Source organism: Magnolia sinica, chromosome 12, assembly GCF_029962835.1.
Source record: "Magnolia sinica isolate HGM2019 chromosome 12, MsV1, whole genome shotgun sequence".
Lineage (NCBI taxonomy): Eukaryota > Viridiplantae > Streptophyta > Magnoliopsida > Magnoliales > Magnoliaceae > Magnolia > Magnolia sinica.
In genome coordinates this window covers 8,314,946-8,375,969 of record NC_080584.1, presented here as the reverse complement: position 1 = coordinate 8,375,969, position 61,024 = coordinate 8,314,946, and the positions used below count along the sequence as shown (strand labels likewise).

The 61,024-nt window shown below is 40.8% G+C and overlaps 1 protein-coding gene and 2 pseudogenes across 2 annotated transcripts; 2 read left to right on the top strand and 1 right to left on the bottom strand.

The window, feature by feature from the left end:
- Positions 1-1,918: 1,918 nt before the first annotated feature.
- Positions 1,919-29,680, bottom strand: LOC131220880 (nucleolar complex-associated protein 3). 2 transcript variants are annotated; one of them, XM_058215751.1, is made up of 14 exons: positions 29,549-29,680; positions 29,057-29,213; positions 26,709-26,881; positions 25,435-25,649; positions 23,543-23,751; positions 21,924-22,026; positions 12,788-12,951; positions 10,949-11,087; positions 9,545-9,721; positions 9,019-9,155; positions 7,759-8,082; positions 7,165-7,304; positions 5,744-5,841; positions 1,919-2,678 (listed from the first exon to the last, which is right to left on the bottom strand). In XM_058215751.1, exons 2-14 carry the CDS (start codon positions 29,209-29,211, stop codon positions 2,175-2,177), a joined length of 2,538 nt encoding a protein of 845 aa, XP_058071734.1. In that variant the 5' UTR covers positions 29,212-29,213; positions 29,549-29,680; the 3' UTR covers positions 1,919-2,174. The 2 variants fall into 2 exon arrangements, with proteins under 2 accessions (XP_058071734.1, XP_058071735.1); XM_058215752.1 differs by having other exon boundaries at positions 25,435-25,640.
- A 6,466-nt stretch (positions 29,681-36,146) lies between these two features.
- On the top strand, positions 36,147-36,916 carry LOC131219913 (putative germin-like protein 2-3; annotated as a pseudogene).
- A 19,481-nt stretch (positions 36,917-56,397) lies between these two features.
- LOC131220697 (putative germin-like protein 2-1) lies at positions 56,398-57,299 on the top strand (annotated as a pseudogene).
- Positions 57,300-61,024: the final 3,725 nt, after the last annotated feature.

Below are 61,024 nucleotides of genomic sequence, written 5' to 3'. Positions count from 1 at the left end.
CACGGCTTCCTCATGATCAAAGTGGTGGCCTGCGATTCACCATTATCGAGTGGTGGCCTGCGATTCACCGCCGGAAGCGCTCTTAGGAATTCGAGGTTGTGTCGTACAACAATCATAGGCGGCTGAGCAACGCCTTAGGCTTGAGAGGAATTAGCGCATCCATAATACAGTCAAGGGTTGATTGTAGTCCTTGCATAGTCAACTAACTCTACCGGTGGAAAGCTTTCATTCTTTTCGATGCATAACGAATCACTCGATCACCGTCCACGAGATTTTGATCCACTCCGTCGGTAGTTGCCATCGGCCCGAAGGAAGTCATAGCTTTGAAACCACTGATGCAGGGGAAGACGTAATGAAGTCGATCATCGTTTTCCTCAATTGCTAACTACCTTGAATCCACAAGAAAAAATCTCGAATCTACGAGAAGAAAAAATAAAACTTCTAAGAAATTAATTTATTGAATGAATTAATTATTAAAAAATGAATTTAACATCCTTTAAATAACCCTAAGCAAACCTTAAAAACGTAATCAAATTGTTCTAATCAAACTAGGAAATAAATTCAAAAAATTGTGCAAATTTCCTGAGTCAGTCAACCTGTTGTCGACGGGTGAAAACGACCAAAAAAGTGTCTAAAGATTTAAGCCAGAAATTTTGTGATTTTTGACCTGTTGACTCAATCTATCGACCAGTCAAACTGGATTTCAACCTGTCAACAAGATCTATCAACATGTCTAAACTAGCAGAAATCAGCCATCAAGCAATCTTGAACAGTATTTTGACCTGTTTAAACCGGCAGAAATCAGCTAGCGTGCAATCAGCAATTTCAAGCAGAATTTCAACCTGTCGAAACTATGCTGAATTTGGATTTTTCCTTGGGCTTCTTCCGGTCCAAATGTATTAGGAATGTGCTTGATCCACATCCTACATCAGTTCTACTACTAAAAAATTCTGCATTTTTTGTAAGTCAGACCGACACCCAGCTCGATCTCACCCCACATAACCCACTTCATCTCCTAAAATATGCAGAATCAAAGGCATTCGCGCAACAAAAACAACCTCTCGCTCAAGGTCACTCAATGTACATGTGACAGATACGAAATTCATGTTAAACCATTCGGATGGTGGGTTTTGTTAATTGAATGCTATTAGTTACCGGTGGTAGAGCACTTGTTTGCCAGATTAGGTTCATCCCAGCCGTGAAATATCTGAAACAAAATCCCACACCTTAATTATTATTTAAAAGTAAGCTTTTATGTATGATCCAACCAAAGTAAGTTAAAGTTACACACTTTGAACCGTTTATTTTATTTTATTTTAAGTACTTTGAACCGTTTATTTGATTTACACATGTAACAATTATATAGTTTTTAAGTGCATGTGTATATGAATCATTCTAGTGACAGTATAAATGTTTTTCTCTTGGCCAAACGTCTAGGAATTGTCAGAACCTGACGAATCAGGACGCAAATAGCGTACACATGCATGTATTTTCTTGAAGTGGAACTGGACGCCGATTGCGTATTGGGTAAGTAAGCAGCCTAGCGTGGTGTTGGATACTCCTTGGAGCTCTCTCAAAAAATAAAAAAAAAGCTTGATTGATCATCAAACGGACCACATGAGAGGGAAGGATGGGGCCTCCACCGTTAAAAACTTCCATATTGCACTTGGGGCCCACTGTGATAGGGGACATCCAATCCATCCAGTGCATACTTGCTTTGATGCTCTCCTAGGAGCCTAAAAAGAAAAAATCAAGTCCTTTTTGTGTGATTTGCCGAATTTGGCGTGATTTACTGCACACTGATCTCTATTTGGGGTGAATACCTACTTTATACATTGTATTTGTAAACACATTACCAGTTAGACAAGACATTATCTGTTTACCTGTAAACAGATTTCCATATAAAAGCCTAACAGAATAGCATGTTAACCTAATATTCTTTTCAAGTGTAAAGTGTTTACAACTTAAAAACTTCATAGGCATCCAAACGACCCCTAAGCCTCACTTACAAAACACCATTGGATGAGGCCTGCGAAATCTGATTTTCGACAAAAAGAAAATCCAAAACCCTAATTAAGCAGTCCTTGGCTTGCATGTCACCGCAAAAGAATCAACAGCTCAAAAAAAGAAAACACCTAAATTTGCAAAACTCGAACTAGGCATTGAAAACATCACTATACCTTCAACCCCTTCTTCATTGTCGTTGAAACTGCTTTTTTTCTCTTCTTTTGCTTCTTGTATTCCGCGTACATATTCAAGGATGCCAATGTAAGATTCAATTCTCCCCTCAACCTCTCATTTTCTGCAATATCTCTAAGCACAACGAAATGATCAGAGAACCTCTTCATCACCTCATCTTCCTCTATTAAATCCTCCACGTCTTGAATCTGGTTGTGACTCGAAACCAAAGACCTAGTTCCTCTCTTCATTTTACGATTGGAAGTGGCAAAATTGCCAGATGGGTTGAAGGATTCCCGCTCGATTGACAACTCGGTGAAAGCTTGTTTAGGAGAGGTGGTGGAGAGATAGACCTGATTATGAGAGGTGCTCATGCTCGAAATGCTTGAAGCCATGGACGACACCACCGGGTGATAATGCTTTGAGAGTAGGCTTAGTTCCCAGAGAACCGAAGCGAGTGCACCACTTAGATTCGGATCTGACGCATCGGGCTGATATTTCTGCAGATGAAATGCTTGGGTGAGAAGCATAATTCAGAAACTCCCCTAAACTGACAATATCAGACTTCACCAGGACTCCACAAAAACTCGATTTGCTCAAGACAAGATAGACCCCACTCAGAAACAAAGTGAGTCCACTCACCAGGACTTAAAAATATAACAGTTTAAAAGTATTAAATATGAGATCTTGACTCCAACCAGTTGGACTATTAAGTATCGGTCCGCCCAGCAGAAAACTTCCAACCTTTCATGTGTGTGCTACATCCAACCCATCTAATAGGTTGGCCCCATCATGAGGACTGCCTGGTGCAAAAATCTGCCAGATCAACTCATCGAGTGAACCACATTTGTGTTTGGCTATTTATCAATGGCTATACGTTGTTTTCATGGCCTGGCCCACCAGATGAGTAGATAGCGCTGAATGTTGAATTAGGTTATCATCAGGTGGGGGGAGGCGGGTTGGATGGGTTGGATTTCACATGCACGCAACTGGTTGGAACTTGGAAGCAATTTTGTCAAAATTGTTATCGTATCGCAAATCATAATAGGGGTTGAATTGTATCGAATCGCAAACCATACTGTTAAATCATAAGATTTTTTATGATCTTCTTAAATATATGAAAAATATAAATAAATTAGACAAAAACTTAAAAGCTCAGCAATCATCCTTTTTCCATCAACATGCGCCAAATAAGCCATGTCATGATAGCGTTCAAGGATTCTCATCTTCAAGTCTTTCAACAAATTTTCCTTAAAACATATAAGGATCCTTTATTAATTTTTATTCTTTTTAACTTTCTTGAATGTAGAATCACGTTGGAAAGGCGGCATTTGAATTTGTAGACTGATGAAAAAAGATATTTTGATTTCTAACTATCATTCCACAATACATATAAGTCAGATCGTAACCATACATAAAAATATTCTAGATGAGTCATACATCAATTTGGTGTTTTGACCGGTTAAGAAGTAAGAAACCATTAAAAACTACGATTCAACGTTGAAGAGAATATATATCATTTAACCTCTTATAAAAAATAATAATAATAATAATTTTCCTTTTCATCAATTCAAAAACATAAAATAAAAGTCAAGTGAAGCTTAAATTAGAAGAGAACAAGAATAATTTGAATAGTAAATCATAGGATTCAAATCCCAGAATCGTAATGGCCTGTTTGTTTCAATGGATTACCACGGTAATGTAGTGTAAAACTCACATCATTACATTTTTACTGTGATTGGATGTTGCCGACTATCAAATCACTGTAATCCTTCATAATCGCACAAGACATTTCTAGGCAGAAAGATGTTTACATGGAATAGTTTTGTGGGGCCCACCATGATGTATGTGTTATATCCGCATTATCCATCCATCTTGTGTGACCATTTTATGGTATGAGACAAAAAATGAGGTAGATCCAAAGCAGAAATGGACCACACCACAACTAGCCGTGGGGATTGAACGCCTGCCATTGAAAACTTTTTGGGGTCCACAGAAATGTTGGATCAAGCTTGTATTTGTGTTTTCCCTTCATCTAGGTTTGTTTGACCTTATGAACAAGTTGGATGGCAAATAAACACCCTGGCGGGCCATAGGAAGGTTTCAAAGGTGGGCATCATTATCCCAATGCTTTTTGTGGTGTGGCTCACGTGAGCTTTGGATCTTCCTCATTTTTTGGCGACATGCCCTAAAATGATATTATAAAATGGATAAATGGTGTGGATATAACACATTGACGAAATTACATTCAAGTGCATCTAATCAGGGGAAGTACTTTACATGTCTAGATGCGAAGCTGTGAGAGGCGTATTCTGTACGGTAGTAAAATCTGTTTACTTCCGACTACCGTGGTAATGATAATCATTACTCATTTACCATACATTACACTACTTACCATGGAACTTGCCAAAACAAACAGGCCCTAAGATTGACATAAAAAGGGATTCAATTGTGGTATTCAAATTGTTTTGCTTAAGATTCAACTCAAATCGTAAATCATAGGATTTTGACAGCAGTTACTTGGAAGTTACCCACACATGACTTCTGCACCATGTCTTCTAGTTTTTAACGACATGGAAATTGAGAAATCCTTAGCCTCTCTTTGATTAAAGGTGTGTTATCAATTTGGGAAGGAAAGGAAAGACGGGGCTGATAGTTTTCAAAAGGCAGTGTGAGTGGGATCAATTGGGAGGGGAACATATGTTAAATGAGTATAGCCATGAGCAAAACTTGGGCCCTTGGGGGCGACGGTTCCTAATGTAACGGGTGTGATGATAATGTCTTTGACTAACTTGCAATGTGTTTACAAGTTAGCTTTCTTTTTTTATATATAAAATTTTATTATCTTTCCAAAAAAATGTGGTGTGCTGTGTACAAGCTTAAGAACATTAGAGCAACCAGGCCGGATTCAGGACCGATATGGATCAGACAATGTCCTTGTGCGTCTCTAATGCGTATGAGAAAGGAGGGATATGAGCATGAATGTTAGGATAAAAGGCCATCAAGAAAGACATAAGCGGCAAACGATAGAGAGTGAGCCTCTCGTCCCTCCTCTCGCAAGGGCTGCACCTTGAGTTCAGGTCAACCTGAACCCAGTGGACCCAACCTGAGTTTGGGTCAGGTTGTCAAGATTGTCGGGTTGGGTTCGGGTTGGAAAACGCCAACCTGATTTGAATTTGGGTTGGGTTAGCTTGAGTGGGTTCAGTATGGTCAGTTTGGATCAGGTTGGGTCAAGTATAGAGGACTTCAGATTGGTTTCGGATTGGGCACCTCGGGATGGAATTCAGGCTGGGCCAGGTTGCAAGTTGGATCCTCATTGAGGTGGTTGGGCTCAGGTTTACCCTCAACCCCAACCCAACCAGCCCAAGTTGCAACCCTACCTCTCATAAGCCTGTCGGCCAACTAATTGGCTGACTTCAGCAATGAAGAGCATCCGGTTTTATTCACTTTTGGTTATTCCTCTTTTAGCATTGACTTCAAGCACTACTTCACTTTCACCATTGATGAATCTTCTAAGATTTCTTTTAATGTGTTAAACTTGACCAAATGTTATTTTCAATCTTACCGCAACTGAACCTGAAAGCGATCCACCGCCATCATCATTTTCTAACAGATTGCGGCACTTGATATTCTTCTGGAGTAGATGCTTCACTGTGACCAGGCCTGCAAAAAATTCAGCAAAAATTATTATCCACTCGAGTCCAAGGACTTGAAACATATCTAATTCCTACAAAATCGCCACTTACAAAATGGCATTTCTATGAGAGGAAATACACAATGTCCAATCGAGTATTTACTCAATCATGCATGGTACCATCCTTCTAGCAATCCAAATTGTTCATATGGCGACCCCATGGTGAACAGGAGACAACCCTAAAATCTCCCCCATCATTATCTGCGGACCACTGGATTTCATGATCCATTATACAGCCACCAATCATATGCCTAAGATCACCTGATAGGGAAAATATCTGACAACAGCCCATCACATGGTATACAGGAGACAACCCAAAAATCTCCCTCAAAATTATGTGGACCATTGAATGTCATGGTCCATTTGGGAGCCACCAATCATATGGCCAACATCATCTGATAAAGGAAATATCTGAGCATGCCCCAACCCATGCTGAATGGGAGACAACCTAAAAATCTCACACATTATATATGGACCCATTGGATGTCATGGTCCATTATAGAGCAACCAATCGTATGGCTACGATCATCAGACGGGGGAAATATTTGAGCATGGCCCATCCCATGATGGCCCTACCAGCTAAACAGATAAGAATATCAAAAGTGTGCCCTGAATGTAGCGTTGCAAGGTCTTCCAAGAGAACCAGTTGTTTCCACCAGGCATCATGATTGTAATTGTTCTCACAAGCTTCGCTAAGCATACACATGTGCAATAAAGCTCGTGTACACATCACGCATATGCCAGCATGGCACAACAGGTCCAAGATCTAATCCATCCATCAGAACAGCACCACTATATCAGGTTGATGCACTGGTCAGGTGAGCCACAGTTTGCAAAACAAAAGTACAGCTCTGAAAAACTTAACTGACGTTTTCTAACCCATCTGCCTGCTCCCAATATTGGAGTCCACATGCTGATTGGCCCCCCCTCTTCTTCTTCCTTTTTTTTTTTTTTTTGTGGGAGAGAGAGAGAGAGAGAGAGAGAGAGAGAGAGAGAGAGAGAGAGAGAGCATGTACAATGCCGATCCAACCTGATGGATGGATTAGATCTCTCACACATGTGTGGCCTGTACATGAGCTTTATTGCACACACATGTGCACTTAGCAAAGCTCTTGTATTCACATCACAAAATCTGGAATCAATTCTACATTTAAGCCTTTAAAAGTAAGCTTCCATCATTCAGAGACACCTTCCAAAAAAAGAAAAAAAAAAAAGGAAAGAAGAAAAAAGATAACTCTCCTACAGAAAATAAATATATGATCGAAGGGGCAAGAAAAATAAGATCAGATTACCTGTCATAGCCTCTGCAGAACAAAAGCACAAGGCAAAGGTAGCAAGACGCTTAATGAAAGCCGCAGCCCTTTGCATGTCATGTTGTCTACCCTCACACAACATCGTCTTTAGAGCTTCGGCTAATACTTCACCCTGACCTCTGCAAAGATGCGTCTTTTCACTATTATTTAATTCTTAAATATGCAAATGTGCATTTTAGCATCTCCTGAAGTATCATTGAAAAATTCCACCATTTTCCCTATGTTTCTTTGAGTCAGCATTACATGCATTTAGACCCCCATTAAAGAGGAACTTATTATTTCCTTAAGTCAGCATTACATGCATTTAGACACCCATTAAAGAGAAACTTATAATGTATGCATCTTTTTTGCAATTATTCGATTCCAAAATGTGCAATGTGTATTTTAGCATCTCCTGAAATTTCATTGAGAAATTCCACCATTTCTGGGTATCAACGATAATATCGGCAATATCGATACATGTTTTTGTATCCCCAACCAGCGATACATTTAAGGATACCGACACTATGAACACTGAGTACATCTAACATATTAACATAGCACAGATATTTCAAGACAGTAATTTAGCCAAACCTGTCAGGCCTGTACTCAAGCAACAGATTGTAAAGCTGAATAAAGAAATCTTGTAGATCAACATTCAATGCATCGAGATTGTTCCGCATCACTTTAAATGCAACTATGCAGCACTGGAGACGTTCAGAAACAGTTAAATGATTTTCAGGCGAAAGAGTGTCGCAGCTCGCATCGCCACCAGCAAGCCTCTTGAGGGAGTTCATAAGATCGCCCATAAAATCTAAATCGATGAGGTGCGAGAACTTCCCCAACCCATTCAAGCAAGGAGTGAGCAGTGGGTGTTGCCCAGATCCACCAGATTCAGAAACTGTATTGACCTTAGACCTGAAAGTGAAGAAGTAAAAAACATCTACTTAGCTTGTACCAAAATCTTAGAACAAAGATTTAATGAAATGTTGGGATCTTATATTGTACAGTTCAAACACAACTTAAAGTGCATAAAGGTAAACTACCTAACTTTCTTCTTCTTCCTTTTTTGGAGAGAGAGAGAGAGAGAGAGAGAGAGAGAGAGAGAGAGAGAGAGTAGAAAAATGCCGAACTGCATCACTACACTTCTTATGGAAATTGGAAATATCCAGAAAAGTTCATGCCAGGCAATAATTAAGATTTCAAAGATTGTACATAAACATTGAGTGAACGGTTAGCATTCTATTCAAAGCTGTACAAAGTGAATTAATACATGTGTTTGAATATTTTAGTCGTCAAGTTATTCACCCACTGAAACTGCAACTGTCAATTGATTAAAGAAAAAGGAATGCAGCTCTCTTGAATGTAATTCGCGAAGACTACGACCCTAAATGGGGGAACGCGAGGGCCAACCCTAGGAAGTGATGGGGTCCTGTGGCCCCCATTTCAGCAGCCAATGGGGGTGCTTTAGTCATATTGGGATCCCATTTGGAACCACTGATAAACAGCTCATCAATGATTAATTGCTTGTACATCTCAGATTAATTCACAGGCTGAGAATAGGTACAGAAAACGAAAACAAAAGGTCAGCAAACTCTCAAAAACAGTGCTTTTCAGACCATGCACTATGGCTTTTCCTTTCAAGTGATCAACCAGCTCAGAAACCGGCAACCAACCTTTACTCAAAGACAAACGGTTAAGTTAGACAGTAAAACTTTAGCAAGGCAAGGAGCTTCATTTATCATTCACCAAGCTAAGTGCAATATAACAGAGTAATGATTCCAAATTGACCATATGTATTAATGGGGAAAAAAAAAAAAGCCTTGATGTATTTTTTCCAATTTGAAATCACACCTGGCAGCAGCCGGCTCCATCGTGTGCTTCAAAATACGGAAATATGTCTGAAATACAAAAGAAAGTGTTTCTGATTGCATCCTTCTTTTTTCCTCTGGATCGAGAGCGAAGGAAGCAGCCATAAACTCTGCATTGACCTGTACAACACACGTGCTTATGAAAGCGAGTGACATTGAGAACTGGAAGGTCGATATTGTTAAAGTCCCTCAATATACATTGACACACCATCCTCTAATGGCTCGAGCTTTTAGAGCAACTGGTTATTTGACATGGTATCAGAGCGGAAGGTCTTGTGTTCGAATCCCGGGAGCAGGAAATATGCATCCCTAATACATTCTCCCACCGGGGGCGTTTACGGTGTGAGTTGTGAGTGTCCCTCCACCCTTGCCCAGTATGTTCCCGTGCAGAGTTCCACCCCGCACGTGCGGGGGAGTGTTAAAGTCCCTCAATACACATTGATACACCATCCTCTAACAGCTCGAGCCTTTAGATCAAGTGGCTTGACATGGTATGACAAATATAATACCTCTTCTCTTGTTTTCGACTGCAGTTCCTGCTTATTCTTCTTTCTATCACCATTTTGTAATTGTTTTGACTCCTTGTCATTTTTCCTTCTCTTTTTATTGTTGTGTTTGACTTTTTCCTCCTCCTTCAACGATGAATGCTTCCCGAGATCCTCATCGAATGACAAAGACAAGAAAACCTGAGAATAATAACCATGCGATGAGAAAAGGCAAGTACCAAAGGAAGTGAATGCATCAGATCTATTTGAAATTCCCATTGCAGACACACTAAGAGATACGTTCTCTTTTTGGTAGAGAGGGTAATTGATACATATGTTCGTGTACCATATCCATGCAAGTTACACAATATATTTCCAGAGTCATTTGCCCTCTTATTGATGTATTTCTGCATTTTCATTATGCCCTCTTATTAATGTATTTCAGTTCACGTGACAAATGACTAGAGCCAAGAAAGTCACTCTTATACGGAATGACTCCCAATAAGACAAAGCAGCAAATCCCTTTGTAGGAAGAGCCTGCAACCATAAGACCTAGTATCTCCTCCTCCCCATTGTCATCTTTTGACCTTTAGACACTTAGATACTTCAAATCCCCAAGAGTTCCCATGTCTAATATAACAGTCATCGGTATGGTATAGGATTAGGATCTCAGGAGATATGGCTCAGCAATTCCCATACATTTCCCATAACTTTTTTATAGGCTCCATTTTATATAACTTGTGATATACATACTAAACTATTTAAGCATATGACCATGTCCTCACACACTGAGATGTGCGGATCAAGCAAATCCAACAACCCTTTTAAAGGCCCGTCCCTCCCTCCCTCCCAAGCTGCTTATATTTTCAAATAGTGAGCTTCGAATTGTCAAATAATCTTATCTTATTTAAGTCAATTCCTTTTCCATCTCATTACTTCAATACATTTGTTCCATACGCTAATGGCACGAGATAACGTAAACATGACACTGATCATATTCATATGATACAAACTATCCGATCAATAACACGAAAAATGGACACCCAAGATTGAGCAGAGAAAAAATAGGTCCAACCATCACCTTGAAACATATATCCAATAGGCGCCCCATCATTGATTGCTTATGATTCCAAGGAAGAACTTTGGTCTGATGATGCTAACCATCAGATATATTGCTAGTAAAAAGGTTGGTGAGAACAAAATGACCAAAATTCAAAGGGTCGGAATCATCCGGTGTGAATGCCCGTGGTAAGACTATCCCAGGCCTAAGCTGGCATTGGGTATCAGGAGAGATACAAACCAGCCGTGATATACATGACTCTCACAGGACAGTAGTAGATGACACGAGCAACAAGCCACGGGAATGACAAAAGAACACAACAGTTGACTCGTAAAAAGTTTTAAGAAAAAAACAATAATAATACATACCTCAATACAGTCAGGATGAAGCTGGCAATCATGAATCTTCACATGGTCTGCAATTAATTGAACAGCCTCGATAGTTGCTTCACCACCATGCTTACCCTCGTTCGTGAAAAGTGATTTCACAGATGAACAACATAGTTTCCTATATGAATTGGAAATACCTCAGCAACCTTAAAAGAATTACTTGACACAAGCAAAAAGCCAGTCCATAAGCCATGCATACACAATTAAACACATCAATGAAATTTTAAAAAGACATATGGATACAATTTTCCACAAAAATAAAAATAAAAAACAGCATATTTACTTATTCTCATTGCCCTCCTATTAATAAAATATAGTTTTATTTTATTCCATTGCAGCTTCACTACATTGAGATCCCAACCTCAAAAACTGCATCCCAATTCAGCAAAGGCTTGCCTTGGGGCTCATGACATTTAACCTTAACTGCAAAGGGGATAGAATAGAAGGGGTTCTAAACGTAAGAGGAAAAGTTTATTCCCAAGGAATTTCTGAAACAAAATCAAAACTGCTGCTTTTTAGTAGAAACTGTGAAAAAATGGGAGCTTCCACTAGAAAATAGGCTCCTCGCTTTCCAAACCACACTCCTTGCTGGGCTGGATGTCTTCACACCTCCAAGGAAGAGAAATTGGCAACCACTCATGGGTCATGGCCGCTCCCCCTTTTAATCTTTTGCTTGTTGTTGAGGAGCTTTTCCATGCCTACAAAGCAAGTAGGTTTTTTTTTATGACAACAAGGTGTCCCCGCCCCTTCTTAAGGCGGGACTAATCCCTGCTTGCTAGTCAATACCAGCAGCAACTAATTTTTTTTCACATCCACACGGCAAGGAACTTCAATTCCTACGTTTGAGATGGATCTACATTTTCATAACTTGGGTGAAAGACTATAATGCATAGTTTCATTTACAACGTGATGTTCGTGCAAAGAGGTTAACATCTTTACAAAAATATCCTTGCAATGAAAAGGAATTGCAAATGAGCTTTGCTAAGCACATATGCGGGTGCAATAAAGCTCATGTACACACCACACACATGTGCATCGCACATATATGCAAGATCTAATCCATCCATCAGGTTGGTCCAACCTTGTACATGCTTTCCCAAAAATTAAATCTGGTCCAACCAGAATTAGGGCCCCAATGTTGGAAACAGGTGGATGGGTTAGAAAACTTCAGCCAAGTTTTTTAGAGCCGTACATTTGTTTTTGCAAACTGTGGCCCACCTGACCAGTGGATCAACCTGATTCCTGGGGTAGGGCATGAGCATCAATATAGCAGTGCCATTATTATTGATGGATTGGATCTTGCATGGGACATTTGTAGCGTATACATGAGCTATATTGCACGCACGTGTGAGCTTAGCAAAGCTCATAGAAAATACAGCCTCACTACTTGCATAATGTGACATAAGATATAACATTTTATCTAGCTAACCATTATTATTGATGGATTGGATCTTGCATGGGACATGTGTGGCATATACATGAGCTATATTGCACACACGTGTGGGCTTAGTAAAGCTCATAGCAAATACAGCCTCACTACTTGCATAATGTGACATAAGATATAACATTTTATCTAGCTAGCCACACTGAAAGAGTATCGATAGATAATCCTGCTTTCACATTAACCATGTGCTCCCAGTATTTTAGTGTGCATGTCCAAGGCAACCAAACTCATTCTATTGCAATCAGGTAAAAATTTAGGAAAGATATAGGTCACAATTGACCCCTGCAGCAATATTTGTAATGTAGTCCCTTATCCAAGCCCAAGAAAGTTGTTAAAAAAAATGCAAAGAACAGATTGCATGGATTTAACAGTACCTTACGACATCATCTGAGGTGCCTATATTCTTGATAACACTGGCTAACAAGTTCTCCCGGAAGTTGAAATGGGGAACTGCATCAAGCAAATTGCACATACAACGAACAGCAACGTGCTGAAAAGAAGGGTGCTTTTCTAAGACTATCAGCTTCTGCAAGTATGCCTGATAATAAATTAAAGAAAAGTTAGTTAATATGATCCTGTTCACCTGCAAATTAAGAAATAACTACAATCCACTTCCACCAGAAGAGGAAATCACTAAAAGCCAACGAGATTGTTCTCGAACCAAAATGCAGGATCACTGCAACAACTGCAACAAGCACTGGCTTGTAAGTGAAATAGCATATTGTGCCTATGGTAATAAAGAGTGTTAGAATAACTCCAACTGCGATACAAACTTTAACAAAGTGGAAGTTCCAGCTATCTTGAAAAGGGTGTGTGTCAACATTCTCCTAAAAGCTCCAGTGGTGGTGGCAGGGCTATTCTAAGGATTGAAACAACAGTTTCAGCACCTGAATCAGTTGGATCTAAGTAGGTCTGTCAATATGTCGGCTCAGGGTCTATCCAAGCCCCAACTGCAAAGTATAACCTCAACCCAGGCCTGTGACAAGCCAAAATCAATGTCTGAGCCCAGCCCGAGATGTTTATTCCAGGCCTGAGCCCGAGAACATGTTGTAAAATGCAAGATCTGGGTTGTTTCATTACATGTGCCCCACAAAGCAATGTACAGGGGCCAAAAAACCAGGCCATTCAGACGCCATTGTACAGTACATTTTGGTTTTCAGTTTCTACAAGTGGGTACAAAGTTACAAATCTTCCATATGATGAGCTATATCTGCATCCAGATCATGTTTGACCCACCTGGTACATAGCCCAGATCTCACAAGTGTTCAACATGTGACATGGTTCAATGGGCTCTAGATAAAATAAAGATAGGCTCCACTCGTACAAATGGACTGATTTGGTAAGACCATATGCTGTTGATCTAGATTTTTATTTTTTTACGGCGACAGGGAGTCCCCGCCAACTTTTGAGGCGAGACTATTCCCTGTGGATGAATGCAATCACCCACCAACTACATGCATCAGGTAATCCACAAGGAGGGGCATCGAACTCGTGTCTATGGGGAACAAACCCACAACCCAAGCCGTTCACCCAAACCATGATGGATTTTGTTGATCTAGATTGTTGATATGATAGCACAATACGAAACCAGCCATTGATCTAAGGAGAAACACCACGCCAATCGTTTGGATCACCCAAGGAAATGTCCATCAACTCTGAGACCCACTAGGTCAATGGTGTGGATCACAAATCCAATGGCCCTATTTGCAGCCCTAAGAAAACTATTGGAATGTGGCAGAGAGAAAAAATAGTTACTGATGGATTTGAGTTCATCTTCTTCATGATTCTTCAGAGAAATGTAAGAGGCTCTTTTTTCACTTTTGAGAGAGAGAGAGAGAGAGAGAGAGAGAGAGAGTTGCTTGAAAGAGGGAACAGGTGGGGCTACGCACGGGAATTTTGAATTTGGTGAACCGACGATAGCCATTTCTCTCATTCGTTTATTGTTTTCCCTAGGTGAGCATTAGGAGAGCAATTGGAATAGATCCAATGGTGAAATTGAGTGTCATACACTAAGATATTGTATCGGCAATTGTACCTCTTTAATTGCATTTTCAATGTGGGGGAGAGCATAATTCAAAATCTCACCGTCCAGAGAGATGTCATTACGTGAGTGACCCTGTAGTGGTGGATATAAAACTCTTTTTTTTCTTTTTTTCTTTTTTCTTGCCAAGTAAGGAACATCCCTTCCATAGACCCGGGCATCACCCATGGAATTTTAAAGACCTCCAAATGCCGATCTAAACACCCCAAGCAAAGGAGCAGTGGATGAAAAATATAATTCACAAACTCCACATTATTCATGCATAAGAGACGGAAATTAGGAAGCAACATACCTCTCTTGCACATGTAATTAATGATGAGCACCCTATTCCTATCGATAAGCCAACCGAATGCCACTACATCTGGCGGGGCTCCATGGGACCAAATTGAGCCCATGTGAGTGCACCTTGCACTAACGTCACCCGGAAGATCATATCGAAGAAGGATTTCACAGAAAACTTCAAAGATACATCTCGAACTAGACCAGTGAGTCCTTCACACCCGGAGATAGGCAAGTTCCTTGGAGGCGAGCTAAGAGGCTCTACAACTTGACCACCTCGGCGTCATTGACGTTGCGCCTACCAGGGGGTCAAACACTACCATTGGCCAACCCAGAGAAGCATTGGGTGATCGATAAATCCAGAGGAAAGTGGAGGGTGGCAAGACTAAGGAACACCAATCATAGCCAAGGCCGATGATGGGCAGTTGAACAAGGACATGAGATACAGGAGCAGGTTTGAAATAGTAACTTCGGTAAGCATAATTATGCCTCCAAAGACATAGGCATGCTTTCCCAAAACAAGAGCTTCCTCTCCACTCTCAACAACCTTACCCACGAATGCTTAGGTGCTTTGCCAACAAAAAGAGAGAAACCAAGATACAAAGAAGGAAAAGAGCAAACTCGGCATCCGAAGACTTCAGCCATCCTAAAAACTTCCGCCTCAAACATGTGAATCCCAAGGATCTCGCTCTTAGAGATGTTGACTTTCGGCACCTCACGATTTTACGTAAGTTGTCCACCATAGACTTGACAGCTCTACAGAAGATGATTTTGTCTTCTACAAATTGGAAGTGGGAAATCCTAAAGACGACAAACCTTGAGTCCTTCAAAGTGACCCACGACCTGGCCCCTATTCGACATTCTGCTCAACGCTTCCAAGACAACCATGAACAAGAAGGCAAAATGGGGGTCCCCCTACTGAAGACCCATTGAGGCTCAAATGACGCCGAATGGGGAACCGTTTGTTAGAATGGAGCATTTTTCCAATCAAACACATGCTTGGATCTACTTCATCGAGCTCTGCAACCCAACTAGCGCAACATGTAGTCGAGAAACTTCCAATCAACATGGTCATAGGCTTTTTCCGAATCTAGCTAGCAGATAATACCTTTACTGTCAGCACAGTGGCACGAGTCAATGCACTCACGAGCCACCAGATCTGCCTGTAGAAGGAGATAGCACTCTTAAGAGGGGGATATGACCTTTGGGAGGACAAATCAAAACCTTTGAGCTCGTATCTTGGTCTTGGCGATGATTTTATAAGAGCTACTAATGAGGCTAATGGGCCTAAAGTCTTCAGCCTCTCAACTCCTTTAGATTTTGAAATAATGGCTATGAATAAATGCCCCATCTCTGTCGACAACGTGCCAAAATAAAATAGAACTCATGAGTGAAACTCAACAAATTAGCATTAACCATCTCCCAAAAGACTTAGAAGAAGGCTAAGGGGTGCTTGTTTGGCCAAAAAGCTTTATCACTTCCAAGCATCTCCACCATAGCCTTGACTTCCGCTTCTAGAACCGGCTTCTCAAAGTCAATCACTTCTTCCTTCGAGATTCTATTGAACAGCAAATTATCCAGATTTGGTTGCCTCCACTTCTCTTTCAAGAAGAGATTTGAGTAAAAGTTGATCACAGCATCACAAATCTAGGTTTTGTCTAGAAGTCTCCTACCATTCACCAACAAGGAAGAGATCCTGTTAGCTCTGGCTCAAGCACTAGCAATCCCATGGAAGAATTTGGTGTTCTTATTTCCCTCCTTGAGCCAAGTAACCCTCGCCCACTGACACCACTTGATCTCATCCACTTTCAACTTGTTTCTATAGTCAATGGCTTCTCCTTCAAAGCTCTTTCTGCATTTGAGATCTCCCCTTCCTCTTCTTTAACGTCCAACTCTTGGATATCCCGCAGGATGTTATCCATTTCCTACTCCCGAAGATCAAGCACCTCTTTCTTCCACGCCTTAAGCTTAAATTTCAGCATCTTTAACTTTTAGAAGAGCCTAAATCCAGCGAGGTCCCCAAAACATGGTCGTGCAAGCCATCCGCCTCAAGCCAAGCTAACTCGAAGCGAAGGGCTTAAGGCCCCAATTATTTTCATCTCTCCTGGAGCACCAAGCAATGGTCAAAGAACAGAGCCTCTCCAGCCACAAAAGAGACCAGAAATCAATCCAACCTTGACATGGTGGCCCTCTCATAACCATTGAATCAGGTAAAGTTGACTCCACCCATTGGCAAATCCACCAACTCATGCTTTTGGACCTTGTCAGAGAAATCACCCATGATACTCAGGCATGGACACTGCTAAGCTTCTCGTGGGAGAATCTAACTACATTAAAGTCAAGCTAGCGTCTCCTAAAGCACGATAAGTTGGGGCTTGGATTTCTTACACACATCCAACACCTAAAAGCGCTTCTACTCACAGCTGAGACCCCTCATGTTCTAGTTGATGATCTTCATTAGGGAACCAACCTAACCAAGGTATCCCGTATCGGTATCGGTTGGCGTAACGGTGTCCTCCAAAACCGATACGGATACGGGGGCGTAACGGTGATACGGGGGCGTAACGGCCCGTAACGGCGCAAAATTTTTTTTTTGTCAAAAAAATATGAAAAAATATGGATTAAATCCGGAATATTCTAAGCATTCCAAATATGCATTCATTTATAAATTGGAACATGTTTATGGTGGTGTAACGGTCCACTCTTTGGTGAGAAGTTGTATCGGACTGTCTGATGAATTTATGAACCAGATAATCTGAATTTGACTACAAAATTCATATATTTAATTTTCTAACTATCTACTATCAATGATAGATATATTAGAATGAATGTAATATGAAAATATCTTACATTTAGGTGTTTGCAATTATTTTTGAGGGCCAAAATTCATGTGTAAATAGAAAAAAATATATAAAAAAAATATAAAATGGTACCCCAAATATGTAAAATGCACATTAACATGTTCTACTATGATTAACACATCATATGACATCATTAAAACAGCAAAAGAATCATTAAAAAATGATTTTTAGAATTTTCAAAAAAAGGGCCTAAATAAATGCGTAAATAGAAAAAAATATAAAAAAATATAAAATGGCACCCCAAATATGTAAAATGCACATTAACATGTTCTACTATGATCAACACATCATATGACATCATTAAAACAGCAAAAGAATCATTAAAAAATGATTTTTCGAATTTTCAAAAAAAGGGCTGAAATAAATGCGTAAATAGAAAAAAATATAAAATGGCACCCCAAATCTGTAAAATGCACATTAACATGTTTTACTATGATTAACACATCATATGGCATCATTAAAACAGCAAAAGAATCATTAAAAAATGATTTTTCGAATTTTCAAAAAAAGGGCCAAAATAAATGCGTAAATAGAAAAAATTATAAAAAATATATAAAATGGCACCCCAAATCTATAAAATGCACATTAACATGTTCTACTATGATTAACACATCATATGATGTCATTAAAACAGCAAAAGAATCATTAAAAAATGATTTTTCGAATTTTAAAAAAAAGGGCCATAATTAATGCGTAAATAGAAAAAATATTAAAAAATTATAAAATGGCACCCCAAATCTGTAAAATGCACATTAACATGTTCTACTATGATTAACACATCAAATGGCATGATTAAAACAGCAAAACAACCATTAAAATTTGATATTTTTTCGAATTTTAAAAAAGGGCCAAAATTCATGAATAGAAAAAAATATAAAAATATATAAAATGGCACCCCAAATCTGTAAAATGCACATAACATGTTCTACTATGATTAACACATTATATGGCATGACTAAAACAACAAAATATACTAAAAAATGTATAAATACCTATTTTTGACGAATTTCTGAAAAATGGCCCACCGAGCTTTGATTCAAAAATATCTATAATATGTTTTTATCTCAAATACCTAGCTAAGGTTGGTCAAAATTAGTAGTATCGGCCGATACGGTTACAAAAAATCGTATCGGCCGATACGGCCCCGAAACGGGTAACGGTTCGCACCGTTACCGTTACGTATCAGCCGATACGGCCGATACGTAACCGATTTGGCACACCCTGAACCTAACCCCTTTGCCTCTCCTTTCACACCTAGGGATGGCCTTTGCTAAACCTCTGGAAGAAACCCCGACGACAGCTAGCTCTCTGCATCCTTTAGCAAATTTAGGGAATTTCCTCATAAGGTCTTCTTTGCTTTTGAGGAGGCACCTTTCTTCTATGAGCTTGAAGAGAGAGACATAGTCCTCGTCACAGTCGACAAAGACAACTACTATCATCCTTCCCGCATGGTTGATAGCCTCCCCAATCCACCTCTTCCCCCTAACCATCACAACCATATCTCCTCCACGCCTAGCAAAGGATGCATGAGGACAGAGCTTACCATACGATCATGACGTCACAGATAGCCGCTTGCAAAGGGAATACATCCATAGCATCTGAGAGCACCCTGGGCTCAAACTCAAGAGCATTTAGAGGCGCAACTCCACCACTAAACTCAACAGACTTCAGCTGGGAGAACCACGATTAGGGCCAAGAGGTCTCATCAAGCCACAAGCCTCTAGCTCGACTTCCAGAGAGGTTACTTGAGACAAGCAAAGGAAAAGAGGAGCTAGAAGGTGTATGAAAGCCTTCTGAGGACCCGGGGGGAAAAGGGGGAGATTCGCACTTGTTAGGACTAACCAACTCACACGTGAGTAGAAAGACACACAAGAGACCACTGGTCCAAGGACAATATAGGAGCCACATGTCAGGGTGTTTGAGGCTACAATCTCAACTACCCCTGCTAAAGTCCGAGCAGCCATGCATCGTCAGAAGCAACTTAAGAAGAGACTCCAACGGACATTGGCGTCATGTCACCCTCCCATCGAGCACCATCTTGCTCCAAACTACCATTATCTACCTTACACCTATCCCACTCCTCTTGCCATGAGCCACCCAACGAAGGAGCTGAGGGGACGCATGTCACGCCCCCACCGAGAGAGTTGACCTTCTCGCCTTGAAGTTGCAATCCCACCAACACCATGCAGTTGTCATTGACATTTTCATGGACATGTCGACCACATCACCACCACCATCGACCTGCAAGACAACCTCCGCCATCCACATGTTCCTCCCATTAACCAAGGGTGCCGCCAAGAGAGAAGGTCAGCGCAATGCCATCAATGCGTTGGCCGAGAGTCGGCCTGTCTCTCGGCCAATTGTCACTCCAACGCCTCGCGCCTGATAGGGACTAAGCCATGCGTTGCTAAGCTAGGGTCTTTGCGCCACCTAATACCTATTGCGCTATCTCCATCGCGCGCGTAGCCAAGCCCGCTACCGGAATTCCATAAGCACTAAAATAGTACACCTTCACTCCCCTCAACCGGTCCACCGCTTCTTGTAGCCGAATCAGACACTACGCCTCGCCTAACTACTCCCCACCTCCGCTAGCTAACTGATCAGCTCCCCTACCCGAATGATGCGGATAGAGACTTGAATATCTCCAACCTCCACCGGAATCTGGTCTGGTATTGTTTTTGAGTTCTTCAACATTATGCAGAGCCTAGTAGCCCTGAGGTCCTCCATCAAGCAGTAGCTAGATCAAGGGTCACAATTTCTCTGAGAGGAGCCAACCACCACCATCACCTCCTCAAACCACAACTCTAATGGCAAATCCCACAACAAGACCCAAACCAAACATCAGTGTTTCCGAACTTAAGAGCTATCAGCCCACTTGAAGATAAAGGCTATCAGCCCATCCCTGAAGACATGGCGAGAGAAGATAATCCTATCCACATTATTGGTCTATCAAAAGGAGATCCAAATCTACAACTCATTGAGAGGCCTTAAGATACTATCATCTTCTCCCATACCACAGCTATGGTCGAGCCACTTCCTCAAGTTATCAATAGAAGAACCTTACTTCAAAGAGGTGACGAGGCTCCATTGGAGGGCCTTCCATGCATTGTCGACCACCTGGGGGTGGACCTTCATCACCAAGCCAAGCAGTGACAACTCCTTCCACACCCATCTACTGTTATCCCAAGAGGATGCAGGATGACCCCCCCTTGATGGCAACTTGAGGCTCACTCTGCTGGAGGATAGGGGGATCCACCAATACAACCTCCTTGCAGGACTTCACTCCTCCATTGGTGCGCCCTTTTCAACCTTCCAACAGGTTCGAGACCTGCATCAGCTTCCTTCTTGTTCCTTCCTTTTCAAGATCTTTGTCCTGCCCTTCTTCCTTGCCTCAAGGTTAATCAATTATGGGTCAAAGTGCACCTTTTGCACACGAAGCTTTCTCCCACCGTAGTTTATTGTCATTCAACCACTCTATCACCTTAGCCAACTCCTCCGCATAGCTCACGAGAACAAAAGCAAAGCCCCAAATAATAGATGAGCCTCAAATCATGGGGATCACTACGTCCTTCACTGCTCTAAAACGGCCAAAGGCTTTGAAGAAGTCCTTGTCCATCCACTACTCCAAGAAATTATCAACATATAAGGTAGGGAGTTCTTGCAAAGGACCCACTTCCCCTTTAAGGCATCTTCCTCCTCATCAAGATTGTCCTCAGGGGAGGATCCCGTTACCCCTTTACCTTTAAGAGATATCTACTCCAAAGCAACAAACTTCTCTCCTGAAGACGAAGACCCTTTTAAGAGTTGCTTCCTCCCAATAATCTCCCTCTCTCACCTCGAGATCTTTTAGATGGGCTCTCTCCAAAGTCTTCGAACAAGTCTGTTTGGCATCGGACTATTTTAAAATCATGGAGGTGGCGATTTTCTTCTTCTTTTTCTTTCTTTTTTTATAAGTTGGCTCAAACTCAAGAACTCAGTGTTTCAACACACACTCAACAGTGGTAGTAACAATATTTCTGGAAAAAGAAGAAGAAGAAGAAGAAAGAAATCTACATGTAGATGTAAAAGCTGCCATAATCAGAGAGTTCCAATCCATACCAAAACTAACTCCACAACCAAAACCCAATAACTAAGAAACAGACTTCTTTTCTTTTTGAAGGACACAGATCTTCCATACACAACTCGAAATGTATCCTTTGGGCAACAAACCAATACCAAAATTTGAAATCTTGAGGTCCACTCGACTTCAAGATTAATTCTTTTATGTAAGACACTTTCACATGGTTATCAAAAATTTCATAAAGAATCAAGTCAAAACAAAAGAAAGACCTTGTATGACTGCAAGAGAGTTGATTCATAGTACCGCATCTTCTTTACTTCCTTAGAAACCGTCATCTCTAACTCCTTCTCAGTAGGTAACCTGATACGGTAACTGTTTCAAGCAGAAAAAGAATTGGATCAATAAAATCATACGATAACATTGCATAGTACAGTCAGGGTGTCCCGTATCCGTTATGATACGGTCGTATCAGCCGATACGTATCGGTAACGACAGTGGCCATTACGCAATACGGGGCCGTAACAGGGCACCCCCCAATTCTGTAGCCGTTACAGGGCGTAACGGTAAAAAAATGGCTATTTTTATTTTTTTTGCTTTTTAAGGTCTGTTTTTTCAATTTTTTTAACTTCTTTCTTCCAAACTCTTCCTAAATCATTCTATTGTTATTTTCGACCACTCTTAGCTTGATATCATAGATAAAAACAACTTATATTAAGGATTTTCTTGATTTGAAGCTCCGTGGGCCATTTTCCAGAAATTCCTCAAAAATAGGTATTTATATTTTTTATTCAATGTTTTGTTATTTGAATGGTAGAATATGATATTTTAATCATAATAGAAGATATTAATGTTCATTTTACAGATTGTTGTTGTCATTTTATATTTTTTTATAATTTTTTTCTATTTACGCACTATTTTCAGCCCTTTTTCTTAAATTCGAAAAATCATCTTTTATTGAATGTTTTGTTGTTTTAATGGTAGAATATGATGTGTTAATCATAGTAGAATATGTTAATGTCCATTTTACAGATTGTTGTTGTCATTTTATATTTTTTTATAATTTTTTCTATTTACGCACTATTTTCGGCCCTTTTTTTCTAAATTCGAAAAATCATTTTTTATTCAATGTTTTGTTGTTTTAATGGTAGAATATGATGTGTTAATCATAATAGAAGATATTAATGTGCATTTTACAGATTTTTGTTGTCATTTTATATTTTTTTATAATTTTTTTCTATTTACGCACTATTTTAGACCCTTTTTTTTTATTCGAAAAATCATTTTTTATTGAATGTTTTGTTGTTTTAATGGTAGAATATGATGTGTTAATTATAATAGAACATGTTAATGTCCATTTTACAGATTGTTGTTGTCATTTTATATTTTTTTATAAAATTTTTTTATTTACGCGCTATTTTTGGCCCTTTTTTAAAAAATTCGAATATATTACACATGTAAGATATTTTCATATTACATTCATTCTAATATATCTATCATTGATAGTAGATAGTTAGAAAATTAAATATATGAGTTTTGCAGTCAAATCCAGGTTGTCTGGTTCATAAATTCATCAGACAATCCGATACAACTTCTCATCAAAGAATGGACCGTTACACCACCATAAACATGTTCCAATTTGTAAATGAATGCATATTTGGAATGCTTAGAATATTCCGCATTTAATCCAGATTTTTTCATATTTTTTTAGCAAAAGAAAAAAATGCACCGTTACAAGCCATTACGCCCCCGTATCGCCGTTACACCCCCGTATCCATATCGGTATCGGACGGCACTATTACGCCAACCAATACCGATACGGGATACCTTAAGTGCAGTACAAGTAAGCATCATCCAAATTGACAGAATACAGCATGAAAGAAGAGAATACCCAGGAATGATGTCTTTGAAAATGGCTAACAGCGACAGGAGCCCAAGTTTGACTATATTCTGATCTTCATCTTTACAGATCTGCAAAAGGTCTTTCAGGAATTTGATATTTGACTCTGGATCTGCCAGCAGGGCCATTCCAATCTCTGCCAGCTTACTCTTCTTTTTTAGAAACACTTCTTCGGCTGAAAGATCTTCTTTCACTTCTGCCTGAAACATAGAACACCACACTCAAAATACTCACTGAGACTGCTAAAAACACATAACAGTACCAAAATAAATAAAGCGAAAGAGTATAAAAGGATTTGGTCCACGAAATTGAATAGTATATTTTCTACGTCTTCATTCAGGAGGTTATTGACAAGTCCAATCCAGATGGAGACTCACTGGACGTCTGTGGTATGGGGCAGGAATGCCCCGATGAAAGTCAATGCTTTGGTGTGGTTCATCTGCCTCAACAAGGTCCTAACAGTGGATCTTGTTCATAGAGGTCTCACAGTCCCTAACAAGTGTGTTATGTGTAAGGAGTCGGCGAAGCTGTGGCGTGTCTATTCAGTCACAATCAGTTTCTTGCAAGATATGGGATGTCAGAATGGTCAATGTCGGGATTCAATGGATGATGCCTAACGAAGGGAAAGATTTGGTGGCATGCTGGAAATTAGCTCCCAGAGGCCTGGCAGGTAAGGCGGTCTGGGTCTTGATGTTGAAAGCAATGATGTGGTGCCTTTTTTGGGGTGAAAAAAAAAATGCCAGGAAATTTCAAGGCTCCGAAAAATCTGCTGCTTCAGTGTTTGACTTGATCATTTCTATGAGGGTAAATTGTAGCAGTCATAGTAAAGCTATGGAAAAGACCCCTGCAGGTTCATTGCATTCAAATTGGGGAGAGGTTATCAGTTCGAGCTGACCTCCAAACAGAAGTCCAGAGGTTTGCAAGGCCCCTTGTGTGGGTACAATTAAAGTGAACCTTGATGGTTGCTCCCTTGGGAACCTGGGGCCTACTGGGGTGGGAAGTTCCTTCAAAAAGACCAAAGGAGATGTATGGCTGGAGTTATTGAGGCCGACAGGCTATGGGGCTTCATTCTTCACAGAAGGTATGGCTCTTCTTCATGGCTTAAGAATGGCGAAGCAGCGAGGTTTGCTGCCATTAATTGCTGGGTGGGAGATTCCAAAAATGTAATTAAATCAAATAGGATAAGGAGGAACATGCTCCATGGAGTTGGCCAACATTCTTGAAGAAATTCACAACATCGCCGCTAAGTTGAGAGTTGAATTCTCACATGTCCATCATTCCAAAAATGATAAGGCAGACCTGGGCAAGGAGGGAGGTTACCTGGAGTGTTTTAGATCTCAAATGGTGGATAGGAGAGGCCTTGCCATGGATGGGCTTCCATATGCCCAATAATGTTTTGGCCTGTAGTCATTTGTGCATGGTCCCTGTGTAGTATTTGCCCCAGTTGCCATGCCTTGTATTTTCTTTTTCCTTTTAAATATAATAATAATAATGGAGTACATTTCAAGAATCATCATTCTCCCCACTACCACTCCGTAGCGGAGCTGTTTAAGATGCCCCCTTCCAAATCAGAGGTCCTAGTCTCAAGTCCCACTTTATGTAAGGAAAAAGCCAAATTGACCCACCAAAATTTTTATAGGAACTACAACCCCCAGGTAGAATATACATCGCCATTTCACCATAGGCACAACCATTCTTTCAGCAGAAGGCTAATTAATGGGAGAACCAATAATAAAGCTCAAATGGGAAGGCGTACCAACACCAAAATTGCATTGTTCTTCTAACAGTACTAACAACAAAAACGGCATTGTCAAAAACTAATATAACAATACCAATCTAAACTGTAAGGATTACTAAGGAAAGCTTGATGGGAGGAATTGTACCAGCACTTCAGATTGCAAATTTTCCTGCACAGTATCTTTCTCATCTTCCTCATCTTTCTCCTTTCCCTTTGCTTGCTTCTTTGCCTCCTTTTTAACTTTCTTCAGTTTTTTCCTCCGCTCTGCTTTTGTGAGCCTTACTGTAAATTTATCCTTGTCATCAACTGCAGCTTCATCTTCCTTTGGTACATTTTCAGACTCCTTAGAGACTGCAATTGCTATTACACATCAGTTAAACAGTTCCATTAAGCAGATCTCAAAAGTGCATTGATGTTCTAAAGGGCTGCTAGATTACATGATACAGCAGGATCACAGTGGATTACAACTGATTATAGCGGAGAATATCAAAATTCATCTATGTAGCTTTGACACGGATCCGTGCCAATGTCCCAAATCAGACAAACATGGAAACAGAAATCCTGGTACATTGTTCGTCCATATGGTTATATGATAAAACATTTATTATACAAATGCTAGTTCATGAAAGCATATAAAAGTGCAGGCCATCTTATGGGGTTTATGGCAGGAAAGGAATAATAAAACTATAAAGAAGGCGGTGTCAATATTGTAGATAATCAGGAAAAGATTACATGACTCTCAACCCAAGGATATGCATGCTTGCTTGGGTTGTTGATTGTTACAAGATCGATAGTCAATCTGATGGGGTCCACCATGGACAGACCATGCCAAAGAATCTCCTCAATGTTGACAATTCTAGTTCTTAGATTGGCATCTTGAAAATACACCATTAAGAAATGCAATACAGCAAAGGTAAACGTTCAACCGAAAAAAAAAGGCCAGAGATCGGGTGGCCATGACCTTCCAATAAGGGAAATTTCTAGGCCATGGTCCACTCAAGGTGCAATCCAGCAGATAAACATTTTGATGGGCCCAACCTTAATCAGTACAAAGAAAAAGAGATGATAGTATGGATTTTTTTTTTTTTAAAGATATAGTATGCATATTGTCCGGTCAAGGATCAATAATATCTCACTGTATAGAACATCAGTATTGGAAAGGGCTTTAGAGTTGAGTATCTCAATGGTAACTGGAAATTGGTAGCTAAGGGTGGTCTATGGGAACAAATAAAGAGTAGGACCGAAGTGAAAAGAACCACCAAAAGCTTAACAAGAAGGGAGTTCGACTTGTAATGCAAGATGGTCTGGATAGTGTTTAGAAATGACAAAAGCAAAATAGAAGTAGTGGTCTTGTTACCAGCAGAGATTAAAGACTGGCATATAGCAATATAAGGAATAAAGAAACAAAATAATCAGTACCTGTTCTGTAATACAGTTTTCCATCTAATGTCTTCACAGGAAGGGCATCGACAGGATCAACTTGAAGCCCTTTTTCATCCTCAATCTGTTTCTGTAACGCCATCTTTTTGTTCCGTTTCTCATACAAAGACTCCAAAGCATCTTCTTTCTGATCAGCGACGCGAACCACGTGCCTTTCAACATACAAGTAAAATATAAAATTAACTAAGGGAAGAAATGCAGGTCTATTACAGGATGGCATCCTTCATGGATCCAACCACCCATGATGGCAACTACTCGTACAGCAAGCCCCACAGTGGATGGCCCTAAATGCAGAGATCCCATTGATCAGAGAATCCGATGCACCACACCATGGCTGCAAACAAATGATTAATATAGGAAGGCCAACACTTCACAGCTACAAGCAGAAGTACATTGAATGGTCGATGGCACCATTTCTTTGATGTACCTCTGCAAAGCAAACTGCACAAGACAGACCCACAAGATGAACAACTCCAATCCAAGGTGTTCCATATCCATTACGATACGCCCGTAAAGGCTGATACGTATAGGTAACGGCCATGAGTGATCGTTACGCGATACGAGGGTGAAACGGGGCAGTTGGTTTTTTAGGACCGTATTGGCCGTTACGGGGCATAACAACCGTTACTCCCGTAACGGTCGAAAAATGACCACTTTTTTTCTATTTAAATTAAATTTTCTTCTCATTTTTTCACTTTTCTTATTCCAAAAACTCTCCTAGGTCATTTTACAATAGATTTCGACCACTCTTACAATAGTTTTTAACATTAAAACCATAGATTGAAGTGATTTAAACAAATAAAAGCTCCAATGGCCTTTTTTTAATCCAAAAAGTATTATCTATCCTTTTCCTGATTTCTAGTTCTAGTGCTTGATTGTGATGTGTAAACATTAGAGACATAATCATGTTCACAAATTCACTAGACAGCCCGATACAACACTCTCACCAAATAGGAGACTGTTACACTACCATAAACATGTTCAAAACAAAAAATGAATATACATTTGGAATATTTACATTATTCTAGATTTTCTATATATTTTTTTCAGAATTTTTTGGGCAAAAGAAAATTTTCAACCATTATGGAGGTCATAACAGTCGTTACGCCCCCATATCGGCTGTTACGGCCGATACCCATATCGGTAATGGTGGTGACCATTACCAATACAAAATACCTTGCTCCAATCATTTACATAAGTAGACGACCATAGACTCAATTCAAATAGACCCACACACAACTCAATTGTAGTTTAAATATTTAAAATTTAAAATAATTAAAATATATTAAATAGTAAATTTAATCAAAAATATCTTTTTTTTCATGGCATTAACAAAAAATTTTAATTAACCGTTTAAAAAAAAGTTCATAAATGTAGTTCATATATTTCAGTTCCAGAGCCCGTGATTAGTTTTCATGTCTGCTTTGATGAAATTGAATGATGATCATTATCATCATCATAACAATCTCTACTACATGTAATGCAAGGTATTCAAAAATGGTTGCATAACAAGCCGTTATGTAATGATAATAGTGGGAACCGTTACGCATTACGGTAAGGAGGCGTAAAATAAAAAAGCGCCAGTAACGGCCATTACAACCCATATTGTATTGGTAACAGCAGTGACCATTACAGCCACCATTACCATCATTGAATACCTTGATATAGCATGAGTAATGAAGGACAGTTTTACCCACACAATTAGTCCTTGTAGAGTCTTGAACTGTGGGTTTTAAAAGGACATTGGAAGGAATTTCGAATGTAGGCGAGGGCATTTAAGTAATTTTCATAACTTCACATGCTCATCAACCAACAGTTTAGATTTCATCCACACCCCAAGAACGAGCAGTGTTGGGTACTCATTGCATTTTTTTTATATGAGATTTGGTGTTCACACACATTGTGACCAATAACACCATGATTTTGAAAATTCGTGATTTTTTTCAGAAAAACGATATTATCAAGACAATATCACGAGATTTTCAAAATCTTAATGTTTATTATTTTTTGAGATTTTATCACGAAACTATCGCAATTTTAACAAAAAAAATATTTAAATGTTTATATTAGTTCTTTTTTACACACGCTTTAAATTTATAAGTTATTTATTATTAACTTATAATCAAAATTTTAATATTTTTACTTTCAGTGAGATTTTCCTGACAATGTTGTGATAAGAAGGTCAAACTCTGAAAATATCCTGAGAAATTACTGCGGTGAGAAATTGCAGATTTTCATGATGTGCAGACGCTTCTGTTTTATTTCAATTGCCAAAATGAAAAAAGGGGGTGTATGAAAAATCAATCTGGGGGTATAGTGAAACCAACCTTGTAATGGAATTCGTGTCGAGATTGGTGAGAAAGCCGGCATAGTCCCGATTTGCCTTGACGAAATCAAGGTCCTCGTCGGAGACTACAATCTCCTCATCTGCGATCTCCGGAGGAAGCTGTGGCGGAAGGATTACCTTCTTCTTCTTTCCCATTCCTACAAATTCCAAACAATGGATGCATATAAGTTCTGTAAATGGGAAGTCACTTCCAGGTGGTGTTTGTGGGACTGGGGTGAGAAGTCACTTCCCTGTAACTTCTGTAAAATGTAAGAAAGTTATAGGAGACTTTCTTACAGTTTGTGTTTGGGGGAGAAATGTTACAGATAACAAAGTCTCAACCTGTAACTTTCTATCAGGTAAGATTGCAAGAAATGAAACAGAGGAATTAGGTGTTTTTCAAGTCACAGGTTACTTTGTTACAGGCAACGGCTATCCATTTCCAAATTGGGAGAGGGAGGTGGAAACGCAGCTGCATTGAAAGTGCACCTACCTGCTCTGACCCAACGTCTCCTTCAAACTCTCTCAGCGCCTCCTTCCCTCTCCCTCTCTCAGCGCCTCCTTCCCTCTCTCTGCTCTGGCAAGGTAAGCCCTGGCCCTAATTCGTTTTTCTTTTTTATTTTTTACTCTCCTTAATTTTTTATTTTTTTATTTTTTTTTTTTGCGTTAGTGCGGAACGGCGCTGTTTGGCAAGGGCGGTTTCGGATGCCTAACTGCGGGCCCACAGTGATATACTTTCCTTACATCCACACCGTCCATCCGTACTGAAAGCTGATTTTACGCGATGATCCAGAAAATAAAGCTGATCCAAATCTCAAGTGGGCCACACCATAAGAAACAATCTTAATTAAATTTCTACAATTAAAAACATCACGGGTCCGCTGAAATATTTATCTGCCATCCAAGGGAAGCGGTTTGCCTAGTGAGTAACTAACCACGCATGGGAAAACTCTGTGAGGTCCACCATGATTCGTGTATTTTATCCGCTCATTTTTCTAGATAAATTTAGGGCTTCAGTCCAAACATGAAGCATATGCAATTTTCAAATGGACCACACAATAGGAAACAATTGACTTGAACTTCTTCCGTTGAAAATTTAGTAGGGCAATAAAAGTTTGGATCTAGCTTATATTTTTGTTTTCCGTCCATCCATGTTTGTATAATCTTATAAACAAGTTGGATGACAAATAAACATTCCTATGAGGCCTAAAAAGGTTTTAACAGTGGAAATCATTATCTCCAGTATTTCCTGTGGTTTAATCCACTTCATTTCATGTGGTTTAATCCACTTCATTTTTATATATGCTTCAATTTTGGGCTCAACCCCTTAAATTAGATGGAAAAATGAATGAACAGCAGAATAGACCACATACATTCAAGGTGGGCCTAACTGAGTTTACCCTATATGACAAGAGTGTATTGAGTAACTCAATAAGCAATCCGATTTCCCATCAACTGGTTGACAAGGTAATCGGATTACATGCTGAGTTACCCAGTACCCTCTTATCGTACTGAGTAAACTCAATTAGGCTGACGATGAATTTATATGATTTATCCATGTCGTCCATCCATTTTACCATCTCATTTAAGGGGTTGAGACTAAAATTGAAGCAAATCCAGAGCTCAAGTGGATCATATCACAAGAAAAAGTGGGAGTAATGATTTCCACCATTGAAACCTTGCTAGGCCCCACAGTGATGCTTATTTATCATCCAACTTGTTCATAAGATTATACAAACATGGATGAAGGAAAAAATCAAATATAAGCTTGATCCAAAACTTTTGTGTGCCCCAAGAATTTTTCAACGGTAGAAGTTCAATTCACACTGTTTCCTGTGGTGTGGTTCATTTGATCTTTGAATTAAGCTTAGGTTTGTGTGAATATAAAACATCTTACTTATAACTAACTTAAAGGTTATTCAAAAACATAAACTAAGTTACCTGTGAGTAAGTTACAGCTAACACCCAAACAAGATTACCTGTAACTTTTTTTCACATGTAAGTATGTTATCTGTAACTTACAACTTAAAACACTTACAGGCATCCAAACGCAACCTAAGTGAATTACAGGCTAACGTTCTAATTTTTCAAAAATAAGGGAAGAGGAGGAAACACACCTTTATACTGTATTGAACTATGATTGATCGAGGGTACAGCCCACTAGATGAACGGTGCAGAGAGAAATGTATGTGGGTTTGGAGAGAGAGAATTCGACAGTTTCAAGAGAAAGAGAAGGGTTTCTTGTAGGATGAAGCTAGGGTTTATGAAATATGAGCCCGCTTCTTTTCTTTACTCTTTCCCTTCCTTTGAGAGGGTTCTGGAGAGAGAGAGAGAGAGAGAGAGAGAGAGAGAGAGAGAGAGAGAAGCTAGGTGGGGCCCACCATGATGTCTGTGAGAAATCCACCCGTCCATCCGTTCTGCCGAGTATACCATGATATGGGCCCAAAATGAGGCAGATCCAAAACTATAAGTGGGCTTCATGACATGAAACAACAAGGATTGACCGTGTCCACGGTTGAAACATTCATGGGGCACTAAAGTCTTAGATCAAATTGAGACTAACATATCTCATTTCATTTCAATGAGAATGGCCTTATGTAAGGTATGGATGGAATATAAACATCATGGTGGACTCAAAAAAGTTTCAAATTAGACACTTTTCCTATCTCTTTTCATGTTGTATGGCACACTGGAGTTTTGGATCTACTTCAATTTTAGGCCCATGTTGTAACATGATTTGGCAAAACCGATGGATACATTCGATTCCTCACGAATATCATGATGGCCCACCTAGTTACTCATCACAAGAAGAATGGGATGCTTACACCCAAGTTATAGGTCCTAGCATTATAAACATCCGCTCCATTCATCCATTGAGATATTATTTTCCGTAACCCTTGCATAATAATTATGTTGATCAAAAGCTAAGGTTGGCTACGAAATAATAAATGGTGGGGATGGAAATGCCGTCAAAGAAACCTCTCCGAGGACATTAGTCATGTTTATATATCATTTGACATGTTCATCGAGTCATAATAGAACGAACATAAATTCAAAAACTAAGTCTCATACAAAACTTAGTTTAAGTACACTGTTTTAATTTAAAGGTTTTAGTTATTATATAGTTCATTTGAGTTTTTCATCGTGTTGAATTTTATTATTTACGGTTAAAATAGAACATTTAAATTAATTGATAAATTAACTTTTGTATAAGCATGATTGAGTGGCCACACTAAGTTCTGAGTATTACACACACTTATAACCATCAATGTATTAAAGAATAAGGAATTAGGTACCAACTAGGATTTGAATTTGTTTAGAAGAATTTAGACATGCTCATGTTTAAAGAACAAAGATGTCCATTGAGAATTTATCTCAAGGATTTATTGTAGCAATTTGACCATCACAACTACTGCTGGAGAGAAGGTTGGAGATGAGAGTTTGACTGGCTAGACTAAGCTTACAAACTTTCAAATATTTATGTTTAAGCCCGACCTTATCTTTGTAATGAGCTTGAGTGGACCACACCACAAGGAACAAGGAGATAATGTTGTTCGAATGGTGAAACCATTGTGGGTCTCACACTGATGTTTATCCATGATCCAACCTGTTCATATGGTCACACGAACATGAATGAAGGGAAAACACAAATATAAGCTTGATCCAAAACTTCTATGACTCGCATGAAGTTTTCAATGGTGGGTGTTTAATCTGCTTGTTTCTTATGTTGTGGTCCACTTGCACTTTGAATCTACATCAATTTTTTGCTCATCTCCTAAAATGAGTTGTTAAAATGGATGGATGGCTTGGATCAGACACTTATATCATGGTAGGCCCCGTAAAATTTTGAAGCTCCTCTTAGTATTAGTGTAAGTCAAATCATTGGCTGTGTATTTCATACTGTAAATATTGATGTTCTAAGGTGGGTTGGAAGTTATGGTTCCACCGTAATATTTGTAAGAAATCCACCCTGTTCCTCCGTTTTTCTAATTCAATGGTGGGTTTGAGTTAGATTGGGCGAAGCTTACTCGATTCGGACCGACTCACCCATTCGGTTCGGGTCGAGTTAGATCCTTGGCTGCAGGGTGTATTTCATCATATAAATATTGATGTTGCAAGGTGGGTTGTAAGTTCTTGCCATTGGAAGTTAGGGGTTCCACCATAATATTTGTAAGAAATCCACCCTCACTACACCAAAAAGGCCATTTAGGAACAGATATGTCTTTGGTTCTGAAATGGCTTAAAGCCATATCAAATATTGGCCTATTTTCTTCCGTTCCAAAATCAAGTACAAATTCCTAATTCCAGCCTAATCCCCTCACTCCCTACTCTCCCAGCCCTCTCGTGCGATCTCTCCTGACCCTCTCGCGGGTGCGATCTCTCCCTCGACCTCTCCATGATGGCCCACCTAGTTACTCGTCACAAGAAGAATGAGTTGCTCACACCCAAGTTATAGTTCCTAGCATTATAAACATCCGCTCCGTTCATCCATTGAGATATTATTTTCCATAACTCTTGCATAATAATTATGTTGATCAAAAGCTAAGGTTGGCTACGAAATAATAAATGGTGGGGATGGAAATGCTGTCAAAGAAACCTATCTGAGGACATTAGTCATGTTTATATATCATCTGACATGTTCATCGAGTCATAATAGAACGGACATAAATCAGAAACTAATTCTCATACAAAACTTAGTTTAAGTACACTGTTCTAATTTAAAGGTTTTAGTTATTATATAGTTCATTTGAGTTTTTCATCGTGTTGAATTTTATTATTTACGGTTAAAATAGAACATTTAAATAACTTTTGTATAAGCATGATTGATTGGCCACACTAAGTTCTGAGTATTACACACACTTATAACCATCAATGTATTAAAGAATAAGGAATTAGGTACCAACTAGGATTTGAATTTGTTTAGAAGAATTTAGACATGCTTATGTTTAAAGAATAAAGATGTCCATCGAGAATTTATCTCAAGGATTTATTGTAGCAGTTTGACCATCACAACTACTGCTGGAGAGAAGGTTGTGAGAGTTTGACCGGCTAGACTAAGCTTACAAACTTTCAAATATTTATGTTTAAGCCCGACCTTATCTTTGTAATGGGCTTGAGTGGACCACACGGCAAGAAACAAGGAGATAATGATGTCCAAATGGTGAAACCATTGTGGGTCTCACAATGATGTTTAACCATGATCCAACCTATTTATATGGTCACACGAACATGAATGAAGGGAAAACAGAAATATAATATTGATCCAAAACTTCTATGGCTCGCACGAAGTTTTCAATGGTCCACTTGCACTTTGAATCTACTTCAATTTTTTGCTCACGCCTTAAAATGAGTTGCTAAAATGGATGGATGGCTTGGATCAGAAACATATATCATGGTAGGCCCCGTAAAATTTTGAAGTTCCTCTTAGTATTAGTGTAAGTCAAATCATTTGCTGTGTGTATTTCATCCCGTAAATATTGATGTTCTAAGGTGGGTTGGAAGTTATGGTTCCACCATAATATTTGTAAGAAATCCACCCTGTTCCTTCGCTTTTCTAATTCAATGGTGGGTTTGAGTTCGGATTGGGCGAAGCTTACTCGGTTCGGACCAACTCACCCATTCGGTTTGGGTCGAGTCGTATCATTGGCTGGGTGTATCTCATCATATAAATATTGATGTTGTGAGGTGGGTGGTAAGTTCTTGCCATTAGAAGTTAGGGGTTCCAACATAATATTTGTAAGAAATCCACCCTAGGCCTGTTCATCCATTTTTATAATTCATGCAACGTAATATGACTTCAAAAATAAGAAAGATCCAACACTCAAGTGGGCTACACGATGGTAAAAAATGAGGAGCAAAATGGCTACTGTTCAAGCCTCCTGGGTCTACTGTGATGCTTACATGCCATTCAAACCCTTGAATAAACTGAAAAAACAAATATTAGCCTGAACAAAACCTCCTGTTGTGTCCGGTGGCGTTCGATCCCCATTATTTCCCATCATGTTTCTCACCTGAGTTTTCAATTTACCTTATTTTTGGGTCATGTCCCAACTCAGCTAGAAAAATGGATGGATATGTAAGATTTCTTGCAAGCATGACAGTGCCCCACCTAGCTCCTCACCTGCCTGGCTTAGATTATAACATTTAGAGCTTCCTCCTTCCTTCATAATCAAACTAAATGTTGTGTGCTTTGGGAGCCAATTACATAACAGGTAACACGTTGTTTGGTGTTCCCTGACCATGGGCCTACCTTGATAATTTGTTATATATCCACACCATTCATTCATTTTTTTCGGCCACAAAAGTTTTGGATCAAGTAAATATTTGTGTTTTCCCTTCATTGGTTCAGGTGTTCTAATCTGATGAACAAGTTGGATGGCTAATAAACATTTACGTGGGCACTAGGAAGTTTTTAATGGTGAGTATTTAATGACTAATGCTTCTTGTGGTGTGGTCCATGGCAAAAAATTGGAAGACCAAATGGGACACCGCGGATTGGGTACTACTCCCACCAGGGCCTACAACTTGTTTATGTTTTAACAAAATAAAATTTAAATATTTATTGACCAAAGGGTTCGGTTCTATGGAACTCCAAGTTGAGAACCGAACCGAACTAACCGGTTCTTTAATTCTCGGAGCCGGAACCGGAACTGGAACCGATGTTCTTTAGAACCGGACCAAACTGTGTGGACTAGTCGGTTCCGGTCCAGTTTATCGGTTCTTCCGGTTCTGTGTGCACCCCTAACTACAACCACCAACACTCTATCAAGGCCGTCAATGGGCTGGGCCAGATCATAGTCAAAGCCTACCATAGCCAGACTTTGGTTTAGTTATGGGCCTGATTTTCAGGCATCGAAATAATTAGGCCAGGCTCGGGTTTGATTTTTAATTACATATATACTCTATTCGAGCTCCAGGCTAAGAGCCAATCTAAGCCTATTGCCAGATTAGGCCGGGCGAGGGCTGGGTTCAGGCCCAAGATGTAAACAGTCCTACTCGGGCTAACCATAATCCAGCCAGAACCCGGCCCAGGGCAAACCTACCGTTGGGCAAAAATCAAGGTTTCAAAACTCAGTGGCTCGGAACGACTCATGCGATCTAGAGTTGAATTGGAACTCAGTGAGTCAGGCCTAGTTAATCCACATTCTAAATGTTGAACCATGGTATTGAACTTAACTAGGTCCGACTCGACTCAATCTATGTGCTAAAAATGAGATAGTATTAATATTTTAGTTACACATTTCATCTCACTAATTTAGATTATGAATCTTGGCAGTGTTGGTTAATGGATTAGCCTACAAGGACTCGAAGCTCGCTTAAGCCGACAATTTCTTCTTCGCCGGGCTCCACAAACTAGGCAACACGTCGAACTTCCTTGGATCGGCAGTCACTCCTGTCTTCGCGGCCCATTTACCTGGACTCAATACTCTTGGCGTCTCAATGGTTCACATAGACTATGCGTCGTGGGGCCTCATTCCTCCCCACAATCACCCGTGGGCCACCGAGATCCTAACGGTCATGGAGGGCACCATCTACGCTGGCTTCATCACGTCCAATCTTGACAACAGTTTGATTGCGAAGGTCCTCCAGAAGGGTGATGTGTTCGTCTTCCCAGAGGGACTCATTCACTTCCAATGTAACGTAGGGTATGGGAATGTCGTTGCGATCGCGGCCCTCAGCAGCCAAAACCCAGGCATGATCACCATCGCTAATGTCGTCTTCGGATCGAACGGGCCCATTTTGGCTGAGGTCCTTACCAAGGCCTTCCAGCTGGACAAGAATGCAGTGGATTATCTCCGGTCCAAGTTCAAAAAACCTATCTTTCTTAGTTGTTGTAGCATTGGTTTTTCTTAATGTTATGTTAATTGGAGTTCAATGATAGTTGTTTTACCTATTGGAAAGACTCCAGCAGAATCCTAATATAAGTGTGGTTGCATTCTTGTGAGTTCTACATGAGTTGTAGCAGTTATTGAAAGCCTCAAGTAGTATCCTAATACACGTGTGATTGTGTTTTGTTGAGTCCTGCATGAGTTTTGTTAGCCATTGAAAGCCTTGGGTGGTGTCCTAATATGAGTGTGAATTCTTTTGATTTCTACAAGAGTTAGCCATTGAAAGCCTTTAGCGTCCTACAACATAAGTGTGATTGTTTCCTTTTTAATATGAGTGGGATTGTATTCTTTTTTTATTTTTATAGGAGTTGTGATGACCATTGCGAACCTTGACTCTAGAGTTGTAGCGCTGAGCAGTACTTTGTTGATAAGCGGCAATCTTTAGCTGCGTTATCTTCCTTTCTTCCTCAAGAAGATCTAAGCTCAAAGTTATCTACTTGGCATTTTCGCTTGAGTTGAACCACTCGATGCGCGCCGTTGGTATCCCGACCTTTCAACCAGTATTACGGCTTATGTGCCAAAGGCCAAGGAGAAAAGGATCTCTCCAGTTGAGGTTTGAGCTGTTGTTCGGTACGCCCAGAGGACATGTGACAACTCCTTGGCCCGACTCCTTTAGATTTCTCGAGTTTGAATTTAAGATGATTTTTTATGATCTTATTAACCGCCTCTACCTGTCCATTGGCTGGGGATGCCGATGTGACGAGAAGGCATTGCGAATGCCAAGTCTTTCGTAGAGTCCTCGATCAAAAGCGTGCATTGTCGAATTGCTTACCGTTGTCAGTAACAATTGTGTGCGGGATGTCATATCTGCATATGATGTTTTTCCAGATGAATTCAATGATCTTCTACTCGGTAATTTTGACGAGTGGTTTGGCTTCAAACTGCTTAGTGAAGTAGTTAAAAGCTACGACAACAAACCTAGTTTATGATATCAATACCCACTGGACAAAGGGCCAAGGGCCAGTCATCAAGGTCAATGGCTCATATAGATGTCAAGGTATCATGACAAATTGTTGGCACCTATAACACTTCATTGCATATTCTTTTGCATCCTCATGTATGGTTGACCAGTAGTACCCATGCCGAATCACTTTATGGGTCAGTGCTCTTCTGTTAGAGTGGTTACCACAGATACCTTCATGGATCTCCCTGAAGACGTATTCAGTTTTGTCAGTTGAATGCATCTAAGGTACAATATGAAAAATTCTCTCTTGTAAAGGACGTCTCCTATCATGGTATACCGAGTTGCCTTGTTTAGAATTATTCGCGCTTAGAGCTTGTCATCGGACAATTCATTTCGTTGGAGGTAGCTCATGATCGGATCAATCCACCTCGACAACAGGGTTATAGGAAGTGCTTCCCTAGGATCAAGTCAGCCAATGCTGAGCTCAAGTAGGAACTCGATTATGACAATTTTGACAATATCGTTGTCATCTGTTGTGGCTATTTTTGCTAGAGTGTCTACTTGGGAGCTCTCTGCTTTAAGGACCAAAGTGACTTCACACCTGTTAAACTCGCTATTAAGCTCTTTTGCCTTCTGTAGGTAGGCAATCATTTTCTCCCCCTGGCTTGGTACTCAGTGGCAACTTGGCTGACGATGAGCCTGCAATCGTCGTGGATCTTTAAGGCTCAAGCTCCCATAACTTTCATTAGTCTTAGTCCTGCAAGGAGTGCTTCATACTCTGCCTCCTTGTTGGAGGTTGAGAACCCAAACCTTAGGGCTTATTGTATGGAGGTCTGGTTGGGTGTTACAAGGATTATTCCTGCTCCACTACCCTTTGAGTTTGAAGATCCTTCAACATGGAGAGTCCATTCTTGTAGATCAACATCTTCATCATTCTTAGTCTTCTCCGGAGGTTTGGCTTTGGTGAACTCGGAAATGAAGTTGGCCATGGCCTGACCTTTGATTGCGACTTGAGGCCGGTATGCGATATTGAACTCTTTGAGCTCAATCCCGACACCTCATGTGTTTTGGAGTACTTGACAGAGTAGATGATTGGTTGGGACGATGATGGTGTGAGCCTGAAAGTAGGGATGGAGACGTCATAATGACATAATTAAGGGCCAGAGCTAGCATCTCGATATTAGAGTATCTAGTCTTAACCTGGACCAAGGCTTCGTTAACGTAATACATGGGAATCTGTTTACCTCCGAATTCTCGCACCAGAGCCGAGCTAATTGCGACGGCCGATGCAACCAAGTACATCAGTAGTGACTCTCCTTGTTTAGGCTTGGAGAGCAGCGAGGGTGACCCCAGGTACTACTTAAGCTATTGAAAAGTTCATTCACAATCGTCGGTCCATGTCGGCTTCGTCTTGCCTTTCAGTTGTTGGAAGAGCGACATGCATTTATTAGTAGCTCTAGAGATATAAACTTGTTAAGGGCTACGATCCTACCCGTGAGACGTTGAATTTCTTTTATAGTCTTAGGCGAGTTCATGTCCAACAATGCCCAAATCTTGTGGGGATTTGCTTCTATTCCCCTATAATTAACCAAGAATCTGAGAAACTTCCTCGAGCTCACCCAAAAGGCACATTTGTTCGAGTTCAGCCTTATCCGATATTTTCTCAAGATGGTGAACATCTCTTTAAGGTCGGTTGCGTGGCCTACTGCTTTGGTGCTCTTGACCAACATATTGTCAATATAGACTTTCATGGTGCGTCCAATCTTCTTGGCAAAGATTTGTTGATGAGACGTTGATATGTCGCTCCGATGTTTTTTAGCCAGAAGGACATGACCTTGTAGTGGTATAGTCCCTTGTTGGTGACAAAGGCTATTTTCTACTTGTCGTGTTTGTGCATGGCGATCAGGTTATAGCTCGAGTAGGTGTCCATGAAGCTAAGGAGCTTGTGCCTAGCTGTACTGTCGACTAGTTGGTCGATCCTCGAGAGAGGGAAACTATCTTTCAGACACGCTTTATTCAGGTTGGTATAGTCGACACATACTCACCATTTTTTTAAAGATTTCTTCACCAACACGATATTTGTTATCCAGTCAGGATAGTAGAACTCTTCGATAAACCCATCCTCGAGAAGCTTAACGACCTCTTCACCGATGACTGCGTATCATTTTGGTTCGAACGCATGCCCTTTTTGTCTTACGGGTCGGTGGTCAGGGCTGACATTCAATCTGTGAACTATTATTTATGGGTTAATGCCAGGCATGTCTTAGTGGGACCATGTGAATATGTCGACATGCTACTTCAGCAGGCTGATGTTTCGATTATCTGATCTGGTGCTAGTAACTACCCGACCTGAACTATGTGGGTTGGGTCAGTTTCACAGAGAGGCATGACCACCAGATCCTCGACTGGTGATCCTCTCTCAACGGATTCTTCTCGGGGGTCTAGAGAGGTGATGGTAATTGTCTACTGCTGCACTTTCGCCCTGAGCGGTGTTGAGTAACATTGTTAGGCCTCATGCTAGTCGCCTCTAACTTAGCTGACGCCTTGTTCAATCAGGAACTTCATCGCAAGGTGGTATGTAGACACTACGCCCTCATAACATCGAGGGATAGTCATCCCAATATTATGCTGTAAACAGAGGGGCAATTGACCACAAGAAAGTCGATCATGGTAGTCGTCTAGTTATGACCCTCTCCCGTGGTTACGGACAACAATATACTTCATTCAAAGGTGATTCTTTCCATTGCAAACCCGAGTAAGGGGGTGGGGACAGGGCATAATCTGGACCTTCCAATTCCCATCTTATCGATGGCGGCAGTGAAGATGTCGGCCGAGCTATCGGTGTCCACCAGTATGCGATGCACCTTATGGTTGGCTACAGTCACGATGACCATCAGAGCGTCGTCGTGTAGGTGGTAGATTTCTTGGCCATCTTCCTCTGTAAAGGTCAAGCTGCAGGGGTTTATCTTTTGTTCTTTCACGGCCTTGCTTGTGAGGCATACATGGTGCTCCATGCTACTGTTGCTGATGTTTTGGGCATGAGCCCTACGCACTTTGTTCGAATCTTTGCCTCCATCAGTTTCCCCAAATATAGTACATATCTCGCCAGTTGCTTCGTTGTTGTTTCTATCGCCTTGTTACTCGTCCTATTTGTTTGGTCGGTCATCTCTCCTTCTATTGACGTACTCTCGTAGGTGCTCGCCTTGGATGATGGACTTTATCTCTTCCTTGAGATTGAAACAATCAGTGGTAGTGTGGCCATGGTCGCGATGAAAGTGACAGTACTTTCATTCATCTCTTTTTTGGCATCGGCCTTCATCTTGCTTGGCTATTTTAAGTTCCTTTTGTAGCATATTTTCATGAGAATTTGCTCAGGAGTCACATTCAGTGTGGTGTATGAGCGGAATTGACTCTCCGGTCGTCAGTTTGGGTATTGACCTCTGCTCAGATGATCCCCCTTTCTCTTTTTGTTGTTGACGGTGGCCGATTCCCTTTCCTCCTTGCGTCTTCTCTCCTTAGCCGAGCTACCTGCGCTCTGAGTAGCTTTTCGTGAGTTGAAAAGCTCCTCTGCGTTCGAGTACTTTTAGGCTTGATTAAGGAGATCGGTCAGGGTAGTCAGGGGGTTCTTACCAATTGAGAAGAAGAACTTCCCTTCCCTTAGACCAAATATCATGGCAGCCAGATCTATCTGATCGAAGTAGTCGTCTACTTGTACCGCCTCATTGTTGAAGCGGATGTAGTCCTTTAGCGACTCATCTTCTCTTTAAGTGATAGTGAGGAGGTGCGTTGCATGTTTCATTCTGTCCTTCCCACCGATAAACTATGTGATAAAGATCTTGCTGAGCTCTGTGAAGCAACTAATAGACTTCGATTTCAGTTGTCTGTACCATTTTTGCGCCATTCCTGACAAAGTCAGGGAGAATGCTTAACACATCATTGAGCTTGAAGCACCGTGAAGCACCATCTAGGCTCTGAAAGACTCAAGATGCTCGGCCGACTCTTTGAATCCAGAGTAGGGGTGATATGGGGCATCCAGAACCTTTACGGGAGTTGGGACTTCATGATGTCATCAGTAAACGGAGGTTCAGTCTCCTTCAACATGGCGTCAACGGAGGTCGGGCCCCAAGTGCGGTAGGCTTGTTGGATATCACCGTGCTATCCACATATCTCTTTGAGCTCGGCTTCCTATGAGACCTCACTTTTCGCGACGACTTCAGGGGCCTTCCCACACCTCCTTTTCCCTAGGGTGTAGCGTAGGTTAGTGTCTGCAAGTATGGTCCTCCTCACAGTATGCGTGAGAGGTTAACTATATGTGCCCTGGTCGCTGCTTTACTAAGAGTCATGGGGTACCTAGGGAGGTTGGGACAATTCGGTTGACGCACGTGCTTCCGCACCATGATTAGGAGGTGGTTGTTCTCTCCAGTATATGCATTATTCAGTTGGCATTGTTGGCTAGGGCTTCGACCTAGTTTTTCAAGGAGCGGAGCCGACTCCCCCTTTGCGAGGCCTTTGCGCGGCCATCGCCGAAACAGGGTTGGTATGATGTTCTGAAGGTGGGTCTTGGAGGTTCTCAGGTTGTTCGTCTGGTGTGGGGATTGACATAGTGATGGAGGCCAAAACCCTCTTTCTTCCTTTAGCCATAGTAGGGTAGATGTTGAGGGTCAAATATTACATATCAGACCCAGTTATTGCATGGATTTACAAGTATGATACCGTTTAATGGCCTGATTTAATCATGTTTGTGATGCAGAGTGTATTTATCAGCATGAACTGAAAAAGGGTGCTAGAAGTGTGGATTTGACACTCCGAAGTTACCAGAGTAAGGGACACACTCCAGAGAACCAAGATTGAAGAATTTACATGCCAGGGATCCGAGAAAATCAAGCCATTCACGTTAAAGAGGCCCGAAATTGGTGAAAAATGCAAGATCACATAGTTCTCGCCATCTGATTGGCTCAAAACTTCATACATAGCCTGAGGCCTATAAATTAACCGTACATATCAAATTTCAGCCCTCGGATCACTATAGAAGCGCCCCAACTGACAGATCAGCCCATAAACCGTTGATTCTGGGCCCACCTGATATCTGGAACTGTCTCAACTTTGGTCTCGACGGTTTAAATAATATGAGAAAGTAAATGGATGGATCAGATTTTTGAATCACATCACAGTGGGGCTCGTATGTGAGGTGTGTACACTGCATGTGTACACGTACTTGAGCCGCACCGAACCAACTAAAGCGGGTCAGCAGCGCTGACCCGCGTCTTCTTCCCAATACGGCAACTGCCGTTTTAGCGCTGTATAACGGACGGACGACGTCCGTTTTACGGACGCTAGTGGGCCCCACATAGTGTACATACGGATGATCCAATCCGTCCATCGTGTAGAGGGCCACGAATTCATCGAACCTATGTTGAACTTTTGGACCCATGCAAGCACATGTGCGCGATACAGAGGCCATAAGTGGACTGCCCTGCAACGTTCAAATTAATGGTTGAATGATTTCTTCTCTGATTCTGAGTCAATAGACATGAAAAACCCGTTTCTTACCGAAATTTCGAGGGCAATCTAATGGACGGGGTGGATTTCCTCGAAAACACCTCTGTGGGACCCACCGATCACATCAGCGCCGGACGTGCGAAAGGCTACGCACGTCCGCGAAATCTGACTTTCCAGCCAGTTGTGGCCCACCATCTTTGATCATATGGCAGATATGAACCGTCCATCGTGTAGGCCAGTCAAAATACTTCCAAGAGACGTTGATTTTACAGAAATAATGCAAGGAACACGAGAGTTATGAAGCCCCGAACTTGGCTGCGAAAAGGCTTTCGCTGCGCGTGCGATAGCTTCTCAAATCCGATTTCCACCACTCCAGCAGCTATAAAAAGAGTTCCAAACGTGGAGAAGAGGGTGTGCTTGAAGAGGGGACGTCAGATAGAGAAAGAGAGGGGGAGAGAGAAGTTTTAGAATTTTTATAGATTTTTTTCTTTATTTTTCTTCTTTTTCCTATGATTATATTAGGCTAAATCTCTTAGCTAGGGCTAAGAGGTGAAGCTTGTGGCATGATGGGAGCTTCTACAGGTTTGATTTAAACTGAACTGATTGACTCTGTTTTGATTTAAGAAATTCTTTTAGTCATTAATGGTTTATTGTGATTTAAATTACAGTAGATCTGTGATGGCTTGAATAATTCCTTTTCCTTTATTTTGATGTTCGGAAACCCTGTTGTTCGCCATCGCCTCATAGACATGGTTGGATGATGGAATCCTTCCTAACACTCATACATCTTTTAATTGGTTATGGATTGGTTTAAGTTCTGTTGTTTACCTTATCTCTTAGGCATGGATTTGTGATGGAATCATACCTAATTCTTATACCTTTCATCTCTTGAAAACTATATCGAGTAAGTTCAGTATAATATCCATGAAGCAGGCATAAGATCTCCCTGATCTCCACAAGTGGACCTCTGAATCCCTAGTTCCCTTTCTCTGAATTCTTTAAGTTTAGATTAATATTTCACCATTATTCCTCAAATCACAATTGGTTTAGATTTCATCTTAGCCTAGTTCTAGATCTGGTTATTTTCAGATAACGTACAGGTTTCAGTCCCTGTGGATTCGACCTCGGTCTTACCGAGTTTATTACTACATCATAACCCTGCACTTGGGGTGTGAACAAGTTTTTGGCGCCGTTGCTGGGGATTGACGGCTACGTTTCCTGAAGTTAACTGGTTTTAGGATTAGTTTAAGATTAGGACTTTTCTGATTTTTAGGATTTATTTTAGAATTTTCTAATTCCAGGTTTTTCTTTAATTTTTAGAAATTTTCTATTTAAATAACTTTCTATTTTTAAATAGTTTTCATTTTTTTAGAAACTAACCCAACTTTCTTATTTTGTAGGATTCTGAGATAGGTTTCTAAATTGGTAATTTCTCTCTTCCTTACTATTTCTAAATTAGGATTCCTTTTAGTAAGTCTCTAATTCTAACTCTTTTAGAATCTAATTTTGTTTCCTATTTTATTTTTAGAAATTTTCTATTTTAAGACTTTTTATTTAGAAACTAACTTTCCTGTTTTGTAGGCTTATTAGAAATTTCTAATTCGGTACGCTCTTTCTAAATTTTTACTTTCTAATTTAGGAATTCTTCCTTGTTTCTTTTTATTTCTATATTTCTCTTCTTAGGAATTTTATAGGCTTGCTATTCTTAGAAACTAACTTGTTTTGTTCTATTTTTCAGGTTTCAATTTAGGGACTCCAATTTGGTAACTTCCTTCCAACCCTCTTTCTCTTTTTAGATTTTTATTTCCCTTCTTAGGATTATGTTTAGAATTTGATTGAGGGCTGCGAGTGTTTCATGCCCAAGTGGGCTCGTGACAACACTCAACGTCTCTTGACTGAAAGAGGATTAGTTGAGGGGTTAACTGTCCATCGTAGGACTAGACACCGCTCGAAATCCCCTGAGTTAATTGAGGATATGGCTGGAAATCAAACTCTTCTACCCCAACCTAGGGTAGAAGATCTCCAGGATGAGAATGAGGTGCATCAAGCACCCCCGCCTCGTACCTTACGAGATTACTTACAACCGGCAGGGGTGAGTACGCCCTCATGCATGGTTTTTCCTGAGAATGCAGGATGCATGGATATCAAGCCAGGGGTGATCCAACTCCTCCCTAAATTTCATGAGCTTGAGTCAGAGAATCCTTACTTACATTTAAAAGAATTTGACGAGATCATAGCTACCTTATACTTTCCTAACGTGTCTGATGACACGGTCAGGTTGAAACTCTTTCCCTTTTCTTTGAAAGAGAAAGCCAAGACGTGGTTACATTCACTACGTCCTCGATCAATTGGCAGATGGAATGACATGACAAGGGAGTTCATTAAGAAGTTTTTCCCATACCATAAGACGAACATCCTGAGAAAGTCGATCATGAACTTCGCCCAAAGGGAAGATGAAACATTCTTCCAATGTTAGGAGCGGTTCAAGGATCTTGTCAGTTCATACCCATAACATGGTTTTGAAACGTGGCGCATCACGAATTTTTTCTATGATGGACTGACATCTCTCATGCGCCAATTAGTCGAGACGATGTGTAATGGGGAGTTTATGAATAAAGGAGTCGATGAAGTGTGGGATTACTTTGATAAACTTGCTGAGAACACACAAACATGGGACATCTCCCCTAGACCTAGTACTACGTCTAGGCCGACTCATTCCAAGGAAAGGGGTGGAATGTATCTCCTGAGAGAAGACGATAATATTAATGCTAAGGTAGCTAATCTCACTAGGAAACTCGAGGCCATGAAATTTAAGAAGGATAAGGCTAAGGAAATTGTTTGTAGCATCTGTGGTTGCAACATTCATACTACTGAAAACTGTCCAACTATCTCTGCCTTTCAAGAGGTATTAAATGAGCAATCCAATGCTGTAAGCAATTACCAAAGACCTTTCAGTGGGCCCACCTCTAACACATACAATCCTGGCTGGAGAAATCATCCCAACTTCAGTTGGAGGAATGGACAAACCGCTACACCTCAAGGTTACCTAAATCAAAATCCAACTCAAGAGAAACCTCAAGAGGATTCGGTTCTGAAACATTTTCAAAAGCAAGAGCTTTTCAATCAGGGTATGCTAGACCTAACAAAAGCAATACAAGGACTTAAGGCTGAAAATACGATTGGGAACAAGGGGAGCTTCCCAGCTCAACCTCTTCCCAATCCTAAACTGCAATATGAAGTTAGCGACCCAAGCTCTTTAAATCAGATGGAGCAAGCTAAATCTATCACCACTCTTAGGAGTGAAAAGATCATTGACAAAACCATTCCGGTTAGGGCTGAAAAGCCTAAGGACCCGGAAGTGGATAAAGAAGATGGATCTAACCATGCCCCACCAGAGTTAGAACTGGAACCTCAAGGAAAGCCGGTTGTTCCATTTCCCCAATGGTTGGTTGCACCAAAATCGCTTTCTAACTCTCAGGATATTCTAGAGGTGTGGAAACAAGTGAAGGTCAACATTCCACTACTTGATGCCGTGAAACAAATACCTTCATATGCCAAATTCCTGAAAGACTTATGTACGACCAAAAGACGGCAAAATATTCAAAAAAAATCTTCCTGACTGAGAAAGTGAGTGCCATCATAAAGCAAGATGTGCCGCAAAAATTCAAAGACCCCGGTAGTCCAACCATATCATGTGTAATTGGGGACCATTGAATTGATCACGCACTTCTTGACTTAGGAGCGAGCGTTAATCTTATCCCCTACTCGGTATATAAATAGTTGGGCTTAGGTGAATTAAAACCCACCTTAACCACACTACAACTTGCTGATCGCTCTATTCGTATGCCAAGAGGGATAATTGAGGATGTGTTGGTCCAGGTTGATCGATTTTACTATCCAGTTAATTTCATCATCCTGGATACCGAACCCATCGGTAACACAAGCACTCAGATTCCCGTCATTCTTGGTCACCCATTCCTTGTCACTTCAAACGCAATTATCAATTGCAGGAATGGTGTCATGAGTATGTCTTTCGGGAATATGACATTAGAAATGAATATCTTTTTCAACACGGCCAGACGGATAGAGGAAGATGACAATATCTACGATATTAACATGATCGATACTTTCGTAGATGACAGGACACCCCTTACCTTATCCTCTGATCCTCTAGAGACGTGCCTGGCCCACTCCTATGAGCTTGATGATGACATAACTAGGGAGACGTGTGCCATGCTTGATGCGGTATCGGTACTTGAAGTTAACCGGTGGAGGCCACAATTTGAAGAGTTACCCCAAACTGATGAAGTGCCTCTACCGTCTAACCTCAAGCCACCGAAGATTGACCTAAAACCTTTGCCCTCTGATTTAAAATATGCATACTAAGGTCAAGATGAGATATACCCGGTGGTGATTTCTGCCCACCTTGAGAAAGAACAAGAGAGTATGCTCATATCTACTCTCCTGGAGCATAAGGGAGCCCTTGGATGGACAATCGCGGACCTCAAGGGAATCGACCCCTCGATTTGTACTCACCGCATATATCTTGAGGATAATGCGAAGACCGCTCGGCAACCACAACGTAGACTAAATCCAAACATGAAGGAAGTGGTTAAGGCCGAGGTTCTTAAACTATTGGATGTGGGTATCATATACCCTATATCTGATAGTCAATGGGTGAGTCCAACTCAGGTGGTTCCTAAGAAGTCCGGGATCACCATCGTAGCCAATGCCAATAATAAACTCGTGCGGACTAGAGTCACTACTGGTTGGAGGATGTGCATTGACTACAGAAAATTAAATACCGTCACGAGGAAAGACCACTTTCCTTTGCCCTTCATTGATCAGATCTTGAAAAGGCTAGCTGGTCATTCCTATTACAGTTTCCTTGACGGGTATTCGGGCTACAACCAGATAGAGATCGCCCCTGAAGATCAAGAAAAGACTACGTTTACATGTCCCTACGGCACCTTTGCTTACCGAAGGATGCCGTTTGGACTATGTAATGCTTCTGCCACCTTCCAGCGATGTATGATGAGCATATTTTTTGACATGGTGGGGCAATATTTAGAGGTCTTCATGACGATTTCTCTGTCTTTGGTCCATCTTTCAGCGAGTGCTTGGAAAGTCTTAAATGCATGCTGAAAAGATGTGAAGAAAAGAACTTGGTACTTAATTGGGAGAAGTGTCATTTCATGGTTCAGAAGGAAATTGTCCTTGGACACATTATTTCATCCAAAGGAATTGAAGTGGATAAGGCAAAGATCGATCTTATCTCTAACCTACCTCCACCCAAGAACATAAGGGACGTGCGATCCTTCTTAGGACACGCCGGGTTTTACAGAAGATTCATAAAGGACTTTAGTCTCATCTCTCGTCTCCTATGTAATCTACTTCAAAAGGATGCACCATACGAGTGGACTGAACCATGTCAGGAAGCTTTCACTAAGCTTAAGGGCATATTGACTAGTGCACCCATCATACAACCACCTGACTGGAGCATTCCTTTTGAACTTATGTGCGACGCGTCTGATTATGCTCTTGGGGCAGTTCTAGGCCAGAGAAAAGATAAGAAACCCTACGTCATTTACTACACAAGTAGGACTCTAAATCCTGCCCAAGTGAACTACTCGACTACGGAAAAGGAACTCTTAGCCGTAGTGTTCGCCTTGGACAAATTTAGGTCCTACTTGATTGGATCCAAGATCATTATTTACACCGATCATGCGACGCTTAAGTACCTTTTTTCTAAGAATGATGCTAAGTCCCACTTGATACGATGGATCCTTCTACTCCAGGAATTTGACCTAGAGATAAAAGATAAAAAGGGAGTAGAGAACGTAGTGGCTGACCATCTTTCTCGCCTTAATCCCTTTGATTCCCTTGAAACAACACATATCAATGACATGTTCCCCGATGAACAATTGTTCAGAGTCTCCCATTCACCTTGGTTCGCTGATATTGCTAATTATCTTGCCACAGGTTCCATACCGACACATTGGACTGCGCAAGATAAGAAGAAAATTTTCACCAAGGTACGTAACTTTTTCTGGGATGATCTGTATTTGTTTAAATATTGCCCAGACCAAATCCTGAGGAGATGTGTGCCAGACGATGAGCATCAAAGTATCATCTCCTTTTGTCACTCACAGGCCTGTGGTGGTCACTTTTCTGCTAAAAAGACCACGACCAAGATCTTGCAGTGTGGCTTTTACTGGCCCACTATGTTCAGGGACACTCACGAGTTTTGCAAAGCTTATGAGCGTTGTCAAAAATTGGGAGCGTTGTCCCGTCGAAATATGATGCCTTTGAATCACATTCTTATCATCAAGGCATTTGATTGTTGGGGCATCGATTTCATGGGACCATTTTCCCAATCTTTTGGAAATATATATATTTTGCTCGCTATAGACTATGTCACTAAGTGGGTTGAAGCGATTCTGTGTCGGAATAATGACCATCGCACGGTCATTAAATTCCTAAAAGAGAACATCCTTTCCCGATTCGGAACGCCTCGAGCTATCATTAGTGATGGGGGTTCACACTTTTGTAATAGACCATTTGAGAGTTTAATGAAGAAATACGGTATCTCTCATAAGGTGAGCACCCCATACCACCCACAGACAAGCGGGCAAGTTGAGATTTTCAATAGGGAGATCAAACACATTTTGGAAAAAATGGTTAACCCTGACCGTAAGGATTGGTCAATTCGATTGACCGATGCCTTATGGGCGTACCGTACTGCTTTTAAAACCCCTATTGGAATGTCTCCCTTTAGACTGGTCTATGGGAAAGCTTGCCACTTGCCTGTGGAGTTGGAACATAGAGCCTACTGGGCGATCAAAAGTTTGAATTTCAATTTGGACAACGCTGGCTTGCTACACAAACTTTAGTTAAATGAACTCGAAGAAATCCGGAACGACGCTTATGAGAACTCGAGAATTTACAAGGACAGGATGAAGGCGTTTCATGACCAACATATTTTACGAAAATCATTCACGCCAGGCCAGAAAGTCCTCTTGTATAACTCTCGATTACATCTCTTTCCGGGTAAGCTTCGATCTCATTGGACCGGCCCTTTTACTGTTATCACTACGTATCCTCATGGGGCCGTTGAGATAAAAGACCCCGACAATGGCAAGGAGTTTAAAGTAAATGGACATCGCTTAAAGCCATTTGTCGAGAAATTTGATTCAGAGGACATGTCCATGCCTCTGACTGATCCTGTTTACCAGGAATGATCTCTTAGTCTGATGGAGGTATAGGTAGGTTTTCTGTTTGCATAGGACTAGGGTAGTTGCTTTGGTCTGGCTGAAGACGTTAAACTTAACACTCCTGGTAGGCAACCCAGCTTTTCAATTTATTTCATTTTCCTAGTTAGTTAGTTCCATGTTTGTGGGTAACATTACTGCAAACCCTCACGAGACTACAACTCGTCCACTAGGGGCAACCTAGGGGTTTAAAGGCTTGTTGCATATGCTAAATGCAATCGAGAGCACCTTCAAAAGCGGTATAGGCAGGATCTGTTTTGTGATTTTATTTTTGTTATTTTGCTTTTGTTGATTTGTCTCTTGTGCTGACTCGCTTTTACGTTAATATTTTTGAGAAAGCCTTTTGATTATTTCGTCCAGGTACTATCTTTTCATCACTCCTCTTATATTTTTGTTGTCCCATGTGCATTGCATGCTTATTTCTTTTACATTGAGGACAATGTAGATTTTAGGTTGGGGGTGGGAGATTAGGTTTCCTAATCAGCATTTTCTTGGTCTTGAGCAAGAATTGTGAATTTTTTTTTTAAATTTTTCTGGACTTTCTTATGAATTCGAAGGGATTTTGACGGCCTTCTAGGGCACTTGGAAATTCAAGATACGTGATGTTGGTAATTTAATATGCTTAGATTCAGTATCTGTTGGATTTCATAGTTAAGTTTGGATTGTTAATCCAGAATTAGAAGTTGTAAACATTGATTGAGTTATGATCTCACATGTCACATCTTACTTTCACATTAAGGTTTCAGTTTGATATTGAAGGATTTACTTGGTACTCATTAAGCTTGAAAGGAACTAACCTGATAAATTGAAAGGATTGGGCGAATGGTCGACGCCATAGGTTTGCTCCCTATAGGTGTACATTTAATTCTCTATGAATGATATGTGAAAATTTTGGGTGTACAGTCTTCATCATAGGTTTGCTCCCTGTAGGTGAGAATTTGATTCCCCTTCTTGGCGTTACTTTTAATGGAAAAATCAAAAGCTGAAAGAATGAAAAGATGATCTGTGAGACAAGTTTTGGTTATCATGAATCTTCTTATTGGTTACCAATGATATCCTGAAATAGAGAAGTGAATTTTAATGATGATAAGCTGAGATTATACTGTACGCTCATAGATCTCAATGATTAGAATTTTTCTAATTAATGGAATAATACTTTGAACTTGATTATGAAGTTTACCGTGCGCTTGAATCTAGGAGAAAGTAATATCTAACATTCATGAATCTGGGAATTCTCATATCTGGATTATTCTACAAAAATCACTCGAGTTTATAGAAATTGTTCTGTAATTCTCAACTTACTTTTCGCATATTTTGCTCGGGACTAGCAAAATACTGGTTGGGGGTTGTGTTGAGGGTCAAATATTGCATATCAGACCCAGTTATTGCATGGATTTACAAGCATGATACCGTTTAATGGCTTAATTTAATCATGTTTGTGATGCAGAGTGCATTTACCAGCATGGACTAAAAAAGGGTGCTAGAAGTGTGGATTTGACACTCCGAAGTTACCAGAGCAAGGGACACACTCCAGAGAACCAAGACTGAAGAATTTACATGCCAGGGATCCGAGGAAATCAAGCCATTCACGTTAAAGATGCCCAAAATTGGTGAAAAATGCAAGATCACATAGTTCTCGCCATCTGATTGGCTCAAAACTTCATACATAGCCTGAGGCCTATAAATTAACCGTACATATCAAATTTCAGCCCTCGGATCACTATAGAAGCGCCCCAACTGACAGATCAGCCCATAAACCGTTGATTCTGGGCCTACCTGATATCTGGAACTGTCTCAAATTTGGTCTCGACGGTTTAAATAATATGAGAAAGTAAATGGATGGATCAGATTTTTGAATCACATCACAGTGGGGCTCGTATGTGAGGTGTGTACACTGCATGTGTACACATACCCGAGCCGCACCGAACCAACTAAAGCGGGTCAGCAGCGCTGACCCATGTCTTCTTCCCAATACGGCAACTGCCGTTTTAGCACTGTATAACGGACGGACGGCGTCCGTTTTGCAGACGCTAGTGGGCCCCACATAGTGTACGTACGGATGATCCAATCCGTCCATCGTGTAGAGGGCCACGAATTCATCGAACCTATGTTGAACTTTTGGACCCATGCAAGCATACGTGCGCGATACAGAGGCCATAAGTGGACTGCCCTGCAACGTTCAAATTAATGTTTGAATGATTTCTTCTCTGATTCTGAGTCAATAGACATGAAAAACCATCCGTTTCTTATCGAAATTTCAAGGGCAATCTAATGGACGGGGTGGATTTCTTCAAAAATACCTCTGTGGGACCCACCGATCACATCAGCGCCGGACGTGCGAAAGGCTACGCATGTCAGCGAAATCTGACTTTCCAGGCAGTTGTGGCCCACCATCTTTGATCATATGGTAGATCTGAACCATCCATCGTGTAGGCCAGCCAAAATACTTCTAAGAGACGCTGATTTTACAGAAATAACGCAAGGAACGCGAGAGTTATGAAGCCCCGAACTTGGCTGCGAAAATGCTTTCGTTGCGCATGCGATAGCTTCCCAAATCCGATTTTCACCACTCCAGCAGCTATAAAAAGAGTTCCAAACGTGGAGAAGAGGGTGTGCTTGAAGAGGGGACGTCAAATAGAGAAAGAGAGGCGGAGAGAGAAGTTTTAAAATTTTTATAGATTTTTTTCTTTATTTTTCTTCTTTTTCCTATGATTATGTTAGGCTAAACCTCTTAGCTAGGGCTAAGAGGTGAAGCTTGTGGCATGATGGGAGCTTCTACAGGTTTGATTTAAATTGAACTGATTGACTCTGTTTTGATTTAAGAAATTCTTTCAGTCATTAATGGTTTGTTGTGATTTAAATTACAGTAGATCTGTGATGGCTTGAATAATTCCTTTCCCTTTATTTTGATGTTCGGAAACCCTGTTGTTCGCCATCGCCTCATAGACATGGTTGGATGATGGAATCCTTCCTAACACTCATACATCTTTTAATTGGTTATAGATTGGTTTAAGTTCTGTTGTTTACCTTGTCTCTTAGGCATGAATTTGTGATGGAATCATACCTAATTCTTATACCTTTCATTTCTTGAAAACTATATCGAGTAAGTTCAGTATAATATCCATGAAGCAGGCATAAGATCTCCCTGATCTCCACAAGTGGATCCTCTAAATCCCTAGTTCCCTTTCTCTGAATTCTTTAAGTTTAGATTAATATTTCACTATTATTCCTCAAATCACAATTGGTTTAGATTTCATCTTAGCCTAGTTCTAGATCTGGTTATTTTCAGATAACGTACAGGTTTCAGTCCCTGTGGATTCGACCTCGGTCTTACCGAGTTTATTACTACATCACAACCCTGCACTTGGGGTGTGAATAATAGATGAAGACATGATAGGTGATCTTTAATGACTTTACTGTCGCTTCCTATAGACGGCGCCAAACTGTTGATGCTGCAATTTGGTTGTCCCTGCTAGCCCATCACGTAGTTGTAAAACAGAGAGACACTAGGGGCACTAGTTGTAGTCAGGGGCATTCCGATTCCTAAGTCGGGGTAGGCACACAATGGGCATAGATGAGTTAGGGTAGTTGTGCATACATTTTTCTTTAACAAGGGTCTCTATTTATAACTCTTGAGTCCACTTACCTATATGGCAATGAATCTGCTAGATAGTTGTGTATCATAGACTAAATCCATTCCCAGATATATCACGCCTTTCTCAGTGTGATCCTCAGCTGAGATTTCGAAAGGTAATCTCACCCGTATACGAAGAGGATTCTCCCTTCCATTGGGAGGTAGCGGTCGATCCTCAAGGCCGATGTCAGTGGTTGATGCCGACCTCCAAGGTAGGGGTCCTTAGTAGAAGCTGGTCCTCGAGGCTGATGGTTGAGGTCATCCCTCGGGGTCGACATGTGATACTGACCTCTAAGGTCGCTGGTTGAGACCGTGAAGTCTTAGCATGACGGCTGAGGTCAGCATTCATGGCCGCTACTTGGGTTGGCCGTGGAAGTCATGGTCGGCACCTGATGCCAAGTTGATATCCGACCATTCATGTTGGGGTGCCTGATCTTCCCATTTTATTTTAGGTGCTTGGTGAGTCCAATTTTACTTACAACAAAACTAAATCATTCAAACCTTATGTCCCTCTATTTCATGAACTCATTTTACCCCGGGAGCCCAAACATCATAAATATCCATAACGAAAGAGAGTTGTATCACCGGAATCGTGCCACCGTATGGAAGATTTGTCCCATCATGCGTCTGGCTTGAGTTTTGGATTCTTCTCATTTTTGGGTCATTTCATAGCTCAACTAGAAAACGGATGGACAGATAAATTTCTTACAAACATGGCAGTGGACCCCACCCTTTTTTTTTAATTCATTTTTTTTTTCGGGATTATTTTATGGCACAGTCCCAGAATAAAGCACATCCAAATCTTAAGTGGACCATAGAGTAGTTAAATACTCACTACTAAAAACTTATTGACAGCATCAAAAGTTTTGGATCAAGTTGATATTTATGTTTTTCCTTTGTACAGGTACGTATTATCTTATGAAATGGTTCGATGGCTAACAAACTAAAAATGAGAAGACCAAATGGGTCCCGGGGATTGAGTACTATCAGACAGGGGCTCTTAGGGCCTCACCTGATGAATATGTTTTATCCATTTATTTTCACAGATTATTTTAGGGCATGTACCCAGAAAAGAGGCAGGTTGTAAGCTACACCGGACCCCACCACAGGAAGCAGAGGTGACGGTGACTGCCGCTGTTGAAAACTTCATGGGGACCTTCATGATGCTTATTTGCCATCCAACCTGTCCATAAGGTCACATAAACCTGGATGAAGGGAAAACATAAGTACTAGAGTGATCCAAAACTTCTGTGGCCCAATAAGTTTTCAACGGTAGACGGTCAATCCTCACTGCTTCCAGTGGTGTATCCACTTGAGCCTTTAATATACCCCCATTATTGGGCTCATGCCATGAAATAATCTGCCCAAATATATAAATAGTGTTGATAAAACACATACATAACAGTGGCCCCACAGAGCCCCTGTAATGACCGTCCGTCTCTATCTAGGTCGTCGTGGGGTAATACCCAACCGGCGTCCGACCAAATCATTCTAATTATTTATAACAGAGGGAATTCCACAACACGCTGCCATGGTATGGTCCACACGCTTCATGGTGCACAACCATGTGTGAGAATCCTCATGCAGCGCTTCAATATCCTGATCATGGCAGTTGGATAGGTGGGCCAACACCTGGATGCATTATATCACTAAAATCAGGAAGGGTAGATTGATATCCTTTGGATTAGTGTCCTGAGGAGGGACTGTCAACTTAAAACAGTTAGCAATCGGTTCATATTCACAGGCCAAAATCACGACAATTGGACGGTCAAAATGGCTCAATCACTATTTTTTTATTTTTTTATTTTTTTTCATATGGGCCATGCAGGCGGTGGCCTATCAGATCGACGGTTCGCGCAGTACACATGTTGCTACGTATATGGTGCCACGAAGCGCACGTCCCGGTACCATTTCGCATACTTAACTGAATTGGACGGAGGAAAGAAAACCCTTTCAATGGAATGGACGGCAACAGATTCAACCTTGCATCTTCTACTTCCACATGGATGTACGATACATCTACCTCTCTCCCTATATATACCAACCCCAAACCATTCTCCTATCACAAATGGAAAAGTTTCCAAGGTTCCTAGCCGTTGGATCTCCTTTCCTTGATTAGTAGAGAGAAGAGAGTGACTTTTTGAGATGGCCCGCCACATTCTCTTCTTGGGTTTTTTAGCTATCACTTGCTCTCTTGCCTTAGCCTCATATCCAAGCCCTTTTCAGGATTTCTGTGTAGCCAAGCCCAATAGTCCAGGTACTTACACATCACTACTACTACAACTACGGTCACTCAATCAAGGTTTCAAAACTCAGTGACTCGAAACAACTCATGCGATCTTGAGTTGAATTGCAACTCGGTTGAGTCAGGCTGAGTTAACCCACATTCTAAATGTGGAATTGTGGGTTCGAACTTGACTGGGTCCGAGTCGACTAAGTTGATGTGCTAAAAATGAGATAGTATTAACATTTTAATTACACATTTCATTTCACTAATTAATTAGATTATGAATGTTGGCAGTGTTGGTTAATGGATTAGCCAGTGAGGACCCAAGCTTGCTCAAGCCGACGATTTCTTCTTCGTCGGGCTCCACAAACCAGGCAACATGTCCAACTTCCTTGGATCAGCGATCACTCCGGTCTTCGCGGTCCATTTACCTGGACTTAACACGCTCGGCATCTCAATGGTTCGCATAGACTATGCACCATGGGGCCTCATTTCTCCCCACACTCACCAGCGGGCCACTGAGATCCTAACGGTCATGGAGGGCACCATCTACGCTGGCTTCGTCATGTCCAACCCCAACAACCGTTTGATCGCGAAAGGTCCTACAGAAGGGCGATGTGTTTGTCTTCCCAGAGGGACTCATTCACTTCCAACGTAATGTAGGGTATGACAATGCTGTTGCGATCGCGGCCCTTAGCTGCCAAAACCCACCATTGCTCATTCCGTTTTTGGATCGAACGGGCCCATTCCAGCTGAGGTCCTTACCAAAGCCTTCCAGCTGGACAAGAATGCAGTAGATTATCTCCAGTCCAAGTTCTAAAAACCTTTTTCATTTGTTGTAGCATTGGTTTTTCTTACTTTGATTTGTTTGGAGTTCAATAATCGTTATTTTAACTGTTGGAAGATTCAATAAGTGTGATTGCATTCTTTTGAATTCTACATGAGTTGTGTTAGCCATTGGAAGCCTCAAGTAGTATCCTAATACAAGTTTGATTGTGTTCTTTCAAGTCTTACATGAGTGTAGTTAGCCATTGAAAGCCTATCCTACTATGAACGTTCAATCCCCATTATTTCCTGTGGTGTGGTCCACTTGAGTATTAGAGCCATCTCTTTTTTAGGCTTATACCCTGAAATGAGCTGGCAGAACGGATGGACAGCATCCATAAGAACACATACATCTCAGTAGGGCCCACACTGCTTTTCCAGCACCTACTAGTAGCATCGAGGTCGGTACTGGCAGGGTCAATGTGCAATCATCGTCGGAAATATTGGGAAGCGGCTTCTGAGTTACTCAAGCATAGTGAGTAACTTCTGTGGGGCCCACCCTAAATGTATATATCATATCCACTCCCTGCATCTGTTTTAACAGATCATTTTATGCATGATCCCAAAACTGAATCATATCCAAACCTCATGTGGACCACACTACAGGAAACAGTGGGAATAATGGTGTCCACCGTTGAAACCTTCCTAGGTCTTACAGTGATGTTTATTTGTCATCCAACCTGTTCATAAGGTCACCCAGACATGGATGAAGGGAAAACACAAATATCAGCTTAATCCAAAACTTCTATTACTGTGGAAAAGTTTTCAAAGGTACACATTCAATTCACACTATTTCCTGTCATGGGTCCACCTGAGCTTTTTTTATGCTTCAGTTTTAGGTTCGTGCACTAAAATGATCCGGTAAAACGGATGGAGAAAGTAGATAAAAGACATAAATCGGCTTCAAAATATTCAAGCCATATGTGGCGAGGGTTCTACATTGTAGGTTTCCTCCACCGCGCGTCTTCCAAAATATTCGAGCCATCCGTGGGAAGGGTTCCAATGTTAGTACACAATCGGCTTTCGAAATATTCAAGCCATCCCTCACAAGGTTTCCATTGTATAAATTTCCTCCACCAACAATCAGGTCAGATCCGCACAATTGTCAGTGAAATAGTGGTATTATTTCAAGTACTGCTACAATAGGAGTTAGAAACTATAATTAAGTTGTGGAGGGGGTGAACAAGACCTTTTAAAATTTTTTTATATTTGAAGTTCAACAAATCACAAACAATCACCCAAAGATATAAACAAATGAATACACTAATAAATACACAAAAATCAACTCAAGTCTAAAACAAAAGATAGTAAAGATCGTGTAGAATTTTATAAGACATGTAATATACATTCTATCTAGGCATTCATATAAATTGAATAAATGAACATAAGCATAGATAAATCATATTCATTACATTGCACAAGATTTATGGTGGTTGTACTCAATTTTTGGCTAATGCACTCTCTCTATGAGTATATCGGATTTTATTATTCTTGGTGGTTTTAAACTAGGTTTACCTTTACATCCTACACAAGGACTAAACGTTTTAAACCCAACGGTGGCCTACACAAGGTCATACTCTACACTTGTCCTGCATGAGAATAAGTCACGTATTTTTCCACCGAAGGCCTACACAAGGTCTTAATGTGTGAGTTTAGGTCTTGAACTCTGAACCCAAATCTCCATGAGAAATGGGTCAACAAATGGACTCTATACTAAGACATACCTAACTGGATCGGCCCCATGATAGCGCGATGTCGAAGAAGCTTCTTCTTGCACAAAACATCTACTCTTCAACTCCCATGATCAGCCACCTTAAATGAATGTACTAATATAGTGCCAAGGTTAGCAAAAGGGTTAGTGAACCTAATTATAAGATAGGGGATTTGTAGCGTATAGGTTAGGATTCACCTAACCTAGCATTTTATGGCCTTTAAGATAAGAGATTTGCCTATTCAGATCAAAGTTAGGGCCATTAATGGATGCTTGAGTTAATGATTCAATCTGAGCTTTGAATGCTCATTAAATTTGCTTAATCATAGGTATTGATACTATTGAATGATGAACTCAATGAGATTAGAGCTAAGGATGAAGAATTAGAAAGAGGGAAAACACTCTAGCAAAGCTCTAATGGATTCTCATCAAAATGCCCAAATGCCCTAACCAATGTATAAATAGATCGAGTTGCAATGGTTGGAAAATGGAAAGAAAATGTCTAGGCTCGGCCGATCGAACTTAGGGTCAAGTGATCAAGCCAATTTCGATTTTTTAGTAAAAATCTTGTTGGATGCTTTTGTGCAAGTTTGGTCGATCAAACTTGCATCATTGATCGATCGAGCTTAATCATTTTTGTCTAGAGAACTCGTTGGACAATTTTAGGACTTCTTGATCAATTGAGCTCGATAGATCGAGACCGCTCAAGGATTTTCTTGAGTAATCAAGAAGAGCCAGAACTTGTGCATCTTTGGATGATTTCACTATATAGAATTTTGCATAAGATTTCCCCAAGTCCACGCTATTCTAATGGACATCTCCTCTAGCTAATGGAGGCTACGAGTATTCCTATTAATGGTCAAGCCAACCAGAGGGTTTAGTTTTGAGGTTTACAAGGTTCACAAGGTTCATAGGTCTTGGAATTTACCAACGCCCTATATGGTTTACCTGTCTCTTCCATGCCTTGCCCGCACAGGACTATGAGTCTTTAGTTCTTCAACTACCATTAGGGCTAGGGGTGTACATTGAGTCGAACCGAGTCGAGCTGGCCTCAACTCGACTTGGCTCAGCCACTTGCTGACCTCAGTTCGAACTTGGCTTGGCTTGGTCACTTGCTGATCTCAGTTTGAACTTGGCTTGGCTTGGTCCTTGAGCCTGATTGCGGCTTGGCACAGTTTGGTTAGCAGCTCAAGCCAGCTTGGGTCGAGTTCGAGCCAAGATCGAGTCGAGTTCGCTATTGAGGCATTTCCACAAACACTTGAACTGCACCTTCAAAATCCCTCTGTATGTGAAACAGAAGCAATGGTTTTACATGCATTTTATCAAACACGTTCTAAGCAACATAAAAATCAAGAAACATCACTGGCAAAGTAACCGAGTCACCGAATTGGTTCAATTCGAGTTCGATTCAAGCTGGATTCGATCTGAGTTGAGTTGAGCTAGGGCTTGCTTGAACTCGACTCAAACCCAGCTTCAAACTGAGTCGAATCGAGCTTTTTTGAGTCGAGCCGAGCGAGCTAACCGAGCTAGCCCAGTTCGTGTACACCCCTATTAGGGCTCACCAAGCAACTCACGTCAATTGAAGTTTTGGCTCAAGTTGATATTTGTGTTTTCCTTTCATCCATGTCTGTGTGATCTCATGAACAGGTTAGATAACAAATAAGCATCACAGTAGGCCATAGGAAGGTTTCAATGGTGGAAACCATTATTCCCACTATTTCCTGTGGTGTGGTCCACGTGAGCTTTGGATATGATTCAGTTTTGGGATCATGTCATGAAATGATCTTTAAAAACAGATGCAGGAATTGGATATGATACATACATCTATGGTGGGCCCCACGGAATTTACTCAGTATGCTTGAGTAACTCAGTAGCCGCTTCTGAATATTTCGGACAATGATTGCAAATTGACCTCGGCAGCAGCAGCCTTGATGCTACTGGTAGGTGCTGTAAAAGCACCTTGGGCCTACTTCGATGTATGTGTTTTCATCCATGATGTACAGCTCATT

Bases quoted from the DNA above. Each gene is read 5' to 3' on its own strand.
- LOC131220880 (XM_058215751.1), bottom strand. From the start codon at position 29,211: ATGGGAAAGAAGAAGAAGGTAATCCTTCCGCCACAGCTTCCTCCGGAG. The intron at 12,952-21,923 runs GTCTTTCTTTTG...ATTTATTATCAG, and splicing joins CTCTCTTGCAGTCATACAAG to GCATACTTGCAGAAGCTGAT. The intron at 9,156-9,544 runs GTATTATATTTG...TGTGTTGTACAG, and splicing joins AGTCGAAAACAAGAGAAGAG to GTCAATGCAGAGTTTATGGC.